Source organism: Mangifera indica, chromosome 3, assembly GCF_011075055.1.
Source record: "Mangifera indica cultivar Alphonso chromosome 3, CATAS_Mindica_2.1, whole genome shotgun sequence".
Lineage (NCBI taxonomy): Eukaryota > Viridiplantae > Streptophyta > Magnoliopsida > Sapindales > Anacardiaceae > Mangifera > Mangifera indica.
Genome location: NC_058139.1, coordinates 12,523,941 through 12,596,029, shown reverse-complemented (window position 1 = coordinate 12,596,029; position 72,089 = coordinate 12,523,941). Strand labels below are relative to the sequence as shown.

Below are 72,089 nucleotides of genomic sequence, written 5' to 3'. Positions count from 1 at the left end.
TCGGAATTCTGTCAAAAAATGACCTCACTGAATCGGGTATTCGATGGATCGACGTACCGGATTGTTTTTGTTTCCATTTATGGAATGCATGGGAGGAAACTTCTAGAAATGGTGATGAGATTATTTTTATTATCGGGTCATGCATGAACCCGCCTGACTCCGTTTTCAACGATTACAAAGAGCCAGTTCGGAGTGAATTATCGGAGATACGATTGAACTTAACAAGAGGAGAGTCAACCCGGCGGCTTATAGTGTCGGGTATGAATTTGGAAGCGGGTCAGGTAAACAAGCAGCAATTGGGTAAAAAGACCCGGTTTGTTTACCTGGCAATAGCGGAACCATGGCCGAAGTGTAGTGGCATAGCGAAGGTTGATTTAGAGACTGGTGAAGTGACAAAGTTGATGTACGGGTCAAGTCGGTTTGGTGGTGAACCATATTTTTTAGCAGAAAGGAAAAACGGAAGTGAAGGAGACGGGTATATAATGAGCTTTGTGAGAGACGAGAGAAGAGAAACATCTGAGTTGGTGATAGTGAAAGCATCAAGCATGAAGATGGTGAGTTCAGTGAGGTTGCCTAGTAGAGTTCCTTATGGGTTTCATGGCACTTTTGTTACTGAAAATGAATTAAATGGACAGGTCATATGATGAAGTTTATGTGTATCCATGAGTTGTATTTATGTGTAGCAGGCCAGCAGGATAGTTAATGGATAGTTATATAAAGGCCTAATGACATTCCCACGCAAGGTTGCATCATAAAATTCATACCCTTTTTTTTTTAACTAAAATCTCATATCTAATAAATATAATAAAAATTAGCAGTATATAAGTGTAAGAAATTGAACCTTAACACAAATCAATTGATTTTATATAATATGAGTTTGAATTTCTATATTTGTAAATCCAATACATTTTCGACATTATTAATAATTCTTCGAGTGAGAGTTGGCAAGACCCTTGGATAATAAAAACAAAAATGTTTATATAGTATATATGGATTGGCTATGTGATTCCAATTGTATTATAATTCAGAGGAATATTGTTACAAGCCGAATTGTGTGTTGTCAACTCCTGCAATATTTAACGATTCCTTAACAGTTATTTAACCTTAATCTCGATACGTTACCCGAACTTGACGAAAACAAGTTATAACAATGGAATAGCAGAAACAAATAGTCAAGAACACATAAAATAGCACTCAAGAATATTAAGACTAGAGAATTTTTCTGGAAAATATGGTGTATTACTTGGACTAATGCTTCCACTATTCTATTTTTATAACTTGTTTCTGCCAAGTTTGGAGTAGTATATCAGGGTTAAGGCTAACTTAGCCGCTGGGGAGTCACTCAGTGCCGCAAGGGTCGATGACGAACTGTTTAGTCTATGACAAACGGTATTAGAGCTATGTTCGTGGGGAGTGGAGTTCGTTTCTTTATCCGGGAAGGTGTTTTTAGAGCCTACGTTTGTGGGGAACAGGGTTCGCACTATTTCTAACATATTGAGCTTTCTATATTTATTTTTCTGTGTTATTTACTTTGTACGTTTGAACTAATATTATGCCTTCCGCTTATTTTCGTTTGAGCAGCAACATTGAAAACACTAGACTAACTTGGCGCATGTTGCCGCTAGGTATTGCACAGAACCATCAATTAATCATTCAGACTGCGACAATATGTATTTATTTGACTTATTTTATTAAGGGTATTGATAGAATCAGAATCACTGACTTTTGTAAGTTTTAAAATATTTTATTATAATATCTTATTTTATTTGTTGGTGTGATTGATGTATGTACGTAATTAACTATAGACCAAAGGACTATTTCTCACCCAAGGGAAGCGGTTTTTTTAAGATTCCTTTTGTTAATTTTAAAAATTTTATTTACTCATCTATAAATTATTAAAATTAATTAAGTTTCTTAGTTATATCATTTTTTTTTTCTAAACCCTAAAAACTTATAATTTTTTTCTAACCTAAATTTTAAAAAATAACAATTTTCCCTCTAAAGTTTTCAATTTTCAAATTCAATTTTTTAGTATCGTGTCTTCCTCTCCTGTGACCTCTAGACGACACCTCTTCCTCTCCGACGTAACCTTCTTTTGGCAATTCTCTTAGGCATGGTCATCATCTTCATCGATGACGAAGACTCCTAGTTGACGAAGAGTCTTTGTCGATGTCTTTGTCAATGACCATACCTAAGAGAACCGTCGGAAGGAAACCACATCGAAGAGAAAGAGGCATCACCTGGAGATCGTCATAAAGAAAGAAACGGTGTCAAAAAAATTGAAAACCCTAGGAGGGAAATACTATTTTTGAAAACTTACGTTGAAGGAAATTATTAGTTTTTACGTTTGGGAAAAAAAATCAAATTTAAATTTATTTTTAATAATACAGACAAAATGACGATTTTACCTTTGAAATTGTTAATTTTAACCACCTATAGGTGGGTAAATAAGATTTTCAAAATTAACGGAGAGAAACTTGAGAAAATAGTATACCTTAGTTGGAAAATAGTCCTTTGGCCTTAACTATATCATAGTTCTATTTGAAATTATATCTATTCATTAATATACCATAATAAAACACAACTATGCATATTGATATATATATACATAGAGAGAGAGAGAGAGAGAGATACAATAAATAAGTTCAAATGACTTCTTTCCACCCGAGATTTAGTGCACCTCAATTTATATCTATTAAATTTTAAAAACTCAAATGCTCATTCATCATCGGTTAAAGTTAAAAAAAAATATTAGTTTAAAATGCATAATTAGTTTTTATTTTTTAAATTAAATTTTTCATTTTTTCATTTAGGGTTTTTTTTTCTTTTTTTTAATCACTTTTTCCACTCTAATTGACAGTAGATCTTTCCCACCCATTTTTATCTCCCACTCGGGTTGTATGTGAAATTGGTCTATGTAATGCAAAGTTTATGGATAGTTTATGATGATTTTGTGTAAATTATATTCTATATGACTTTTGAAAGTGCAATGGTGGTCTGTGAAATTGGTCCATGAAAATTACATACAGATATCCCAATGTTTCGGGCCACTCGTCCGGTAAAAACCTTATCAGATAATAAATTCAACAATTTTTATTTTCATTTGCCTTCAAATATATAAATGTTTTGGTCTAAGTTTAGAAAATAAATTAAAACATTCATAGGAGAAAATAATTATACATTTGTATTTCGCTATAACATAAATATGGCAGCAATATTTTTGTTAAATTTTCTCATTTTAAGATGAATAGATAATTTTAAATAAAAAATTTAATCAAATTTAACAAAGAAACCTAAGAAAACAAATGACAAAATGCACAAAAACTTAATATAGGAAAGTAAGTCTTTACTAAAAATTTCAAAAAAAAAAAAGAGAGAGAGAGATAGACAATAAAGAGAGAGATACGGTTATTAATAATTTGGGTACATAATACCATTATAAATACAAAAGATCACGAGTGAAGACACTATATGATTCAAATAAAATAATTTAGATTACTATTTAGTGCATTTGTTCGCATAATGGGTAGACATAATAATTGTGAAAAATTAAGGATAGCATTGACCTTTAATGTTGTAAACATTAATGGATGCCGTAAGTATCATTCTCTCGTTAATGGGTTCAGCAATGAAGATAGGATAATTCCAATTAGTGGTGTAATTAAATTTTATTTATAAGCCAGACTGATGGCATGAGAATATATATATATATATATATATATATATATATATATATATATAAAATGTCAAATAACTATAATTCTATACTATTGAATGACGAAAGCTCAACACGTTCATGAGCAAACATTTATAAGTAAAATAATATAATTTATATCATAATATATAAACATGTATCACTCATATTCATTGTATAAAAATACAATACTATAAATAAAAACGGCCGAATCCTATGTGAACACATATCCATTTATTAGGTTTAGATTCATCTATGATAAATCGATATCCCCAAATATGCAAAATTAACGAATCTCAAAAAATGCAAAAAGCTCAAAGAATCCAAAAGAACAACACGCAGACAAACTATTTATGAAAATAAATAACTTTAAATCGCTTCGATGACACTTTGGGTCAATTCAAACAAAGAAATCAAATCTAAATATGCAATTTATAATAGTATTATAAATTTATAGAATTGGCTAATTTTTATGACATAATCAAATTAAAAATCAACTGATTTATCATTTATTTTGTCGTGGTCACTGGCTAATGCTAATATTCTAAACGTCAGCTGCAGCAAAATCAAAACAAAAGAGAGAAAAAAAGGGGAAATCTTATTTTAACTAATTAAATGAGTAAGATAAGCAAATGACTTTGAGAGCCAAAGTGGCAGGCATTGCTTGGTGCTTTCCATGCCTGATTTTATTAAAAATATATATCCAGTCGTGAAGCATTTGACTTAGTTCTTTAATAAGTTTTATTTATAACTCTTATCCTCGGACTTAATTTCTTTTATTCATGAATATTGCATGTATTAATTCAAGAATTTTATGACTCCATAAATACCAGTTGTTATTTCAACACAACTCTTTGATTCAAAAGATAACTGAGATATTTCAAAGAGCATTTTACTATGAAATTTTGTAAGATTATATTCTGATTAAATTTATATTTCTAAGAATAGTGCTCCACCAATTTTGTAAAAGAACACTTTATTATGTCAAAGTATAACACTTTTAATAGCATAATAATAATATAGAAAGTAACACATAATAATTATTTGCCTCTTTGACTTGTTGGTGGAGCAATATGATAAGATTAACGACCACCCTCAACCCTTAATTTTAATGTCCAAAACATAGTCTAAACATTAACGCAAATTCATTATGGGGTACACAGGGATGGCTTTGCGAAGAAGGCGGCGGGCAGCACTCAACTTTTGTAGAAAGAAAATATTATTATTTATTATACCACATTTAGGGTTTTGATCACATTTCTAATTCTTTATTCAAAACGGGTCTTAATTCTTAATTATAAATCGTATTCAAATGCAACAAGTCAATCGTTTTCATTAATCTTCTCATAATTCTCACCACCCACCAAAGGAAATTAGAAAAAGTGTATTTGTATTCTGATTTTTTATTGATAAAGCAATAGTTAAGTTGCAAATTAAGCATCTTCAATGTCAAACCATTCTATATGAAGATTTAAGTCTTACCCTTTTCACACCAAAGCAAGCACTACACGTATAGTTGAGTATTTTTAAAGGTAGTAGGTTTAATATGGGCTATTAATTTGATGACAAATGTAGATTTGATTGATCATGGAGTGATCAAATCAACTTATTTAACAAAGACTAATTCATTCCATGATCCAGAAATCTATACATCAATGGCTTCTATATTTATGTGCTATTTTGCATGCGATTTATGAAAAATACTGTGTTCATGTAATTGCATTACTAGGGCGCTTTCTCTGGACAGCTGTTGACATAACATGCAGTTCTTTTGTTATCTCGGTAAATAATAAAATTATATATATACAAAAATGACTATGTATAAAATATATTGTTATATAATTGTTTATTTTTTAATTAAAGATAAATTAATATCTAATTATATAATACTTATTTATATATTCAAAGGTGTTTATAGATATCATTGCTTAAATAATGGCCTCTCTGAGGGCTCTTCCACTAACTTTTTCCATTCTGGATTGCAACCTTCTGTTGTCAATTTATTTCATATATTTATCTTATTAGGATCACACTTACAATCATGAAAAATTTTGTTCATTTCCCCAGATGCTCCGGCGATGAACAGTAAAAAGGTACAAGACATTGATAATATATTCTTTAAATGTTACTGGTTTCATACTCAAATGTTCAAACTCAATGATATTATATGAAGGCTTCATCCTAAGCTGCTAACATTTTTAGAAACCCTGCTGGTGCTTACATTTAAACATTCTGGTGCCATCCGTGGAAGAGTTCCACGCACACCACCACAAGCAAGTGTATTCCGTTTAATTCGTGACAACCCAAAATCTCTTCAGATCATTAACTAGTAACAAAAGCAAAAATATGTAAAACCCTAGAGTATTTTCATGTGTTGAAACATAATAAATTACAACTACGGTAAAAAAATCTTATTTCAGCTATCTTTATCTTTGAAGGTTTCATCTAGGTTCAATAAATCAGCTATCAATTGATTAAAAGTATCAATATGATCACTTATACTTCTACCAGGTTTCAATTGAAGACGAAACAGTCTCTTCTTCAAATAAAATCTATTCTCATTGCTCTTCTTCATATATTTGTTTTCTAATATCTTCCACATCTTATTTGTAGACGTCTCTTTCATGAATGGATATTTATGTTCTCTACAAAGACACATACAGATTGTACCATAAGCTTGACGGTTGATCCTCGCCTATTCTTTGTCATCCATCTTCTTTAGTTTTTCCTCCTTCAGAGCTACATCAAGATTTTCTTAACACAGGGCATCCATCACTTTACATTGCCACAAGCCAAATCAAGATTTTCTTGACACAGGGCGTCCATCACTTCATATTGCCACAAGCCAAAATTGTTTTGACACTCAAATTTTTTCACATCAATTTTTACAGTTGTTACAATTGTCTTTGTTGATGTCGATGTCATTTTCTACTGACTATGATTTACTTGGTAGATAGTTTTTCAAATAACTATGTCTCACAAATTTATATTCAATAGCTAAAAAAAATTACTATAACCTAGGATAGTAGTAAGTGTCAAAAAATGATAATATATGCACCAGAAAAATACCCAAGAAAGATTGATGGGAACAAAGCCTCCTTAAACAACATTTTCCTAGATATGCACATAACCATATAAATAACTACTCAATGTCCTAAACCTAGGCTCTGATACCACTTGTTGTGCAGCATAAATATAAAACACAATTTCTATACTATTGAATATAATAAATAATTAAGGTAAAAAATAAAATGCAGAAAAATAAAAGAAAGAGAACACAAGAATTTATGAGGTTCAGTAAATATACCTACATCCTCGGTACTGCTAACTACTTTCACTATCTTCAAAGAATAGTTACAAAAGAAAAATAAATTATTAGAGATCTCTAATAATAGAATTCTCTTAGTACAATTGTGTTTGATTATAATTGCTTTTGGGATGATTTTGAATTAAAACCAAGACCTCTATTTATAGCCTTTGGTAAAATACAAAGAGAATAAATTAATCGATGTGGAACCCAAAGAGCCAATTTTCCAATAGGGTGTCCCTTCCTTCCAAAGAACTTAGACTAGATATTATGCTTTTTAGATACACGTTCCATTATAGTTTTGTTTTTAAGTTTTTTTTTTAAGTTTTGTAATCGTAAACGTGTCCTGACAAGAACTCACATGGTATTTAACTAGTAATATTTTAGATCCCTAAATAATGTGGGATGTACATACATACCTAACATCTCTCTTATTCTTTATCAATATGGGATTTGTCTAAGGTGTCACACGTCTCTGCACCCACATACCTAAGCTTTGCATCCTTTGGCCTAGGCAATATTCTCCCACCAAAGCTACAAAGGAACTTTATGTTTTGACAAAGAGACTTGTCCTTAAACCCTTGTCCACATGACAGAGGAGAGCCAACTATGTAATATGAGGAAACAGTTAGTTCTGGGATAACTTGATCAAAATAAATTTCATCAGAATATTTACCTAAATTTTTTCCAATAATGCCATATTGTCGACGGTTTCTGCTTAATTATCATTACAAGCATTATTTTTTATTTCAACTGCACATCCCTTTGTAGGAACTATATCTGAGACATTGTTTTGCATTCATAATTCCTTCTCCTTGGCCCATGAATGTCATTAAGATCCTTGTAAACCGTCTGATTGTTCTAACTTAAATTAAACCTCATTTGAATTGGATGGTGATGACCTCTATCATTCATTACTGTTATTCTTCAGTGATCAGTATGGTCCCTCAAAAACTCAAGAAAATTCCTCACATGTCTGTATCTATATTTCTTTCCTTAGTAACTCTATTACTTGATAAAACATTTTCTTACTCTGTGTGTAACTGCTTACCAACAGTGCCTGAAGATTCATTTTGCAAGGCATCTAAATAATTATTAAACCGATGACAACCAATCAGAAAGGTCAAAAATCCCCCACTCTTGGGGGATGCCCTTAGCACCAATTACCTTATTTGCAGCTGCCTATCCATAAACAACTGAAATGTGGGCCTTCATTTATTTTTGTTAAAGTTACTTGTGCAAATGCTTCTATAAACTTTAATACACAATGCTCTGTTAAAAAAAGGCCAAAAGACTTCTTCCCACCCAAGGTATAGTGAATTCCCAAACTCCCACCCTCCAAATTTCAAAAACCCAAACACTCACCCATAATTTGGAAAACTAACACCTATCCTCCAAAATTAAGTTAAGGTTAAGAGCAAAATCATTATTTAACAATAATATTTAAAGTTTACATCATTTTAACCCTTTAATTTCAAAAACTAACAATTTCTCTCAAAATTAAGTTTTGAAAAGTGACATTTTCCCCATACCTAAGGTTTCCAATTTTTCTGGTGACGTTTCTGCCAACGATGGCCGATCTCTCTCCCTTCCAGTGTTGTCTCTCCCTCCGATGCTCAATATCGAACCGAAAATATTTGGATTCAATGAAATTCAGACAAAATCGAGACGAAAAGTCGAAACTCTTCATCTGAATCTTTGTCGTCCAAATGAAGTCGGTTTCGTTTGGATGATAACAACGGTCCAAAAGAGATTGATCTCCTCATCTAGATGGTCATCATTGTCTAGACAAAGCCAACTTTATCTGGACGATGAAGATCTAGACGAAGAGTTTTGACTCTTCGTTTGGATGTCTGAATTCTGTCAAATCCAGATATCGTTGGTCTGATATTGAGCACCGGAGGGAGAGACGACACCAAAAAGGAGAGAGATTAGCCATCGTTGGCTGGAAATTTGTTGACGAAATTGGAAACTCTAGGTAGGGGGGAAAATGTTACTTTTTAAAATTTTATTTTGGGGGAAATTGTTAGTTTTTCAAATTAAGGGGGTAAAATGATATAAATGTTAAATATTATTGTTAAATAATGATTTTACCCTTAACCTTAACTTAATATTGAAGGGTAGGTGTTAGTTTTCCAAATGATGGGTGAGTGTTTGGGTTTTTAAAAGTTGGAGGGTAGGAGTTAGGGAATTCACTATACCTTGGGTGGGAATAAGTCTTTTGGCCATTAAAAAGACCAAAATTTTGCTCATCAACCAATTGTTGGCCTCAAATATATAATTTTGCAATACAAGTTGAAATGCACCATTAGGGTGTTTTGTTCAAGGGTAGAAAAATTATTCTAATAATCTATATTTTATTATTTACATTAAGGGGTTGAATTCATCCTGTACAATAAAGAAAGAAAAAATTTTATGTTTCTAGTAGGACTTTTAGTGAATTCATCCTGTACAATAAAGGTAGTTGAACAGATAAAAGGTCCCCTTTTTTTCTTCTTTTTGAGAGGTACCCAACACAGATTTTAAATGGGTTGGAATCATGTCGAGGGAGATAGCTTGTTGATGCAAAATTTGAACAAGGAATGTTGAAGTCATCACTGCATATATGTAATTCATGGGCTGCCTCATCAAATCCCAACAGGATGTGGAATCATTTTGCAACTGCAACGTTCTTAATGATTTTTTAGATGATGATGATGAAAAGGTTGTTCACATATCATTATTTCTATTTACTTTCTCGAGAAGAAAACCCTTTCAAGTTCTGAGGCAATTCCAAAAACTGATCCCTGATTATTTGTGCACAAGTTTATTTTTATTATTTGTACATATAATATTATTCTTTCTAATTGAGACTTAAGATCGCTGCTTGCTAATGCTAGAGGTGGCAGTGCTAAGACACTTGCTATATATTCACCAACACTTGTTGGCAAACTAAAATTGAATAATTGCTTGTCTGTACATACTTGCGATAAGGGAATTACATTTAAGAAACTCAATAGGATCCACAGTTGGACACCTAAAAACGAGTTATGTTCATTTAAAATAAGTATCTAATTAGATATTTATAATAACGTATCACTATAAAATTGAATGATTTTGATTTAAGAATAAAAATAATACCGAATCACATCGTTTTATATTGATACCTAATTTAATATTCATTTTAAATATACATAATTTATTTTATTGATATGTATATAGTTTGGGCAGAAGGTGATCCAAATGCAAGGATCAAATATCACACAAGGTTGAGCGATAATCTTCTACAATTATATTAAGCAAAGTATATTGAAGTGGACTCCTTCGCCTTTTGCCACATATAACAATCAAATATTAATCAACCCTCATTGACACAGCGTGGACAAGGACGGTTTTCGGGAGTGAAAAGTCTGAAAGGAATGCTTACAGTGAAGACCAACCCACAAAAATATTCAAAACGGATGACAACAAACATCACCTAAGCCAAGTAAAAACAATAAAATGATAATCTCCAAATGGAAATACATACATGGCACCTGTCATTAGTTCAAACCATAAGAGTATATGTTTCTTTTTCTCTTTTTTCTTTTTAGCAAAAACACTACAAGAAATCATTCATCCCCAAGAATCTTCAATATTTAACGCAGAGAAACAGCAACTAAAACATTGGACGCATGCAATAACAAAACAAGACAGACATGCATCCAGATAAGCTGGAATAATGACTACACAGCACCTGTTACACAAAGAAAATCATGAATATTCTGCACCTACCTATATGAATCTGGACGTTTTGGCTTGCTTTGAACAACATACTCAATCTTCTCCAACACCGCTGGGGTCAACAATGGAATGACATCAATGGCTTTCATGTTCTCTTGAATCTGCATAGAGGAAGGAAAAATTTAGAATCCAGAACAAACATCTGAGACTATAGTTCAGTTAATCAAATCCATATTATAAACAAGCATGTTATAGGGGTGGCAGTTCAAGAAAAAATTAGATACAGATTATGTTTTAAGTGATATGTTTGATGCTAACCTGAGATTCCTTTGTGGCACCAGTAATAACTGAAGAAACATTAGGATTTGATGCACACCACGCAATTGCAAGTTGAGCTAAGGACACACCCAGTTCATCTGCAATTGGCTTCAGTCCATTAACTTTCTTCAGCACATCATCAACCAGTGATCGGTTTGCGAGATTCTGGAAGGCATTTAAAAAACAGTTTAGCTTTTCAACCACAAAAGAAGAGGTTTAAAAACAAATTTACACTAATCAGATGAAAACAGAATTAGAGATTAACAAGAAATTATTCAACTGCACAATACTGAGCAGAAAATTTTAAAAAAAGAAATTAGAGTAATCAGATGCTACCAAGATATTGAGATTTGCAAAAGTTGTTTGACCATGTAATACCAAGAAAACTAAAAAGTGAATTGCTTCATCAGTCTCATGCAAAGCTTAGTAGTTGGGAAAATTAAACTTAACTAGAAAAAAGCATTCACACACCAAGACGCTAAATATATGAATCACATTAACCATCCAGAACAAAATAATATATGAAAAATAAAATTGTGATGATTTAATAAAGCTGTTGAACAGAGACCATGTTTTATTTCATATGTTACATAATATATTTCATTTTAATCTTAGCTTTGTAATCACATATAAAAAATGTTAATCCATTTAAATATTTTAGAAAAAAGACTAGCACAAACATGGAACTACATACAGGCTGAGGAGATGAGAAATTAATGATAGAGAACCACTTGATCAGAAGAAATCTTTCCAATATAATTCATGCTATTAAGGCAATAGTACACAATACTATTTTCAGGGAATGAATAAGCTACACCTGCATATTATCACAAAAGTTTTGCTTATGACAAAAAGAAAAAGGAAATCCAAATAATTACGCCACAAGAAGTGCAAAATTTCAATTGATAATATACAGGTACACACCACTAACTAGAAGTATGGAGAAGTCAAGTGACAGAAACTTATGTCAATAAGAGTCGTCTCTGGACTACAGCATACAGAGTGTATGCCAAATCCAATTAACTTACTCTGTAATTTTCCAATGCAAACCGACTGTCAGGTGGTATAGTTCCCTTGTTGTATTTTCCTGTAAGCACACCTGAAGCAAGTGGACTCCATGTAGTAAGACCCATGCCATAGTTGTAGAGGGGAAGGTACTCAGACTCAACCTGCATTAATATCAAAAAATGAGGTCATTACTGATAGTCCAGAGTTGATTTTTTTTCAATAAGAGAAAACACATGCAAACATTACACACATGGAGCAAAATTTAATTCATCTCATTGTAAGCTTACTGCAAAACCTGTTTAGAACTTAACATAATTAATATAAACCATAAGCATTTGAATGATCAAACATGCACATACAAGGCAGTGTTAATGTTGATGCTGTTGAGCCAATCATTTAGGTTGTTCTCTATCCATGCTGTATACATTATGAATATTAATAAAATGACATTTCTTCATCTTCTATCCGCATATGCATTTATGTATAAGATAAATGCCTTTAAAATGACAAAACCATTACCAGGAGATCAAACATGTCTTTATTATGAGGACCCTATGCGAATATTAGGTAATCATTCTAAAAACATCCGTAGCCCTAGTATTATCAATAACAAAGGCACAAATAATATAGTAAGACTATCAAAGTGTTAAATAATCCTACCGTAAGATAGTGACAGATCTCACATGTCAAAGTTTTCTAGTGACATTCTGGTGCAAAACATGGATGCATGTTGTCTACATGTTCATAGGTTTGACTCGTCTAAGGATTTCATTTAGATGATAACTATAGTGTCTATTGTACAAATCATTTAACGAACAATGATGCATGTGATTTTTAGACTTGAAATCACTAAAACTCTTTGTGCATCAATCGATCTACTTTGACGCCAGCCTAATGAGTCTTTTATCTAAGGCAATCAATACAACAATAGTTGACCATGTCAAGAAGTATATCGAGACTATGGTGGATCAACATAGAACTCATTACTCCCAAGTACAAAATAAGATATCTCAAAGTATTATTTAATAGATAACTACAACCACTAAAATCTATGGCCATAGTGGGATTGGGTTATTGCTCAAATCCAATTGTATTCGATCATTGTTTCGAAAATAACATGATAAAGTCAAAAGATGATCTTACGTATATATTACTTTTGTGCCTCAACCTTAATGAGATATTAGATGATGAAATAATTTGATTGCACAATAATCATACTTTTGACAAGTTCATATCTTCCATTGACTCTTCATCATTTGAGTGCTCATAATGTCTAACTAAAGGTCAATGTTACTCTATGACTAGAGGGATAACAAATTGTAGATTAGTCATAACTTTATTCATTGTTTCATAACAAAGAATTTATGGATCACACACAATAAAGATTGACTGTTGAAATCTAAAAGCTATGTAATGAGACTAGGTTAAGTTGTGAGTGTAGAACAACCATTCCATCTCAAGGAACGATAGTTCTTCGTTTGCGTTGAGGAACACCCATTCTATGCACTATAGGGTTTTGAATAATAATAGGACTGGGTCATCCATACATTTCAAGTAATATTACTTCACACAAGATGCGCTATATAACAAGTGCCAAAGCCACTTGACGAACTTGGATGGTGACACGAATGCCAATAAAACCTCAAATTGATGTTGTTCAATAAGGAATATGCAAAAATAGAATAGCAACAAAGAGTCATAAATAGCTATGTTGTACATGAGAAGGGGAAAAAACAACCATTAAAAGGATGAGTTACCCTTATCCTTCTTCTGAAATAAAATTAAACTTCTAAACAAAAAAAGTATCACAATGAATCCAAAATATTATACATATTAATCACAGTGTCATACCTCTTTTTCCATTCAAAAACTCAAACACTAAGCTTTAAGAAGATATCTTCCTCGCATTATTTTGCATACTTCCATAAGATCTGAGTATGACCTGTAATCTATTTTTATTTGACAACAATTATGTGTTTACTCTCTCCATAAAAACTCAGTAATATGAATATGTTGCGTATATCATTATCATATTTAATCTATCAATGAAACTAGTTTGTTTTCCCGTAAGTTAGTCCTCTGTCTAAAATTAAATTTCTGCACTCCAGAAAGCTTTGGTCTATATCAACGTTTGATTTCTCGTACCACAAACACAATAGTTGCAATATTCTCAAAGCTACAAACCATTAAATTACCAGAACACATCTAAAATTAAGTTAATCCATGTCATGTAAACACAAATTATTACACAAATAGTACCGTAACAAGATTATATTCATAGAATTTTCTGATCATGCATAGAAATCACTTACCTTGTGCCTGGATAACAAATTATACTCTGGTTGTTCAACAATTGGCCCGACCAAATCCAACCTCTCGGCTATTCCCAAAGCCTCAGTGATCTGCTGTGCAGACCACTCACTTGTGCCCCAGTAGAATGCCCATCCCTTATCAATCACATAATTCATCGCCCTCACAGTTTCTTCAATCGGCGTTGATGTGTCCGGTCTATTACATTAAAAAAATAAAGATACTGAAAAGCCGTCATCAAAGCAAAACATTCTCCATTACAAACAACAAATCACCAGACATTAACACAAAAATCAAACCCATCAATCTAAAAAAACGAAACTTTCTTCATAAAAGTAAACCAAAATAAATAAAAAGTGCAAACCTTTGACAGTAAATAACATCAACATAATCCATATCAAGGCGTTTCAAGGAAGCTTTGGTTCCCTCAACAATATGCTTTCTGGAGAGGCCCTTATCGTTGGGGCCCGGTCCACCCCAGAAGATCTTAGTGGAAACGACGACGTCCGAACGTTTCCAACCAAGTTCACGAATAGCCTGTCCCATAATTTCCTCGGCGCGGCCATTGGCGTAAACCTCAGCATTGTCGAAAAAGTTGACGCCGCGGTCCCGGCAACATTGCAGGATGGACTTTGCTTCCTTGACGTCGAGCTGGTTGCCGAAGCTGACCCATGCTCCGTATGAGAGTTGACTCACTTTGAGACCCGATCGACCGAGATTCTTGTACTGCATTTTGGTCGGTTTTAAGCTTGGGAGTGGGAGTTTGACAGAAAAGTAAGGAATGGCAGTGTTTTATTTATGTTGAGAAAAATATTTAAAAAATCCTTGATGTGGATGAGTTGTTGAAGCTGTGTACGCGGATGGTGGAAATTCAACATGCCCACGTGGTTAATTATTCTGTTGTATAATACTTTCTCGTGCGTGCTTGTTTTAAGTAACGTGCCCTTTTGTATTGCTTACTCTTCAATCCTCATGCCTCTCTCACAATCGCAAGTTACAACAGATAACAGCACCTGCCGGCCTTTTGTTTTTTAATTTTTTCTTGAATAAGACAATTAACAAGCTGATCCTCTTATTCCTCCTTAATATTTTTAGTCCATTTATTTTTTTACAATTATTTTACACATTAGGCATGAAAGTTGTGCATATAGCACTGTTATATTTTATTATTATAAATAAAATATTACGTTGAAGATAAATTATCTAAAAAAATACTGAGTATAAATTATTGTTATATTTGATAAAATTTAATAAAACTAAATAAATATAAATAATTATTACGTTTTATTAGAAATAATAAAAAATACTAAGATATTATTTTACTATAATATTCTTGACTATAATTATTTCAAAATATTATTCATATTATTTGTTATATTGATTGAAAATAAAGTTATTTTTATCTTAAAAAATTAATAAGTAAATATATAATTATAATAAAATTAATATTATTTTAATAATTTTTAATATCTAAGATGAAAATAGTTATAATAGTATTCATATATTATATATCGCATCATTATTGATAATAAATTTTTTTTATTATTTATAAATTAAATAAAATGATAAAAAATATATCACCAAAATAATATTTTACTGTGTTAAGCCAAACTCATACTAAAAGATTATAAAATTGTTGAGTTAGTTATGAAACTCAATTGGAAACGGAAATTGGACCCCAAAGAGTGGTAGGTATTCACGTGGAAGTTTTTGTATGGTAATTTCTTATGGCAAATCATCTCCTCAAGAAGTAACCAACAGATAAAGATGATGGTTTGTGCTCCAATTTGTAGATAATTATCTCTGGATTTAAGAACGTGTCCCTTCAGTTGGCATTCGCTCCGTGTTGTTTGTTTGTTACGAAAAACAATAACTTTTAGCCAACATTTTTTAAACTTAATCAATAATTAAATTGATTATCATTCGTTAATAGAAATTATCAAACTAATTTAAACAAAACCTAGGAGACTATTTGGTTTCAAAGATTTAAAAATTATCATAGTAATTTATTTTTTATTATTTATATTATCTTATTTAATTTATCAGTAATAAAATATTACAGTAATTTTTTATCATCTATACTGATATTATAAATAATATAAGTGATAATCTGGTTATAATCTTTATTTTAGATATTAAAAGAATATTAAAATAATCTTGATTTTATTATAATTATATTATTATTTATAAATTTTTTGAGATAAAAATAAATTTATTTTTAATTAATATAATAAATAATATAAAAATATTTAAAAATAATTATATTCAAAAGTATTTAAATAAAATAATTTATTAATATTATTTTATTATTTTTAATTTTATAAATAATTATTTATATTTATTAAATTTTATTAATTATTTATATCTAATAATATTTTAAATAATTTATTTTTAAAATAATTTTTTTATTTTAGTAATATAAGATAGGCGTGGCATAATGACACGAAAAAAAAAAGGCTGACCTTAATTGCATGAAAGAAAAAAGGGCTAGTTGACTGGCGGTTGTTTAGCGTTGGGTTTAACAGTTTTGCAGTAGTCTAGCGGTAGGTTTAAGTCTTTTAGACTTTCAGGCTGCTTTTTACCTTTTTGACCTTATGCATTTGAATTCATACTTGGTCAAAATACCTGTTCCAACCAAGGTATAGTGTAATTTCAGACTTATATTAGTTAATTTTTAAAAAATTAAATTTTTATTTATGAGTTAATTTTCATTAAAATATTTAGTTAGAGTTAAAAGTGAAATTGTTAGTTTAACAATAATATTACAAAAAATATAATCTTAAATTTTAAAAACTAACAATTTTATCTTTGTCTAAAAAAAAAAATTATTTCTTCTTCTAACCGATTTATGCATCGGTTGATATACAAATCGATTAAAAGAAATAGATTTGTGTGACACATAGATCTGTTTCGTCTTTACACCAACGAATCGTCGCCCCACCTCTAGTTGATTGATGATTTGTCATCATCTGGGAGAGGGAGGAGCAATAATATAGAGATTGGCCAGCTCCGATCACCAAAAGAGCAGTAGCAAGGGAAAACTACAAACCTTAAAAGGGAAATGCTCATTTTTCAAACCTTAGGTGGGGCAAAAACGATAGATTTTTAAATCTAGGAGAAAAATGTAATAAAATTTAGTTTTTTAAAACTTTTATTAAATAATGGTTTTATCTCTAACCATAACTGATATTTTTAATAGAAATTGACTCATTGGTGGCTATTTAAGTTTTTGAAAGTTGGCGGATAGGACTTTGGGATTACATCAAACCTTGGGTGGGAAACAAGTCTTTTAGCCTAAAAGTAATGGAGTTTTATAATTCTAAGGTAGAATTAAAAAAATTATTCGAAAGATATGCTTTAGAGACAAGTTTTCAATACAAAGTACCTTACTCTAATAGGAAACAGTGGGAAATCAAGTGTGCAGTGAAGCAATGTAAATGGTGGATTTGAGCAACAAAGGACAAGAATGGAGATTTTTGGGTGTTATAGTATATAAGCAAAGAACACACTTATTCATAAGATCAAATATTATCACATCAGAGACAGGCTGGTGCTCAAGCCCTCGGGATAATACTTAAATCAATGTTTGTGGTTGATTGCATATATCAACTGAAAGAAATTATCTTCGATATGACATATAGATACAAGATTGACATATCATACACACAAACATAACATGCCAAGACATGCAATAAATTGATTAAAAGGATCACCCAAGAATCTTTCATGGTCTTACCTGAGTATTAGCATAATCTAGAGTTACAGAACCTTAGAATAATAACACATATTGACACTGACGTGAACAATAAGTTTAAGTTTTTCTTTATGGCATCAAAGTGTTCAATAAAGGGGTTTCAGAAATTTTGTTGCCTTGTAATTTGCATTGACATCTCACATTTAAAGGGGAAGTACCTTGGGCCACTTTTCATAGTTGTTACAAAAGACAGTAACAACCAAATTTATCCACTAGCTTTTGGTATCGAAGGAAATAAGGAAATGGAGTCATGGATGTCGTTCTTGAGGTATCTACATATGTGCATTAGTAACGTCCCAAATTTGGCCATTATTTCAAATTGGCATCCTTCAATCATTGCATTAGTGGCAAACATTTTACCTAATATTGTTCATAGTTTTTGTAACCACCATATCAAAGGTAACATGCATTCTTACTACGAAAAAACCAATCATATTAACCCTGGACTGCTACAAGTCTATGAATGTATGAATCCTCGATTACTTTCATACATTGGCTCATGCAAAAAAATTAAGGGTCCATTTGCTCCTGTAACAGAGAATACCCTTACTGCATTTCCCTACACATCATTGAGGCCTGCTTGTGAAGGCCTTGCTACATTGCCCCATGCATCAATAAGGCATGTTATTGAAGGAAATGTTGCATCTCCCACACATCATCGATGCTTGTCGGTTAAGGAGTTGTTGCATATGACCGCAAATCTTCGAGGCTTGTTGCACAAGGAGCTACTATAGACAATCCTTCGACACACCATTGTATGAAATGAGTGTTATGCGAGAGAGGCCCTCGAAAACTACCATAGAAGGAGGCACTCAGGTTAGACACCTAAGTGAAGGACATCCGAACAAAAGGGGAGGTGCTGAGGAGCTGAGGGCTAGACACCTATTTGGGAGACACCTGAACAAGGGGGGAGGCACTAGAGAGTTAAGGCTAAACACCCATGCAAGGAACACTCGAACGTGGGGGGAAGCCATAAAGGATATGGGGGCTTGACACTTGTGCAAGGGAAGACCAAAAGGATAGGAATAGAGAGTCATAAACTATAGGACATGCCCAGTCAACATCCTCATGATCATAAGATGCAACCGACTTCTCATCTGATAAGGATGCAAATGCCTCTTCTCCAAAGAAATCCAATGTCCAAATGTACCACTTTGTCTCTTGCTCAATTTGTATTGGGCACAATACAATAGTAACAACCTCTTAGAAAAGAATGAAAATTCGTAAAAATTAAACAAATGTATTATAAACTGATCAATTAAAAAAGTATGAATTATCTTCCAACTTACAAGAGAAACCTCCACTATTACGAGTACATCATCCCACATTGGCAAGATAACAGTCCTCCATTTCAACATACGAGGGACCCTATCATCTACTTCAAGATGAACAAAAGCCCCTAGGTTTCCCAACGTCTCATAAATCAAATACTACATAATAGACAAAAACTCTTATTAGTATTTATAATCATATGTAATAATCTAACTGGATTAATTATGTCATTATTACCTGGAATACTATTGGGAACCCCATCAATAGGTAATTAAGCATAAGTGGTGGGCTCAGGTATGGTAGGTAGTCTGATAAAAATTTCAATTATGGTAGGTAGTCTGATAAAAATTTCAATTTCCCTATATATATATATATATATATATATATATATATATATATATATATATATATATATATGCATTCTGAACAAAAAAGATAAAGCAGAAGAAAAAAAAGGTTGCTAATTACAACATCAAAACATCATGAGTTGATGGCTTGACTGTAGGCTTGAGTAGGAAAAAATGTAACATCAACATCTGGATCTTCGCTCAGCTCGACCAAACATGGACGGATTGCCTTCTCAACTACCTGCATCATTGAAGAACCATTCCAGATTATTAACCAAACTTGAAACATAAGTTAGCTGCAACACCAGTCACTTGTTGAAAATGACAGGAGAACAATTGGAATCAGGGCTCCTCGATTACATGATCCATGTAGATTTGACTAGAGAACATCAAAAGATAGATGAACCTACATGTGCGTGTTTACGTAGGAGAGAGAGAAAGCATGTGAGAGGCAGAATGTTACCCAGCCCTAAACAAGCTGTAAAATATCTGATATTCAACATGTATATAACTATATTTATTCAACAACAATCAATGGCAAAATTAAAAATACATAATTATTTTAAAGAGCTTACCGATTGGTCGACAATGGGAACATGTGACTACAACACCTTCGCCATATTGAATTTGGTGTTTTGTTACAAATACTCATAATCTTCAGCAAATGGAAACTTTATCCATTTTTGATCCATTTCTATTTTAGTCAAATAGAAAATTGCATGTAGACTTGACGTTATCGGCAGAGCATCACGAATGGAATAATAAATCAAAAAGGAAGGGAGATGGATATTATTACCCCACTTAGTAAATACATGAACAAGAAAAAAATGATACAGAAATTATATAAGTATAATTTGATATATAGTAAAGGATACATTTGTTTAAAAATGTTATAAAATTCGGATACAAAAAAAATACGGAACGTGTACAAACAAGTTTAATACGATACATCATCAATATTATATTTTTTAAAATATGACAATATCAATCAAAATTTTAGTACCTTTTATAAATCTTCTAATTAACAATTCAAATGTAAAATATCTAATTAACTATTAAACCTAATATAACATAAAATATAATCAAAATTCAATTATCACAAAAAATTATTATGAGAGGTTAGGGATTTGGATAACAAAAAATTGAATTTTTTATTTTATATAGTTATGATATTATGATAATTAATTAAAAATACAGGAGACATTTTTGTGTTTTAAAAATTCATAAAAAAGGAAAACCATAAAAAAGGCAAAATATGTATCTAATACGGGAAATTGATAAAACACGTGTTTAATATATTTTAAATTTAAAAATTCGGAATCATGTATTTAAAATGTAAATTAAATGGGAACATAAATTAAATGTAAATTAAACGCATTTTTACTAAATAAGATTATCACTAGATTAATTTAACAATTGATAAACACGGGGAGATTGGATAACTTGTAATTAAAACTTATAGCATGGAAAAATAAGACATTTTTCATCACGGGGACATTCAACAACTATTGTAATCAAAACTAACCCTAAACCCTAATTCCACAACTTGTAGTTAAATAGAGGTCTAAAATAGAAATAGTCCCACATTTGTCAATCATCCAACGATACCATCAGAAAGGAAGCATTTTTTTATTCGCTAATGATAAAATAGATTTACAAATAACAAAAAGCAGACAATAATTTGAACCTCAAATTTCTAATTCCTTTTATGTCTCCTCAACAAACAAACAAACAAAGAGTATCGACATCACCAAAAAAATATTCAATGAAAATTATATCATCTCATAATTCAATCAGCTTCCATAAAAAAACCCTAACATCCAACTTCACTCCACTTTCTAATCAAATCAGTCTCACCTTCAATGTCAAAATTTCAACGAAAAGAATTCAAGAAACCGACAAACCCTAACAAGAAACACCTAAAGTCATCAACTTACCACAAAAAACTAAAAATAATAATAATACCCATATATAAAAACGGAAAAACAAGAACATACCCATAGATAAAAAAGGTTGACAGAATGAAGCTACAAGAGATGATACAAAGATAGAAAATTAAGCTTCAGTTTAAAGACCGGAACAAACGGGCATTAGAAGAAACAACTATGAGAGAATTGAGGAATGAGTGGAGCAAACTCTAAGGGGTTGCTTGGTTTGCACAATAAAAGAGTGCAGCAAGCCCTAAGGGGTTGCTTAATTTCCATAATAAAAAATTATTTTGGTAATCTATTATTATTATTTTATTTTGTTTATAAGTAATAACAAATTCTACTAATCTTCTATTATCAATAGTGATATGACGAGTAATATAAAAAATAATGTGATTATCATCTCCACATTAACTATTAAAATATTATTAACGTAATTTTAATTTTATTATAATTAAATATTTTAGAATAAAAATACTCTCATTTTCAATTATAATAATAAGTAATATAAAAAATATTTTAAAATAATTATATCTAAAGACATTTAAGTAAAATATTATATTAATATTTTTTTATTACCTTCCACTAAACACAATAATTATTTATATTTACTAATATTTACTAATTTTATCAAATATAATAATAATAATAATAATTTATAATTTATAATTAGTAATCTTTTAAATAATTTATCTTTATAATAATTTTTAATAAAAGATTATTCAAACTAAATACATTATAAAAGTTTATATTTATCTTAACCATGCTGTGTAACAAAACGATGTCATGTTCAAAACAAAAATATTTACGATTTGGTTTAGATTCATGTCCACCCAAATGGTAAACCAAACCATTTTCCTCATTTGTTTTTCCCAATTCAAACAAAATCATTTTCTAACTCAAACCAAACAAAAACACAATTTTCAAAGAGTTTGGTTTTCCAATTTGGATAGTTTCATGCACACCTATAATTACTAATTTTAGATTAATTTTTGTTTAATCACTCTCTAAGGTTAACGGAGTTAAAATTTTATTAAGTTTATACAAAATAAAACCATCAATGGAATGGAAGAATTCATGTGAAGATCCCAGTTAGCGTAATTTTGTAAACTATTACTGTGAAATGTGTACTTGTTAGCGTTTTACCGTGAATTATGTAAGCATTTAATGAATGCTTGAAGTCGGTGTAATTTTTATAGAATACGAAAACGTTATGTGGCCACCTCACAGTGCCTGCGCGGTGTCCCTTTTCGATTTTAGTCAAATGAAATGGCTCTGGTTGAGAAGAATAACTGCCAAAGTGGTAACAAACTAGCTCAAGCAAGCAAATGCAGTACTGGCTTCATGTCTATAAACACAACTCACACCTGTTTCTCTCTCTTCTCACTGTCATTTCAAAAACAAAAAAAATATCAGTAGCAGCTCTCTCACCTCTCTTTTTAATTTTCTAAAATGGTGCTCACACCTCATACTGCTCGCAATATCGTTGGCATCATCGGTACGTGTAACGCACTGTATCTCTACGCTCTGTTAGTTTTCTTTTTTCTTTTTTTTTTTAATGTTTCCAGAAACGAACAAATTGTTTCTGGATTTGTTCTGAGATTTTGTTTTTGTTCTCATAATTTGATCTGTTTGCAATGCATTTGAATGATGAATTCGCGGCAAAGTAACTGTGCCTCTGTTGCTTTGAAAAACATGTGTTAATCTAACAGTAATTTGATTATGTTTTTGTTTTTTGTACTGCAGGGAACGTCATCTCTTTTGGCCTCTTTCTCTCCCCAGCGTAATAATTTTATCTTCATTAGCTTACCTCACACTTGATTTCTGTTTCCAGCTCCCTCAACAGCTCTGCTCACTTATAGTTTAATTGAATTTTCTAATTACTAGTTTAGTTCCTGATAATCATGTGTTACAGTTCTTAACTGAGCCTGGATTTTAAAAATTAGGCCTGTTATATTGCGAATAAAAAATAAAATAAAATTGTTATATTTTGTAATTAAGCTTTATTCTTTGGTCAATTGAAATTTTAAAATAATTGTTGAATTGATGGTGGTTGTCTCTGCTGTTTGATGTTATTGAAAAATATAAAAATGAAAGGTCAATGATCATTTCTGACTTTCTGATTAATGATTTTAATTTTATGTTAAACCCAAGCTTGTAATTGTCAAAACAAAAATTGGATATGCTTTTCTGTTCATGTCTACTGCAAATGCTAAATGCCTTTGAGATGGATTATGGAGCATCAAATTGTGTAAATAGCCTAAACAGCATTGATTTTGTACCTTATGGTTTGAAATTATATAATTGTGGCAGTCCAACTTTTTGGCATATAATCAAGAGGAAATCGGTGGAGGAATTCCAGCCATATGCATATATTGCAACATGTTTGAATTGCATGTTTTGGATCCTTTATGGTCTGCCATTTGTTCATCCTGACAGCATTCTCGTCATCACCATCAACTCTGTTGGGCTTGCAATGGAGTTGTTATATTTAGCAATATTCTGCCTGCATGACCGTCAGAAGAAAGCAATGGTAGGCTTTCCTTTTCCCTTTATTTTATGTATGAATTTTGTCGCACATTGCTCTCACAAGCATAGTCTATAGCCCTTCAATTGGGTTAAGCAATACAGCAGATTTGGTGTTTGTGGGAAAGAGAATGAAACCAATGGGTAAATAGATGGCTGTCCAACATATTGATTATTTGATTATGAAACAAAATGTATGTATTATCAATCACAGAAAGTAAATTGATTTAAATACATGCTTGCTGCTCTTTTCATTATATGCTGATTTTGCTATTTATCTCGTGTATTTGCAGAGGAAGGTTGCAATTGGACTTACAGGCGAGGTGGTTTTCGTTGCAGTTGTTGCTACCATTACTATTCTGGCTTTTCACACCCATAGCAGCCGATCATTTTTTGTTGGAATTATTTGTGTTGTCTTCAGCATCATGATGTACGCTTCACCTCTCACCATTGTGGTATGCATCTCCTCGATGAATCCAATTCTATGAGCGTTTATTATATTACTTAATTACATGTGTAAATCATTTCACTTGAATCTTTTGCCTTGCTGATTTTAACAGCGAAAAGTTATAAAGACAAAGAGTGTGGAGTTCATGCCATTCTATCTCTCACTGGCAGGCTTTGTTAATGGTTGCATCTGGTCAGCTTATGCTCTGTTCAAGTTGGACTATTTCCTTCTGGTAAAACCTCAATCCCCAGTAGCCAATTTAATCACAGTCAAAACAGTTTAGTTTAACATATTAAATACCTAAATAAGTTTTAGCTGTTGGAGGACGTATTCAATTATATTTGGTTAACTATGGCAGATAAGCAATGGTCTTGGATCGATTTTAGGACTCGTTCAACTCATAATATATGGAATATACTACAGATCAACACCGACAAAAGTTCAAGGCAATGACAAGTCAACTGGCAGTCAACTGTCTGCTGAAGCCGCAGCCTGAAACAGCTGATCAAGATTCAAGCTATTGTGGTTCTATTAAGTGCAATCATATGCCATATGTTTTGCAGTTTAATGTTGATATATGTCTGAGATCACATGATTTTACTAGCAAGATATTGCTATCTTTAATATTGGAAACCATAAAATGAAAATAAGAAAAATTTACCATATCTTATCGATTTATAATTAGACATAATATCTTATAATAAGAAAATTTTCCTTTAAAAGTGAGGCCTTATTTGTTTGGTAAAATATATAGAGCATGGAAATCTAAAATTTTGCATACTTTAGATTGAACTTCACAAGTATGAGTGCTTGGAAAAAGAACAAATATAGTGAAGAGGAGGAATGTAATCAGCACAATTACATGCATGCTCACAATCATTTTACAACAATGAAAACCATGATGAATAAAATTGACAGTATCCACTTACATTGCCCTGATAGAGCTGCGTAACCTGAGTTTTCATTGCTTGGGCTCCTAGTTGATTTAGGCTGATCCCCTATCATCAGCAATTCAGAAATAGCTTTAAGTAAATGATCTATAAGCTAGCTGGAATCAGATCTCAATGAAAAAATACATCAATGAAATGTTAGTTGGTTAAGTTTATTGCTTTTGCTATTATAGGGGAAACCCGCCAAACTCGTCTTTCTTGAAAAATGAAAGAAAAGTACCTTCTCTAGAAATTAGAGAAAAAACAAGCGATGAAAAAAGAAACCAATTTTTTTTTCACATGTTGATCCGAATGCATCAAAAGTTGCCCATACAGTTCCTAAGAGATACAGTTCTATCCTAATTAATCGACTTTATCATGAAAGATTAATGATGTGATGATGAATGGTCTAGTTGCTGATTGCAGTGCAACGGTTAAGTAATTGATTGATGGCAGTCACCGCAACGGCTGCAAGAATGCTTTCAATTCATTATTTATCTTCTAGAGATTAAGGTTGTCAAGGGGCAATTAAGAAAACAAGAACAACAAACCGCTGAGAATTTGAAAATATAAGTTAAATCAGAGAATCACTTTTAGGGCTGGAGGGAGAGCACAGTTCTGGCTGTCTCACAATATAGATTTGGTCACCATGACTATCTTCCTTGTAAGCATCCTGATTCCGGTGCCAGGTCCATAATGCATATGTTGAATTTACTACCTGCATCAAGAAATGGAAAGAAATCTTGACAAAGAAAGACACAACACAAAGAAAAAATCAAAAGATCATAAAAAAAAAAGAAATTATACATTGTCATACGGTTTTACCAGATGTTGTGTTAAGCTAAGCCACTACTGCATATTAGTTTAGCAAATGTTTTCTTAAAGATGTGCATTTTAGCCAAGCTTACACTCATAATTTAAACAATGATCGATGTAGAAAACTCGACATACTTTAGAAACCACTGAAAATTTATATAGACCACATTAAAATGCAACAAGAAGGAACCACTCGGTTTATATTAATTGGTGCCAAATTACCATGTTATTGAAGTCTGTTATGTATAAATCTGAATATATGCAAACTCTGTGTGTCCTTTAACATATTAGTAACAAAATACCAGTTCAATCTTCCTCATCTAAACCTCAGAGGCATTGTGTTAAGTGAAGAAATTGAGAATTGCATTTGCACCAATCTAGAGGCTAGTCCAGAATAGTAATATTAGAATGTATAGCATTGATGGTAGGATTCTTAAAACATACCTCAAGTATTCCATGTCCAAAGCTGCTTTCTCTAAATGCACCCCATTCTGGCTGTTTGCTCCAGCAAAAGTTGCCTTTAGCAGGACCAGAAGAGAAATTCAAATGACAGATGTTCCCAAATTCTGGTGGGTTATCATTAGCGGAGGGACACTTTCCAGGGTCATCTGCAAAATCAACATCAATTTTCTCAATATTTCCACCATCTCCCACTGTTATGTAAACAGGTCCACACGGATCCAATGTATAATTATAGACTCTATTCATCCGCTCATAAGCATGAACCTGTAAAGAAGGCAGCATATATTCAATAAGACAAAAAAAAAAAAAAAATTTGGTGCATGAATATCAGTAGTTCATAAATTTCTATTCAGCTTTACTGTATTCTAACTTCTGATATGATTTAGCAGGAGGATAAGTAAAATAACTCTCCACTACTTTTTGAGATGTAGACTATAACGTCATTCTTCTTCTGTGTTTCTTTTTTCTGAGAAACTAAAATACACTTCACCAACTATTAAAGCTCCAAGGATTACATGGGAAATATTATATGCTCTAAAAGCAAATTAGATGAATGTATCCAAAAAGCTTATATTTTCAGGACTATTATTTCATATCTACATGATTAAAATAGATATCTTTAACTTACATGGCCAGAGAAAACAATATCAACACCATTTTGATATACAAGTGCTTCCATTTCTTGCCTCATGCATTCAAATTCTTGATAGTGTGAAGAGTAGCTATTATACCAAGGTGGATGCCAAGCAGCTACCAGCCAAGGGGTCACATTCCGGTCTACATTTTGCAGATCTTGCTTTAGCCACTTATACTGAGCTCCTACAATTGAGAATAATAAAATTTAACAGCTGCATAGAGAATTCCGATGTCAGAATTGGGATATACATCCTGGCATTGCATTCTAATCTGAGAAATTAGACATGCCAGTGTTTATAGCTATGCGTTGCTCATAAATTTTCAGTTACCAGTGCTATTATAATCGACATATGCTCCCAACATGATGAAATGTATCCCTCCAGCTTCAAAAGAGTAATAGAAGTTACTGTGAGAACCACTCTCTTCTGATGGAACAGCAAATCTGGTCAAATAAGATTTGAAAGTGATTCCAGAAACTTGAGGCTCTATTTCATGATTTCCTTCAATGACCATCATAGGAACTCTTGAGGTCAATGGCTCCATGAACCTAAAGCATGAATTTAACTGTTTTCATAATGAAACTATATCACACAAATTGAAAGTTGAGCTAGTACATGCTACAAAAAACTCCATATTCTGGTCCTTTATTATAAACAATGTAATTCAGATAAGGGATTTATTCTTTATTTCAAGTCAGTACTGCCCTCAATTTTAGGCCTTGCATTACAAGTACTAATTCTCCACTGGTATAGAAATACAATGAAAGAGGATTTTAATTGGCTTTGATGGTGGGAATATAGGTAATCAAAATATACAAGTATTTGAAACAGAACTGTTGGAAATTCGAAAAAGGTTGTTAAGCTAGCTAAGTCTCAACTGATTTTCAATTTTCTCAGCTCTGGAATCTGAAACAACCTTTAAAGAGTTTTTCATTTAACATTTCTGTTGTTGAATCTAATAATGACTTCAAATTTTTTCATCAAAGGTAAAACTTCTTAATATAGAAACAATATTATAGAGAGAATATGCCTATCCACAAGACAACAATTTCAAAAAAATGTCAAAAGTCAAGTGTTAATAACAAGCAGTCATCATGGCAGTGATAAATTTGCAAATAATGACCAATTTGCAAAAACCGGTAAATAGAACAGGACTAACATTATAAATTTTGCCAATGCAATTTAAACAAGTTACTATGCTAGCTTCGGTCATTAGCTAATTGTCATCTATGATGCTATAGCTACCTCTATGAAAATTGTCCTACAAAAAAATTAACACACAATAAATTAAACACAGATTCAAAGTGGTGTGTCACTCAGGTTACTATGCTGCAACAAATGAGATAATGGCAGTCAAGTATATGCCTTAAAGTAAGTATATTGACAAGACTCTGTGCATGTATGAACCTTTATGGTAGATAATACTCTTACCGAGATACAATCACCAATAGAAAAGGATAGACTTATGGGGGAGTAAGTTAAAATTGCCAGACAGCCACTGAATTTGAGCAACATAAAATTGAAGAAACAGCAATTCAGTAAAACGTATGAGACGTTACCTTCCCCATCCGTCCCACCGGGGTTGATATGTCTCCCTAATGGGTGTATTTGGAAATGCACAGGAGTAACAAGAAGCTCCTTTCCCACCAGTTGTGAGGTACTGATTTGCATAAGTTAAATCTCCCACCATTAAAATCAATGAGGGATCATTGTTCATCAGGTGATCAATAGTCGTTGATGAATTACTTGTGAGACCCAGATCTCCAATAACTGCTATTCGGCGAGGGTACGAAGTTGGACCAGGCAATGGCAAAGTTTCAAAGACATGCTCTTCACTCATAGCTGGAAAATTGCTATCCCCACACTTGAAATAGTATTTTCTTCCAGGTTCAAGATCTATTATTAGTAGATGAATTTGTAATTACTGGATATCCAATCATTCAATAAGATAACCATCTATACATGAAAAGAAAGAGGTGAAAATTTTATTTCACCTAGCTGAAGATATAGCATCTATACATGAAAAAGGAAAGGTTTAGAAATTTTTTATATAATTGAAGATATCTAGTGGAGGAAGATCTGGACAGCTAAGCCATTTGTAAAATGAAACAGGCAAATTGAAGTTCAAATGTTGAGAAAGGCAATAAACTACAGGAGCTTAAGCTCACTTATCAAGTTGGCCTTTTCTAATAATGTTTACTCTGATTGAGAAGGACTTACATATTATTTTCGCTATTAACTGATCAAAACATTCAGTTCAGCCTCTTGTCCTCACAAATAATCTTTTTACAGAAATACTTTCCTATGCGTGTAAATTCCCGGAGTAATTTCTCTAAGTGTCCTACTTTTAAAGAGTTTCTAATTACCAAATGAACAAAAATGATTGAATGACATCACAAAGACCAAACCTATTAATCAAGCAACTCCAGGAAGATACAGGTCTTAATACCTAGTTCCTTTATAATCAGCAATAAGAAATTTTCTTTCTAACTTATTGCTTCGAAAGCCTAATTATCCAAAATGCAGTCTAGAAGATTAGGAAAACCTCTGACATAAATTTAATCACCAACAGTTAGTTTGAAGTGTATCTCTTCCATAAATCCATAAAGGGTAACAAATTGAGACAAATGTTAATAATGATTGTAGTCCAATCATAATAAGAAATAAAAAAAGCACACCAAAACTACTAAGTTAATCTTACCATCAATCCGCACATGGTGAATGATGCCGGAGGTGTAATTCAGGAGGCCCTCAAATGGATACAATTGGCTATAAACAGTTGCATTGCCACTACTTTGATTTGTATATTTTCCACTGTTTTTCCCATACATAACCTCACTCGCAACAGATGAAGGATCAAGAGCAGTCACATTAGACCCAATCTGGGCATCCCCTGAATCAAAAGAAGCCCACCCCAATTCAACAAATCCATCAAACAACACAAAGCCACACAATAAGAAAACACCCAAAACATAAATGTTCAAAAACAAATACCAGTAACCCAAGAAACCCACATTGAAGTAGGAGAAGAGATAGCGAGAGCTATCTGTTCTGGGAAAATAGAAGTGACATTCTTCTTCAGCCTTGGATGATCCATAGGCAAGTCATCACTGCCAGTACGTAAAGAAGGATCAAAACGACGAGTCACAGGCTCAAATGGGCCCTGTAAAGTGGTTGGTATTGGCTGATTTTGGGTAACAATGGCGATTATGACAAAGAAAAAGTTTAAAACAAAAATATGGAGTGCATACTTCTCCATTAGAGTTTGTTGTTTGAGTTGAAGTTCGATGATATATATGGTTTTGTGATGTATATACAAGATTCTTGAAAGATAAGCAAAGTTGATTGGGGACAGGTTTTGGTGTTGTGTCACTTGTCTTGATTGATCGCAGTTTCGGCATATCTGAAACTGGATAATGGAATATGCCACTTTGCTTCCATTAATACTGTCCATAGAGACCACACAACATAACAGTCAAAGCTTACAAAACAATAGGGGATGTAGCTTCACTTCAACAAAGATAACATATATAAAAACGCTAATTAAATTGACACAATTCAATTCATGTTCCTTCCTTCTCAATGGGGAATGGGGATGCTTAAAAAAACATAATAATAATAAATATATAAATAAAAGGGTGGCCAAATGACAATTGCCCACCAAAGGTTTGATAAAATTATGTATTTTTATCTTTTAAATTTTGAAAGAAGGTAAAAAAATGAGAAGTCGGGGAAAAGAGTCCCAATTTCGAGATGGCTAATCTCCAAAAATGGGTGTCTCTGATTCCTGGAAAGTTATCTTTGCTTCAATATTTATTTATTCCCAATAAATAACCAAAGCTTTATAAAATGTTGTTACGGTACGGGGAAACTCTCTCCAGCAATCCTAGACTAATTCAAATAATAACAAACTGAAAATAAAATAGTCAGTCCACTAACATAATCAATGATGAAACCTACGAACAAGTAACAAATTGATTGATACACATATTATTTTCTCACATATATATTAAAATCAATTGTTAATTTTAATAATCAATATATATTTATGTTATTTTGTCTAAATATTGTAATAAAGATGTAATTAACCATTGTTTGTTCTCGAGATTTAAAATATTGTAATAACACCTCTATCAAATTGAACTGTGAGTAATATTATGCGGGTGTAAATACCATTTTTAATACTTACTAGGGGCAAATAAATATTTCTTTTATTTTGTTTTAAAAATTATCATATTTAACCTATATTATTTGAAAAATGTTATAATTTCAATAGTTTATAATATGACATTTACACCTTTAATGTATTATATTTTGTTAGTTCTTTGATCATATAGTTATCAATTTTGAAATTATTGAAAGATATACTGAAATTTTAAAATTAAAAAAAATCTTGAACCTTTTCCAAAAGTTTTCAAATTTCCAAAAATATGAAAAACTTTCATTAAAACCTTAAACATTTTTGAAAAACTAAACATACAATCATACATCATTGATGCCCAATTTATACTTACACTTTGTTTTTTTAAATTAGTTTTAATTGGAATTGATACAAATTAGAACACAAAAATTATTTAATAAAATTTTGGAAGTAAAATATTATTTAGCTTGAAGGTTTTCTTTGTCTTTCAACAATTTCATAAAAAAAATTAACATATTTTTTAAACAAATTTAACAAACAGGTAAAAAATAATTTTTTCAAACCTGATGGGTGTCCATGTTATTTCATCAAACCTTGGGTAGGAAATATTATTTGGTTTAGTGAAGTTGTGGGAGTAAAAGCAAACTGAATATTGATAAACTAATGTATCTTGAAATTGCAAAAACCAGCAAATTTTAAAATGAAAAACAATATAAATATACAGAATTTGTATTTGCATGGTAAGCAGTTACAAAAATAAACAAAAATGTAAATGTCCATTATTTGTATTTTACGAAAAAGAAAACATTAATAATAAAAAAATAAATATAAGCATATGTAATTTGCATTTGGAAAAGAGAAAACATATATAATAAATAGAGGTGGGGATGGGCCGGGAGTTAGGCTCATATAATAACGGGCCTTTAAGTCAGGCAACCCATAAAAACTTTAGGGTCCAAAACCCGATCCTATATATAATGGGTCAAGCCAAGCTAGACCTTAAACGGGCCTACCTACAAGCCCCTACTAGGTTAATCCATCAACTTTGATAAAAAAAATTATTAAATAATTTTTTTAATTATGTTTTCTTTAATTAGAAAACATGTTAAAAAATTAAATTATGAATAAAAATAAGACAAACTTATAATAGATAAGTTGAGTTATCATAATCAATCTCACAATATGGGATTTAAAACATAAGTTTAATTGAATCTTCTACTTTGCTTAACATTTATTTATAATACATAAAGGGAATGAGTGATTGTATTATTTTATATATGAGACTTTTACACTTACAATTTTTGCACTTTGCAAAGAGTCGCATATCTAAAATAATAAAATCTTTCACTTTTTTCACCCATTATGAATAAAGATTAAATAATATGTTTCAATCAAACTAAAATTTTGGTTATCTCATACATTTGAGATTGATCCAAAGAACTCAAAACTCATTTTTTAAGTCTAAAATTTTTACTTCTTATAAATATTTATAATTTTTTATATTATAATTATTAATTAATTAATCATATTATCATTTTTGAAAATATTATGAATAGTAATGAGTCAGGTCGAGCCAACCGATGGGCCTAACACCTAGGCCAGTGGCCCAACCCAACTTGGAAGGCCCATTGGACAAGCTCAGCACGTTATAGTGCCACTTTAGGCCTTATTCTCGGGTTTTAGGCTGGGTCTCCATTCAACTCAACCCAATTGACGTTTCTAGTAATAAATAACATGTATAAATTAAACACATGATAAATTAAATATTTAATAACAATAATAGTATTGAAATATATCTAAACAATTCATATTAATAACATGTTATATATATAATAAAACAAACAAAGAGAGTATTAAAAACAGAATATTGAAATATAATGGACTAGAATGAAAATTTCTCACACTAGTTTAATCTTTGTCGAGGAAAATGAAAACCAAATACATTAAAACTGTTAAGGGATTAATTCTATTTTTGTATTGATCTCTTATCTTTATCTTTATCTCTTTCTTTTATTTCTCTTTTATCTCTTATCTCTCTTTTATTTCTATCTTTATCTTTTTATCTCTCCAATTTCTCATCTCTTTGTTATCTTTTATCTATATGTATTTTTATTTTTATCTGTATGTTTATGCAAATAGCATTGTATTTCTTTGTATCATTTATTCAATATAGAATACATTTTTTCACAAATTATTTTACAATTCAAACATGGTATCAGAGTTGTAAATTGATCTTAAATTTGTCCTTTCTTTTACTTTGTCTCATTATGTCAAATTCAAACTCTTCTTCTACCAATAATACACATATTTTGATTACACCAACAATCCCACCACAACTTTATCAATACCCACATCTACTAGCTATGTTTTTTCCAGAAAACTCAACCCTAGAAATTATCTTGTGTGGAAAATACAATTCATGTCACTTCTCAATTATTAAAATCTCAAAGGTTTCATTAACGGTATCGAAATTGTCCTACCACAAACACTAGATCACAGGATTAAGTTGTTAATCTAGTATACACTAGCTGGTTCCAAAGAGATCAATTTCTTTTATCATGTTTGTTTTCTTCCTTAACACATAATAGGTCTTGACACCTCATACAAAGTGTGGAATGCATTAGCAAGTGCATTTAGGTTTGTATCTCAAAATCATCAATTACAATTGCACATAGAATTGTAGGAGCTAGAGAAGAACTATCTCAGTGTTTCTTAATACCTTCATCAAAATTCATCAAAATTCAATAATCATAGCTCTTAATCTTCGTGAATCTCGTCTCTTTTTATGAATTACATGGGTAGCTTCTTATTTATGAAATTTTACTTAAAAGCGCACATGAACCTCTTTTTGTAAATTCGGTGGTCAAGTCATCTTTAACAAACAACAATCAACATTTATCAAATAACTTGAACTCTTCATCAAGTCAATTTCAAAATCAAGAAAATAGTGGCAATAATTTAGATCTCGCAAGAGCAAAGGACCATGTCAAATATGTGTGTATCAAAATCACACTGCCAATAAGTGTAAGAGCAAGTATATTTCAAGGCAAGTTACAAATCCCAAGGGAAATATAGTGTGGGCAAATTATCTTTTTATACCGCAAGGTCTATATTCTTCTCCAATGCCACAACTTATATATTCTCATATTCCAAATTAAAATGGTATGCAATGAGGGTCGACATATTCACCTTGGCATCCAAACATAGGTGTCACCCATAATTTCACACCCAATATTGTAAATCTTAGTATGGTAGAGGATGAAAGGAAGATGAAAAGAAAAAGATTCAAAACATGTCATACATGAACAAGAGAGAAAGAATCAATGCCTACAAAAAATAACCAAAGAAAGTTAGGAGATTTGCCTACTCATTTGCTCCTGTAGGTATATAAGATAATGGATAAGCCTCCAAAGAAAGTCTAACCCAAGCTTTTTCTTCACCTTGGCTAAGAGACAGAACGAGAGATAGATGATTTTGTTTTTCTTTAGTAAGAGAGAGATTTTGTACAAATGAACTAAAAGACATGTTTTTATAATGGTGACTTAATTGTAATTTTAAAATTCTCTCTTTGCCAATCAAATTCTTAATTTGAAGTTTTGTCATGCACGTATATCAACCATATACTTTAGCCACCCAAAATCTATCTCATTAACATTTTAACTATTAAAATGTTATTTTTGCACTCATATAACATTTATATGATTTGATTATCCTTCAGAAGATGCTAACCAACTTTAGATAATTAATCCTCATTCTCGAAAGCTTGATTTAATAGTGTGACCCTTTAGATTCACCGTGGCAAAATTGTGACTTTACTTTCTAATGATCTGAAAGGTATTTAAAAACTCAACGACTATTGTAAACATCTAGCAATATATCATAGCCCTAGAACCATGATGAAGAAATTGTCAGGCTAACCTAATATTTCCAATCGTATGAATAGTGTAGTGATATCCTTCGATTGTCTAATCTAAATCAATTTCGAACTATGGATCATCAAAGTCATAATTTCGATTTTATACAAATTGCGATTTAGATATTCAGAATACGTCACAATGAACATCATTCGCATGACTTACATTAGACTCTGACCAAAGATTTGATTTCCAATATTTATAGATATCCGCTTCGAAACTAAAATTTGGGTCAAATCAATGGATATTCAAAACCCAATATTTTTGGAGTCAACGAATCCTATTTTGACTATTATTCTTCTTCATATACAAATAACACATGACCAAAACAGTTTTTCTTACGGGATAGGGTTAACCTCACAGTTATACACCATAGAATCACGCGTATCCATATCAGATCTAACTATGACATCTCAGATTAAATGATTATTTCATACACTAGTACGATTTTATGATAAGTCATTGACTACAATTTAATGACTATGTGACTTATCATTATTGGTCATGTTCAAAAAATAGTTCTCTAATTGTTGATCTATACCAATACCCTAGTGACATGACAATCATCATCATCCACACTAATATCATCTCATGGCATTCAATAAAGGTATTGGATATATCTACTATGTGATATAATTGCCCAAGTTATCTCATATCCATATGAAATAATTCAATGACTCAGTTTGTATATTAAATGAGTCATCTAAACAGTTCATACATACTTTATATCATCGCAAATAAAAGAAACAACTTATGTATGTGAGCAAAAAAATTACTTCTTTTAGTAATAAGTCGTGATAAGTGTACATATAAGATAAAATCCCCTAAAACTGACAACATGAATTATTCCTACGACATACACTAACAAAACTTTCACTTGCATTAGAGTCATTCGTTATTATATTGCATACCCATCTTCTCAAGATGATAGTCTCATGAATTCTTTCAAAATGTGATATTTTTGTTGAATATGTTTAGACTTTTGATACACCCTTGGTTCCTTTGCCTATGTAATAACATCAATAATGTCACAGAACATGGTTATCATATAAACCATGTTTTGGAACCATATCAAGTTTGGATACGAACTTTCGCATCCACACAACCTTTTTTATTGCTTCTAAAATGGCAATATACTCAACTTTTATAGTGAAGTCAATTGTGGTTGATTATTTGGAACTCTTCCAATTAACTGTATCCTTATTACAAATAAAAATAAACTTTGATGTAAACTTTCTATTATTAGTATCTGAGTACAAATCAGAGTTTGAGTACCCCTAACTTTGAACACCTATAACTCAAAACAAGATCTTTAGTCTTTCTTAAGTACTTAAGGTTTGATTTCACAGTTAACCAATGTTTTTCCTTTAGATTGGTCTAATATTTGATCATAACACTTAAGTACAAATGTACATAGCATTGGTACATGAGCCCTCCCACTACCAAGCATAGGACATATTACGCATCAGTTGTTACCCTTCATCATCTTTAGACCCATATCTTTAGAAAGATGAAAACTATAAGAAAAGGGCAAAAGTCATTTTTTAGAGTTTTCCATGTTGAACTTTTTCAACAATTTTTCTATGTATAATCTTTAAGATAATTTAATTATCCTTTTTGTTCTATCTTTATAAACACAAATTTCAAAGACATAGGTCAAATTTCCTAAGTCTTTCATTGATAAGGTTTTGGATAACCAGATTTTAACCTTATTTATTATACCAATGTCACTGCCTATCAGGAGTATGTCATCTACAGACAATAAAAAGAATGTAATGGCATGATCGTTAAATTATTTGTAAATATAAGGTTCATTTAGATTTTTTTTAAACCAAATGATTTGATTATTTCATTAAATCGAATGTTCTAGCTTTTGAAAGTTTGTTTCAATCATAAATGGATCAATGCAATTTGGATACCTTATGTCTTTCAGAAACAGATATAAAACCTATGGGTTGTACCATATATATGTTTTCCTCAATAAATCCATTTAAGAATGCAATCTTGACATCCATCTATCAGATTTCATAATCATGGTATGTTGCGATAATTAACATTATTTGGATGGATTTAATTATAGTTATAGGCAAAAAGGTTTCCTTATAATCCAACCAATAAGAACAATTTCTGTTTATGGATCGATAAGTGTCCATACTTGATTCGTATGCATGAATTCTATTTCAAAATTCATTGTTTATAGCCATTTACCTAAATCTGTATTTAGTGTAGCTTCCTCATAGCTTATAGGATCATCACTATGATTTATTTCTCCAACTAAATAAGATTCAAAAACTTGTGAAGAAAACCGTATCTATCGAGAGGTCTAGATACCTTAAAAGATCTTTGTGCTAAAACTATAGTATCTGATACTGAGGTTCACTGAGTTGATGGTCCCACTTCAGTAATGTTGGGTTAAGACTCTTTAGAATCTCCCTCAAGCTCAATATTTTTTTCTACACCACCTTATTCCAAGAACTTTTCTTGAGAAAGTATATATTCCTACTGACCGTTATTCTTTTATCAGTGGGGAAGTAAAAATAATATCCTAAACTATTTTTAGGATATCCTATGAACCAACCTTTCTCTAATCTAAAATTCAGTTTATCTGATTTAATTACTTTGACATAAGCTAGACATCCCCAAATTTTCATATCACTAAGACTTGAGAATTTGGAACACCATAACTCATATGGGGTTTTTTAAATTGATTTTGACAATACTCAATTCAATATATACACAATAGTTTAAAAGGCATAGCCCCACAATGACATTTGCAAGTTAGTAAAACTTACCATTGATTGTACCATATCTAATAAAGTACGATTTCTCCTTTTAAATACACCAACATACTGAGGCATGTATAGAACAACCATTTAGGAAATAATTCCATTGTCTTTCAAGAATTCTTGAAATTTTGTATTCAAGTATTTTCTTCCATGATCTAATTGTAGAATTTTAATACTCTTTCTAGTTTGTTTCTCTACTTCATTTTTGAATTCTCTGAACTTTTCAAAGGATTCTGATTTATATTTCATTAAATATAGATATATGTACTAAGAATAATCATCAATAATGATAATGAAGTAGTGAAAACCTCCCTTGACCATGTGATTAAATGGTCCACATACATCTTTATATACTAACTCTAGTAATTCTTTAGCACATTCCCCTTTACTCTTGAAAAAGATTTGGTCATCTTGTCTTGGAGACATGATTCACACGTTGGATAGAGTTCATGACCCAATGAACTTAAAAGCCCATTTTCCCCAATGTGACCTAATCTATAGTGTCATAAAACTTTAAGGTTTGTTTCAATTCAAATTCTTTTTCTTGGGTTCAACATTTGGACCTTTTTTTTGTTGCAATTTGGGCCCCTTATTGGCCCTACTAGTAAAAGTTGCATAGATATCCACATGTCCAGAGTATTTCTTTCCTTATTTGTAAAACTCTTAAAGCTTATTGAGCAACTCAATGAGTGTTCACTCTATCCGATTCAAATTTTAATTAGTTATAAACAGCTTATAACTCAGTGGGAAATTCACTTTGATGTGGTCTGGTAGGACCATGCCCTAAACATCCAGCTACCTTAATGTATTGATCATCTTTATGACATGTTTATCTAGGGCATGTCTTCCCTTAATCTCATGTTAAAGAGAGAAGCACATAACTCGTACTCGACTACTCTCGAGTTCTCGTTGTACAACTCTTGTAAAGCAATGAGAATATCATAAACCCTATAAACATTTTTATGCTTAGCTTAGAGCTTTTTATTTGTTGAGGCTAGAATGTAGCCTTAAGCCTTCATATTATCCTCGACCCATGCTTCAAACATCTCATGTTCCTCATCGAAGACATTTGGAGCTATATCAATAAGAAGCAGTGCTTCTAAGAGGTAGCCAATCTTTTTTAAGTCTAGTACTAATCAAAAATTTCTTTACCAATCCTTGAAGTTAGGCCAGTCAAAATATTATTATCCTAGATTCTTATGAGTACGTTGTTGGCTATTTTTCAAATATATCACAATTAAACAAAAATATTACAAAGAGGAATAGGTTAATTGGTGAATCAAATATGTGAATTTAAACATTTTTTAATTCAATAAGCTCATTAGCTCTCACTATTTTATTCAAATCTCACACTCCTTTTAAATGAGATTTAGAAATTCTATTAAATTAAATTTCTAGTAAAGATTCGAATTCTTATTAAACGTAATTAACCTCACATCATAGATATCTCAGTTAATTAAATTAAGTAGGAAACTTTTTTCATTTATATCGTTATATAAAACTCGATTCATTTTCATACCCTTCACTCCAAATACCTTACATAATAGAAATCTCATTTGTCTCAGCTACTTAAATTTGAACCATCATGCTTCCCGAAATGGCATTCTCATCATGTCTTCACATAATAGAATTCTTGAGCATGATGTAAATAACCATCCAAAAACAAGATAAATTTAATTTCATGACATAAATTTCATATCCATCACATAATAGAATTTTTAGGATATTGGAATTATGTTATAAAATTTAATTATCCCATGATGGGAGGTATACATTTAATAATTTTAATTAGGGAGATTTAGGTTTAACTTAATATTTAATCAAGTTCATTTTTGCATAGCATACATACATCACATAGGTACATAATATAAACCATGGTGGGATGATTATGGGGTTTTCGAAATTATAATCTAATAGCAAACTATTCACTTAGGTCTAAGTCTTCATTTGGATCATCTTCAGGTTCTTGTCCATCCACTCCTATTACATTTGAAACTTAGATACGCAGACCCGATAAATATAATTAAATTAAATTAATGGGATGAAGTTATTTAATACAAACCCCTTAATAAAAGAATATTACAATGCAATTACTTAAATTTTTTAAAATGACAAATTATACACATGATCATCCTAAAATAATTCATCCATCCAACTAAACTAATATTTAATATAAAATATGAACTCATTCACGTTCAATTAAATATTAATCCATAAAATTTAATCTAACAAAAAATAGTAAATAACATGTAATGATTCAATTACAAATGACATAATTTTTTATATAAATATTCTCTAATATTTATTTTAAATAACTTTTATCTTATTATAGGTTATAATGTCATGCATACTTATAAAATTTAATATTATTAATTTTCAAATTGTCATAAAATGATTATATCAACTTTTACACTCAATCAATATTAAGTGTTATTGGTATATGTGTAATATAAAAAATATTATATTTACTATCATATCAATTCATATCAACTATCACACTCAATCACCATTAAGAGCTAATTGGTATTTGTGCATGACATCATCATTTGATCAACAATGAGCAAAGCAAAAGGGCACATGCACCATTTTACATCCCTTTTCAAATGTTCAATTTTATGTCAACATTAGATCATATCTTAACACTTAATCATTATTAGTGCAAATTAACATATATGCAAAATTTAACCATTCAATCAAATTAAACTAAACTAAGCACTAATCATACATGGTCATTCAAACAAAATATTTTAATTCTCTTAAAATGCATCATAACCTTTATTGATTATATGTAACTACATTAATCACATATACCATAATCTTCATCCAAGTGTCTTAATTAACATTAAAATGTCATTTAGCATACTCAAATCAAAACTTAAAAAAGGTAGAAATTTTAATATGAACCATTCATCACCTATATGCTCATAGATTAGCATATCATTATACATTAATATTTTCAATGCATATACTATACTTATATGCCTCTAATACATGTATTCTATGTACAATAGATAAAAATAACATCATGAGAGGAGTATATGTGCATGTCCTTAAAATATACTCTCATGACACTTTTGTTAATAAAATTATGTATAATACAAATAATGTGTTATCATATAATTAAATGATTTTGAATTAAAACAAAAATAACACTCAATTAAATAATTACACATCATTTATGTATACACTTTGTATGTACAAATAGCATTGATCCACTTTTGTTTTTAAGCAGATGCAATTCATATAATTGTGTTGTATATCATAATCCAAGAAAAATGGATATTATAACTTCATTGCCTACAATCACGTATCAATAACACCATGTGTACATATTTCTTATATATAAATATATATACACATAAATGTGTCATGATGTAATTTGATGATTTTGAATTAATGATAAAATATGTATGCATAATATTAGCTATCACATATATGGTATGGGGTGATGCATGACACTGTAACACATTAATATATAAGAAAATTTAAAAAAAAAAAATTGGATAATTGGATATGCTATCGTTCAACAAGTTTGCAACTAACTAAACTCATTATGCATGATACATAGACAGCAACAAAACATATTGGAGCAGAATCAATGGGAAAACCAAATTCACTGTGCTACGCTGACAGGTTCAAGAGCTTCAATGGTGACTATGCTGTTTCCTCTGGTAACTTGCAGCAGAAATTTGATATCAATTAGAAAAGACCACCAGAATTTCATTACTCAAATGGAAGTTCAACTATCTACAAACAACCGGAAAGGGGAAAGAAACTCACCACCATCCCTTTAGTAGTTGTCTCACTGCCATTCACCTATGCTGTGTTGTCAACCACAAGATTCATAAACTGATCAAGCCCGCGAAGTGTTCCAACAATCATCCGGTTAGCATTCAGCTTGACTGCAGTACAAAATACCAGTTGATTTTTTATTTTTAAAAAATCAATGAATAATCTTCCAACAGATTGTACCTTCTGTCTACAATGATAAACGAAGAGCAACAGATTGAATATTGGTAAACACTACAAATCTGTACAACACACACAGAGTAAAAGCTTGTTTCTAATGGCTATTTATGGGAGTGAATCACATTAGCAATGCTCAAACTCAAGACATCTTAAAAATTAACCTCATTCCATGAATTTCAACCGACAATGCAAAATAAAAAATCACATCTTTCACTAATGTTACCTAGCTACAGCTTCTAACAATTACCACGTTCATCACTTATCCTTTATAGTTTATTGTTTCATATGTGTTGTTGTGCTCACATTCTCAATTTAATTGTTCAAGATAGTTTATCTGTGACTAGTGATGAAATTACAAAGATTCAATAGAGTGTTATGTTTTAGTGAACATCACCTAAAAGGGAGCAAAAATTTGATGAAGTAGTCAATCAGTTAGGCATTCAAAGTACAAAAAAGTTGTCTCTTAATTGTAAGACTCGTTGAAACTCAACTTATCTTATACTTAATACTACTTTGATTTATAAAGAAGTTTTTTATCAGTTAAAGTTTTATGAGCCACAATATAAATGTTTTACCAATGAAGAAAAAGTGGGACTTAGCACAAGATATTTGTGAAAAATTGGAAATATTTTACAATATCACTCTACTACTCTCTGACGCTAAATTTCCTACTGCAAATGAGTATTTTCCTAAAATTTGTCAAATCAAAATTCACTTAACAAAATGGCTCATGTGTGAGAATGTCATGATAAAGAAGATTGCTGCACAAATGATTGAAAATTTTGACAAGTATTAGAATGTGATTCATGGTGTTATAGGGGTGACCATTGTTTTAGACCCTAGATTCAAAATGAAATTATTAGATTATTTCTTTCTTTTGTTATATGGAGACGATGGGAAAGACGAAATAATCAAAATTCAACAGTATTGTTGTGAGTTGCTTTATGAATATCAACATGAGCATATAAGTAGTACAAGTCAAACTTTTTTTGCTTCATCTTCTTCTCAATCTAGTTTTTATGGTGATGAGGAGTACTTAGTAGATTTTGATATGTTTATTGAACAAGAATCAAGTAATATCTTGAGAAAGTTAGAATTGGAATGTTATTTAGAGGAGCAACTTTTACCTAGGAGTCCAAACTTTGATATATTGACTTGGTGGAAGTTAAATGACCCTAAATATCCAACCTTGCAGAGGATTGCTCGAGATATTCTTGCTATTTCAGTCTCTACTATTGCTTCTGAGTCTGCTTTTAGCACTACTGGAAAGGTAGTAAATCCACATTACAATAGACTTCATTCAGGTACATTAGAGGCAGTGATGTGTTCTCAAAATTGGTTATAGGCTTACCTGAAAGATAATAAAATGAATTTTTATCAATTTTAATATAAAGTTAATAATTATTAAATTTTGTTTTTAATTTTTTTTATTTTCTTAAAAGGTGAAGAGTTTTGTTCAACAATCTACCATGATAATGATTCAAAAGATAGTAAGTATTTTTCATTAATCTCTCTAATCAAATTAAATAATTATTTTTATTCTCAAGTGGAATATAAAGCATTGGTTTTTAAAATATTGTAAGAATTTATTACCTTTTTTTTTTACATGTGTTGTAGTTGATAATTAATGACATGGACTTGAGTTTCATTGTCCAACCTTGATGTTTGGCATGTAAATGAATTTCGATTTTTCAGTATATTTTAATTAGTTTTATATTTTTAATTACAAATTTGTTGGCATTTCCTACATTAGTTGTTTTTAAATTAATTTTGCTTTTGAAATTGATTATTGCAAGTTAATTTTTAAAATGTTGTTTTGTATCAGCATGAAGAATTAATGAAGATATCAACATGAAGAGCTACTAATGAAGAGATTGATTATTGCATATTGTTAGATTTTGTGAAAACTTTGTATTTGAACTAAAATAACAAGTGAATATTTTGTAGCTCTTGTAACAAGTGATATTTTGGGAAAATATAATTTATTTTATCTATTGAAAAACATAAAAGAATTAAAATTTATATTTATGGGTACAGAGAGGGGATTTTTCCCTATGGAGATGAGGAGAGGATTTTCTTTTGAGGGGAGAGGACAAAGATTTTTTTTTATCCTCGTAATGGGGACGGGGATTAATATCCCCTCCTCGCTCCTCCCCATTGTCATTCGTACTCAATAACTTGCAGTGAGTTTGAGAACTCTAAAATGGTCATTTTGGTCATGTCTTTTGAGTCTTCAAGAGAGGAAATTTTGGCCTAAAATTTCTCAAGTAAGCTCACAAGAACTTGCTCAACTATTTTGCTCTCGAATATCTCTTCACCAAGTAATGCTAATTGGTTGACAACTTTCATAAGTCTATCAATATACTCATTCTCAACAATGGAAACTCCCTTTTCAAATTAAATATTTGCATTTGCTTTTGACTTGTCACTACCATAAAACTCCAATCTTAGTTTATCCCAAGCTTCTTTTGTTGTTTCACAAGCCATTATTCTTGCAAAAATCACATCAGTGATAGCTGAATGTATGTAAGAAAGTATTTTATACCTCTTGGCAACTTCCTCTGAATGGTATTTGATTTGGTTAACTGTTGGATTATCTGGCAAAGGAGTTGGTTCCTTCCCTATCTCAATCACATCCTAAAGGTCAAAAGCTCTAAAGTAGGTCTTCATTTTAACTAACCATATGGGGTAATTTTCTCCAAAAAAGACTAGAGCTACACTACCAATGAAGTTGCTTGATGTCATCAGTTTCTTGTCTCTAAGCTTTATTTTTTTGCATAGCACTTGGGTTCTTCTCCAACTATTCTTTTTAGTTGCATAAGCCCTTTGCTATGTCATGGAATTTTATTATATAAAAATAGGTTAGTCGTTCCCAAAGACTCCATGCTTATTTTGCCTTTCTTATCTGAATTTCATTTTTCACCATTTGAAGGGCACTCTAGGTTTTTTTGTACCTTCAAACGAATTAAGGTTGTATTTTATTAGGAAGGTTTATGGAACTCTGTCAAAGATTATGTTGCACAGTGCTCTATCTGTCAGGCCAATAAATATCAAGCTCAATCCCCTATAGCTTTGCTTCAGCCCTTGCCGATTCCCACTCAAGTATGGTCAAATGTTTCTATTGATTTTGTAGAAAGATTAACCTAATCTAATGGTTATACTACAGTTCTAGTATTAATAGATAGATTTACTAAATTTGTTCACTTATTAGCTCTAAAACATCTGTATTTTGCAAGAGATGTTGCTGCTCTTTTTGCTCGTGAAGTGTTTCAATTACATGGGTATCCAACTACAATAGTTTCTGATAGGGATAAAATTTTTATGAGTTCTTTTTGGACTGAGATGCTCGAAATGACGAGAACGAAGTTGCACTTTAGCATTTCATATCATCCATAATCAGACGATCAAACGAAGGTCATGAATCATTGTCTTGAAACTTACCTTTGTTGTTTTACAGGTTCTCAACCTTAACAATGGATATGATGGCTTCCTTGGGCTAAATTTTGGTTTAATACAACTTTTCATAGTTTGACGAAGATGACTCCCTTTAAAGCCTTTTATGGACGTGATCCTCCACCTCTTCTACGTTTTCCAGATGATCCAATTGTTAATGAGTCTATAGCACAAACATTGGAGCATCGCAATTAGATATTAGATAAGCTAAAGCTTAACTTGCAATGTGCTCAACAAACTATGTAAATGAGAATGGATTTGAAACGGAGAGACCTACACTTTCAAGTTGGGGATTTGGTTTATTTGCGTCTACAACTGTATAGATTTTCGTCCCTTATAAAGCGCCCAAATGAGAAGTTGGCATCCAGGTTTTATAAACCTTACAAAATTCTACAACAAATTGGTCCAATGGCATATAAATTAGAGCTTCCTCCTGATACACAAATCCATTTGGTATTTCATATTTCCCAACTTAAAAAAGCTTTAGTAGTTCCCAAGTTGTCCAGCCTTTACCCTCCTGCCTTAATGTTGATATAGAGTTGCAAATAAAACCAAAAACAGTTCAATAGTTTCAAGAATTAGCTGATGGAAACCGTAAGGTTCTAATTAGTTAGGCAGGGCTACTTGATTTTGAGTCCACCTGGGAAGATTATGATTTGATTGTTTCTTTGTTTCCATCTTTTGACCTTAAAGACAAGGTGCGTCTTTTGGGGGGGGGGGGGGGGTGTTGGAGAAGTGTTATACCATTGCAGGTTTACGTAAGAAAGCAAAAGAGAGGAGTAGCCACGATAGCAGCAAACAAGCTAGAGAATGATACGACAACCAAGTATAAGGAGAACAAATCAGCAAATGATTCAATTAAGCAGTTAGAGAATTAATTGAGCCAACTGGATGAGTAGTTAGATAGTTAGATAAGTAATTTGTAATGGCGAGAAATATATTAGGAAGGGGAACAAAGAGAGGGGGATTATGTTGTATTTTGTAGAGTGAGATTGAGAGCATTGTATTGAGAGAACCAATATCTTAGCTACTGGTAATTCATGTATTCATGGGAGCTATAATCATAATAGAAGTATATTCGTTCATTGATTGAATTACGGTTGTTTATAATCATTTGCATTATTTCATTACATAAGTGAGTGGTTGCTTAAACCCCTTGTATCTTTTGAATTAATTGACTAAAATTCTGTCTAGAACCTATCACTTTCCTAACAACTAAGTTAATTAGAGGAATCTATGTAAGTAGTAATCACGAGTGCAAGTTCATTTGGACAAAGCAGATTTTCAAATTTTAATGTATTTTCATTCTATTTGTTCCTCTAATAGGTTAAGTTTTAAGCTATATAGCTTATAGAATTTAGTTAACTTTGCCAAAATTTGCCTAATTCATATTTCCAAGCTAATTTGAGCCTAAACATGACATTTTCAGCCCATCCATACATATAATAACATTTTCTTTCTCTAGGCTGCACCAAAAAGAAAAATGCAAGAATGTCACCTTCTATCAATGTATTTTCTTCCTTGATCTAAGAATAGCAATTCCCTTTCTTCTTTTGATTAGAAACTATAAATTAACTGAAAAGAACAATTGTGGCTAATAATTATTAGTTAAGAGGTGAGTTTGTATATTTAACTCAGGTTGATCTTTCAGTTTTTGTAGTTTGGAGAAAGTTGTGGCAAAGTTTTCAATTGGAAAAGTTGCTTGATACAATGTATTTCCAGATTTGACACTTCAACAAGGAATTAGAGCTAGGAATTGCAATTGGGTTGTGTTAGGTTACTCTACCCAGTAATTAATAGTCCAACAATAATATGTAAGATCTAACACACTCTTACATGCATTTTGTACATGGATTGAAAACGCCAAAACCACAATACAATCAATAAACTACAATATGATCGATAGAATGGAGGTATTTAAACCTAACACCAGTTGTTCAAGCTAGCTCTTAACCTATGTGAAAATTAATAGTTAAGTGCTTGGAAATACTGATATTTGAATCAGTGGCTCTAAAATTTGATCTATTTTTTTATGTATAGGGGACGATAGTTTCTCTTAGAGGACCCAGTTATGATTTTGATTGGGATCCGATCTTTCAACCTAATGGATACCAGCAAACAAAAGTCAATTCTTCCACTCTCATTTCTGCTGTTTTGTCTTGGCAATTCTTAAATGAAGCTGATCGCTGTTTGGTGCTAGTGGTCCATAATGATAAAGCCAAGCTGTAGATACATTTATGATTGGCCATTTTTTATGCTTTGGTAGGTATGCAAAAGATGCCTAAAGATCAGAAGAATGAGATTTCACATCGCTGTAAGGCTCTTGCTATGCTGAAAGCCCACTTTGTCAAAGCTGGATATACATTTCAGATAGACACCTCAGTATAAGAGTAAAGTTACATTACAGCAATCAAAATCATTTGCTTGCAGTATTACATGTTCTTTATCCCTATGATCATCTGTTGTGATTAGGCCTTGAGATAGAACAGGCCTTACTGAATTTTATTGTTTTGGTTGCATATAGAAAACTGGCTAGTAGCTTTGACATATATGTAATTCAGTGTGAAAAGTTGGTGTGAAGACCTTGACATTAGCTGTGTAACTGCAATTTAAAGACAAATATCATTTTTGAGTAAAATCATTTTCCAGAGGCTCTTAGAATTTCAAAAATCTCAAAGGTTTTCGAATTGGTATGAAACTTGTCACATTTTTTTTGAGTTTCATTTCATGTTCCTTTACTCGTTTGTATTTACATAAAAAGTCAATATCCACCATGATTTGTACACACAAATATATATTCCCACATTTGGGTCAAGAATTGCTCAATTTTCATGTTACATGCCTTAAATTAAGTGGCACTTTAGACCTGGATTTCACACACAATCTATTCTTATATCAAAAACAATTGTTACACGTTCTTTTTATGAGATGAATACAATCCCTTGATTCATGAAACAAGGCCACGAGGAAGTGTCTAATCTCTGCTTTAAATGCTGTAATCCAAGTACTTTTTACGCGTAATATAAGTTTTCCGAATTCTCCAGATCTTGTAATATCGTCAATGGTTTATTATACAGAGACATATCATTAAAGAACTGCTCACAACCCAAAAATTACTTGCTTACCATTCTTTTAAAGATCTAAATACGTGGTCAAATAAATTTTAAATGAAACTTCAATAATATTCCATCTTCAGGAACAGATGAGAAAAAGCATTAATATGGGTCATAAATGTTACGACAAAAGAATTCATTTTTAGTTGCATTATGCCATTCCCCAGAACAGATTTGCCAACTGTATCAAAACTAGGGTTTTAATATCAGGTGTCACTTTTTGCACCACCTTAAAAACATTTTTAACCCAGAAAGAGCAAATGCTTGTGAAGATCCTGGTTAGGAGACTTACTATTATCTAACAGTTGGGAATTTGCACAGGGGTTCATGCCAAAATATGTTCACGGAGAGGAGATCGAGTAAAAAGCACAGGAAAGTAATAAATTTCTGGTTTGAAAAAAAGGAAGTTGGTGTAATAGTATTTGGCCGGCAATGTTTATTGTTTCCAGCTATAATAAAGACGATTTGTCAAGACATAGAGTTTAATTATAAGGCTGAAGAATGAGTGTGAAATGAATAGAAGACAATTGAAGAAGAACTGAAGGCAAAATGCAGGTGGGAGATGCAGGGGTTGAATTGAGATGACAGATAAGTGAAAATGAGAAGGGAATGAAACTGGTCCCAAGGTTTGCAAGTGTAAGTAGAATGGAATGGATCGATCACATGGGGAAGGGCCCCAATTACAGATGCAATGCCATGTGAATTCATCATCTTCCACACCAGTTAGGCCTCATTACAGCTGATGGTTGGTTCATCATCATCTATCATTCCAGTTTGTTCATGTAATTTAATTCTTGTTGAGAAATAAGTTGATGGTTTGGTAGGGTAATTTTAATCCTCAGTTGTGGAATGAATAACATAATAGAGAAAGCAAAGTGGTTGGAAAAAGTTTTCCAATGGGGCTTTTGCATGGATAGCATCATTTTTGTTTAGACCATAAAAGCTTTAAAAGATAAAGGTGATGATGGTTGTTAGTAAGTGACTTTATATCATGTGGGTGTGTTGGATAAAGAATCACAACTACCGCTCTGCCACCATAATCAAACATGAAATTTGGAAACATACTAATATTATAGATATAATCACAATTCCACAAAACCAAAAAGTTCAAAAAAAAAAAAAAGAGTAAAGGAACATCACTGATATTGTCTATGCATCATTTTGTAACAAAGTTTTCTCATGACACAAGTTTGACATTCATTACTATTGCTTTTATGACTAGACAGAACAAAACAACAAGTCACAAAATTATTCAGACCCAACAAAAAAAAAAAAAAGAATTCAAAGACCAAGATTGAGATTAAACAAAAGTAGAAGCACAAATATAGTTAGGAAGAGGAGGAATAAATTGAACAACGCTTCTGCACCTGATTCGTGGAATACTACTGGTTGTTTTTCAGTTGAAACAGGCCGAGGTTGAGCAAATAAGTGATAGGCAAACTGGATTTGAAAGAGATAGGTTGGACAATATAATGACATGTGCAAAAAATGTACCCTTGCCAATCTATGTAAATGGAGATAATTGATTGAGAAACAATTGACAGAATGTATATGGGATGATTGGTGACACTATATAGTAGAAAATTTATAAAAAAAGAAAAAATCAAACAGATATCGGTTGGCCTTTTGCTGTGGCCAATATTGATTGACTACAGCTATGAGCATCGTTGGCCTCTGCGGCAGCTCACTGCACCAGCACCAGAAGTCATGGACCCAACCATTGAGGAAGACTTGGCTCCCAAGCTTGAGGCGCGAGCGTAGCTGGCTGAGGCTCCTGCTCCTGATGGGGTGAAGTAGGCACCATTCAACATGAGATCTCCCTCTGATCTCCAATTCCAGTTCTTCCACTCACTCGCTGCAGTCTCAACTCTCTTTGTTACCTGGTGATACAAATTAAGATGTGATCAGCAGTTTGAGTTACCGATGTTTATTGCAAAGGAAAAAAGGATAGACAATTACCTCCTTTGCAAATGCGTTAGTTGGCGCAGCATATCTGTTGCCCTGGCTGTTAATAGTGGGGTTAGCACTGCCACCAATGGCATACATTTCCCAGTGAGTATAGTCATTGTTCACTACATGGAAGTATCCATGTCTACACCTTGGCATTCTCTGAATCAGTCCTTTACCAAAATGGTTATAAGCAATGGTAACTTGCATATTTTTGTCTCTGGTATAAGAATCACTGTGGCCCAGCAACATAACCTGCATTTTACCACATAAAACAAAATTTTTTAGCCTTTCCTTTAAATTAAATTACATTATATTGGAATACCAAATATGTTGCAAATACAAACCTCATTGTGGTGGGTGAAGTGATTGTTCGAAATGGTAATTGCAGTAGAACCCATGACAGCATCAACAAGTCCATCAGCACAATTGGAGAGTGAATTGTGATCAATCCATATATGGCTTGACCCAAAGATTGAAATGGCATCACCATCAGCCATTGTCCTCCAACCATAGTGACTAGGCGAGCTTCTAACCATCGCATTACCGGTGGGTTTGCAGTCATGAATATGGAGACCATGAATGATGACATTAGTAACAAACTGGATAGTGATGCACGCTCTGTTGGCAATGTGTACATTCGCTCCACGGCCATCAATGGTCTTAAAGCTATTCATGATCAATTCCTGTTTCAATGTGATCACCATGTCCCTCTTGAACACAATCCAGAGAGGTCGGTCCTGGATCACAGCATGCCTCAAAGTGCCAGGTCGGGGGTTAACAACATCGTCATCAGTGTGGTCAGTGACAACATAGAAGCGACCATCGCGGCCACCAATGGCATTTCTTCCAAAACCAATGCCACAGTCAGCAAGGCGTTTGCGATTCTTCTGCCAGTTAGGGTCACACCGCCAGCAGTCATCAATGGGATTACCTGTCCCACACGTGAAGTATCCCAATTGCCTCCTCTCAGTGCTGTTGCGGATGCTCCTGTAATACATCATATGCATTGTTATAATTATAACTACCATAATTGCTGTTAGAATTTAATTAGATCTTAATTTATTTGAGGCGCATGCACAAATGCAACGAGCTAGAATTTTTTGTCACATTTAAAAGTGTACAGTTCACAGAATTGTACAGATAAGATAAGAATGCTACATGAAAGACTAGTTGCCCCAGCGTGGTATGTGTCGGTGGAAGAGACTATACTTCTAGCTGTCTAACTGGCTCAGACAGCCATAACAATCCTGCTATTGTGATCATTTATGACAAAATAAGTACTTGTTCTGTCGATTTCTTGGTGCGATCTGTGTAACGGATAAAATTTCCTTCGGTATTTTTTTACCAAGGAAGTTTCCTCCTTTGGCCACGCTGGTCACAGTCTTATGACATTCAAAATAAAAATAAGAATAAAACTATACATATATAAATAAATAATACTCAATTATATAATAATATATAATAAATTTATTTAAAAGTAAATAGGTATAGTATTATTTTAAAAATAAATCACAATTCAGGAATATGTATACATAAAAACAATTGACATTTACAATCAATTTTGCTCCTTAAATTAATTTGCTTTTCTATGGGTAAACCAATTTAAGAACTTATTTATTTATGTGTAATTTTAATATTTGAAAATGAAGTTATGCCAAACCCAAGTACTAGACCTTGAAAGAGAAGGAAAAAAATTAAATGTGTGTGAAATACGAATCTACATCTGTGAACAGTGGGAACTGGAGAGAGCCTCTGCGTGAAAGGCAGAAGAAGAACGTGTTAAAATTAAAGGCCAGTAAAAACACAAAACGTCAAGGGCAATTCGGAGAAACCACAAAATAGAAAAAGAACTTTACGCGGATGAGAGTAAAGTGAGCATTATTAAAATAGCACCAGAGAAAGTAAAATATTGTTGCGAGTTTGTTTAACAATAAATATGACTACCCGCCCTCAACTCAATTGAACTAGAGCTACGCCATTACAACCTAACATTTTCACATTTATTACCAGTAAATCGGGTGAGATTTTTCAGGTTTAGAGTTAAAAGAGAAACTCACATCTCAACCTCTGCGGCAATTTCATCTGGATTATCCACGGCATGCTCATGCACATCATCCTCTTCACTCCTGAAAACAACCAAACCAACCAAATTATTTAACACATTTTAAATCCCATTATATAAGCAAACAACCGCCCATTTACTACCATCAAAATGTACTTTAGATTTGCTTAATTGATTCCACCATATATGTTCGGTGATTTAAGGAAGGGACACATGCAGTCAATTGCAGACATGGGCAAAAAGTACACCGCTCAAGAACCGAGGCAGTCACTGTCCGGTTAAACCGTTGGAAAAGTGATTCAACGGACAAAAACTGAGAGGCGAATAGTCGGAGGGAATTATTTAATTACTCAAATGACCTTATAGAGGACAGTTATGCGAGGGTAATTAAGGAAATGCATGAAGAATGGCGTGATTTAAGTCAGTCATAAAAGCAACGAAGGAATTCCAAGGAACCGACTAAGAAGAAATAACAATAACAAATAACGGAATAAACGATCCAGATCTCAGGATCCAGATCTCAATGGCTGAGATCGTTATCTACTGTTAAGCAGACAAAACAAGGATAATCCAACGGTTGCGAAACTCACCAGAGACAAAACAGACGATCAGATCGAAATTCAGAAAAAGTTTTTTTTTTTTTTTTATTGTTGTTACCTGGCAACCATTGTTGAGTTGGTTAAGCTCTGCAACTGCTCTATCTTCACCTTCCTATCAAAATAAAAGGAATAAATACATTTGAGCTTGAAAATGTTAAAACAATAGAACTGTAAGGAGATTGCAAAGAGTCTTTCTACGGAAAGGTAGAGAGCATTGAAACTCTAAAATGTCGGTGAAAACTGAAAACAGCCATTAATAGTGTCTACAAGTAGCGGTCAATGTGAAGCAGAGAGACTCGATTGAATTTATGAGAATAAAAAGAACATCCAAAAGTATTGTAATTTTTTTTACTAAACATAATGTGGAGCATATGCAGCCGAATTTTGGAAAAAGAAAAACCACAGATATAATGGAATCTAAAAGCTGAGTAATGCAGCTGAATTTAAGTAGTAACAACAGAGGAAACAAAAGAGAAACGTTTGATTCTCTCAAAAACAGAGCGAAAGAAACCTTGAAACAGAGAGATCATCATTCCGTACAGTCGCCAGAACTCCGACGAAGAGCATGAGAACAACAGCGAAGCAAAGAGAAACACCATGTTGAGTGACCAACATTTTGCTATTTTTATTCTCTCTACTTTCCCTCACTTTCTCACCCTCCAAACACACACTTTATATAGACTCCAACAGAACAGAGAAGATAAGTGAGGAGGAGAACCGAGTGAGGTACGAGCTCCAACAAAACGGCCTTTTATAGACTCCTTTGTTAACGTAACCAAAATACTAAATAACGCATTCTCACGTAACGCCGTTAACTACTGTAGGGAGGGGGTCAGTTTTTTCCTTTTTACCCTGGTTAAGTTAGGTTGAATCTTAAAAACAAAAACTAACCACCTCACGTGCCATGATTCCTCTTTGGATATTGGATATGACACAATTAGGAGTGAATTCAATCTAAATCGACTTAATTTAGATAAAAAATTCGATTTGATTTTGAAATCGAGTCTAAGCAAGATTAGAAAGTGTTTAATTTGGTTTTATTTGAGTTTAATTTGAATTTATAATTCGAATCAATAATTTGAATTCGTAACTCAATTTGATTTAAATTTATAATACAAATCAATTCAAATTTGTGATTCAATTTGGCTCAAATAGGTGATTTTATAATTATTTGAGTAAAATAATATCGTTTTATTAATTAGTCATAAACTTAAGTTATGAATTCGAATAATTAATTCAAACTATAAATTAAATAATTTTATATTCAAAACAAATTCGAACAAATTTTAATTTTGATTCTGATTCAATAAATATAAATCAAACTTGGATCAAATATTTTTTATTTAAATTAAACTTAAGATAAAAAATATTTAGATTAGATATGATTGATAGATATCCACCCCTTCACTTAGCAAGGCATCAACCTTGTAAATTTTGATGCATGATATCAGTAGGTTTTTTTCTCTCAAAAAATAATGAAGACCCACACCACAAGGGTGAACGTTACGGTGAAGATTTCCGTACGGGAGCAGATGTCACGGTTTTCTGCTGATTTTGCGGCATGGGATTGGATAAATTGCGTGAGTATTACAAATACAAAAATAATAATAACAATAATAATAATAATAATAAATCACGAGAAGTTTGAATGCATAATATTAAAGCAGGGAGGCAGGGTGGGGAGGGTGGTGGGGCTCTGTATTTCCAGGCACCAATCACGGCCAATAAAGTAATTTGACTCCAAACTCAACTAATCATTGTTAAGATGGAATTGGAATTAAAATTAAATAAAAATAAAATTTGACTAATCCCAGTTCTGTTAGTTGATAAAGGTTTCTAATATATTAACCAATCATATCATCGATGATGTGAGAGACAATTACTCTAATTTAGAAAAACAGTTTATATATTTATTAGAATAAAACTGGACCACTTTATTCTATTCTAACCCTAATTTGTTAGTTGCATAAAATGTTAGTCAAGAAAGAGCAGTATATGGTTAAAATTGGGTCAAATGTTGAATGCAACTGCATGTTGAAATTAGAGTTAGAGATGAATTTTGGTCAACATGCCGGCGTTAAATACCAAAATAAGTCATTTTGTGTTTTACTTTAAACCGATTGATTCTTCTTTCAACATCGGTTTGTAAATTTGAAATTGTAATTTAATTACCCATTCGGTAATAATATTTTATTATTTACTATTCCAATTATATTTTACCAATTCAAGTGATGATACACAGTTGGTTGTTTCGGTTTAAGCATCATTGTTTTACGGTTAAAACATAAACCATTCAACGGCCTAGATTTGGCAGGTGGGTAACCACTTAAAGTGAGAAAAGATCATTTAAATTTTTTCTCTAATTAATTTGTTTTCCACCTAAGTAGGAATCATGAAGATTCATGCACACGCAAGACAGAGAAGCAGCGGATCTTCATAAAGTAAAAAAGTAAAAGCTGGATTTCGAAGGGTGAGCTTTGTTTGTTAACCTAAATTGCTTTTTTTTTTTTTTTTGCCCAAATTGACCAATGTTTGTGCTTTCGAATGTTCTGTGATTGAATTTAAAACACATCGATTGACTCAAAATTCTGATTCTAAATCTATCATTTGCCCCTCAAATTGCCCTTTTTTCTTTTTAATTTATGTGAATGAATGAATGTGGATTTAATTAAATTAGGTATGTGCTTTAGAAAATAAGAACAGGCAGTGCTATCAAATGACCCCAAATGTTTCCAACAACATGTGCCATCAAATTTCAGCCATACAAATTTGGAGTTGTCACACTGCCCAATGGATTTCGACACGTATTCCAGATTCAATCCAATCTTTTTTCTCCCTCTACATATATTTCTTTGGATAATGACCATGTATGGATCGACCATGCATGTCGTCGCATGTGCAGGGTGGAACCCTCACTATTTCTAATTTTCATTTCATCTTTCTTTTTCAAAACTTAAAAGATTACAAATTCGATATGAACATTTCACCAAGTTCAGCAATCAATCTCTAAATAGACTGAAATCTGCAATACAAAGATACACATTCATTTAGAAAATAATACCCGCATTGAGTCTTATACTCTTTGCATTCTAAATCAGAAAAGTAGGGAAAAATCCTTATTATATAAGAAATAATTCAATAAAATTATATATATAAATAATTAATTTAAATTTAAATACAAATAATAATATATTATTATATAATTAAATAAATTTTTAATAAAATAAAATAATATTTAATCATATAATGATATATTATCATTTATATTTAAATTTTAAACCTATTATTTATATATATAATACCATTTGAAATAATTTTACTGTAGTGGATGATACTAAAAACTTTACATTATTCATAAGTCTAATATATATATATATATATATATATGCATCAAGCAAGTGATTGGCTATTTGGCGTTTGAAATTTCATTGTCAAAATTGAAGTGGAAGGGGGACATTTTCACGTCAACACATATGATTCTGTGCTTAAATGTCAATTTTACAACTTAACCATGAAATTTGATACATTCATATAGATTAAGACATTTAAAAAAATATTAATTTAATTTCCAGAAGATGTGACGGTCGCACGTTGAGCTTAAACCACATATTATTATAGTTGGCAGTTGGTACCTCGTATTTGCATTTATCAATTTAAATTTTATATCAAATATATTTAATTTTAATTTAATCTAAATTAAAATTCTTTAACCCTAACTACTTTTGGATATTTGAATTAATCTGACTCAACCCAAATTAACTTAAAATTATCTATTATTTTTACTCTCTAAAATATTTTTACAGTTTTAATTTTTCTGTCAAATGATTTCAACTTACTGTTAATAAAATACATAATATAATATTTTATTTTATTTACAAATGATCGAAAAATTACATACTAAAACCTTGAAAGCACATCAATCTTCTGTATAATCTAATCACATTCTTACTACTTAATAATAAAGTAAAATACTTAATAAAAATAATATCAATAATTATAATTATATAAATATACAACAATATACAATTTATAATATTTCAATTACTGTTGATATTATCTTTTATTATATTGATAACTTATTTCTAACAAATTCAGTTAAAATAATACTTTTTTAAAATATTCATATAAAGTTATTTTTGTATGAACTCTCATATTATTTAATTTAATTTTAAATTATATCAGATTGATCTAAAATATATTTTGTATTTAAAAATTTAATCCTAATATGAATTTTTATATGTCATATTATATTAAAAATCGTCAAACTCGATATATTATGCAACTCATTTAACAATAAAAATCCATTGCGTGTGGATGAATTCGATGATCAGGCACCTAATAACATTAATTGTGGCCGGGAAAATTGACCAATATAGTCAATGTTCGTGTTATCAAATTATAAATGTAAAATTTGAGGACATTGGCAGCTAATTCGAAAATTGAAATAGAAATAGAAATATACACGTGCCCACTCACCGCTCATTAAGGAATTGGAAAACAGGTAAGAATCAAGTACGAACACATTTAGCTTTTTACTTGCGGAGTGATTGGCGCTACCCTTTTTACTCCATATATTTCTCTTATTTTTTATAATAATCCATTCTCTGAATTACTCAATCTTTGTGTTGAATGGATTAAATATTATTCATATTTAAACCATAAATCTTCTTATTTATATTAAAACTAACTTTTTAAATAAGATCTACGGACCAAGCTATTATATTATTAATATATATATATATATATATATATATATATATATATATATATATTTATATTTATACATAAATTATATATGTAAATAATATATTATTATATAATTTAATATTATTTTATCTTTAATTTAAAATCATTTAATCATATAATGATACAATAATTATAAACTTAAAATGTATATGTATAACATTGTTCTTATATTAAAGGCGGATAATAGTTAAAGTTGTTGAAAATTAACTGATAATTGAATCAAATCAATTTTTGAATAAAAATTAAAATCAAAAAATAAGTTATTTATTAAAAGGCCACAGGTCTATTTCTTATCTAAGTTTACGTGTGATCTCAAAGCCACATTCACAAGGTTTGAAAAACCCAAAATCGCACCCGTTGACCAACTGAAATTAAAATTTTTCGTTAGAAGTAAAGGTAAAATCATTATTCCACTAATAATATTTAAAAAATATTAAATTTATTATATTTTTCTCTCCTAAATTTTAAAAACTAACATTTCGTCTCTCCTAAAGTTTGTTAACTCTAAAAAGTTACATCTCCCTCTCCCCCTAAAGAACCTAAGAAATTTTTTCTTTCCCTCTGACTACTTTCTCCAATGATCTAGAAAGAACGACAATGAAGCCTCTTCTTCGGCAAAAAGATCCAGGCTTTGGATCTCTTCACCTAAATTTCGTTAGATCTTTTCGTCTCCAATGAAGAGATCAGTTCCAGATTTGTTTACATGCATCAAACAATAGTTTAGGGTGGAGAGGGAAGGTCAATGACACGGGAGATAGTAGTCGGAGAGGTGAAGAAGAAATTTGGGAGAAAAATGTAACTTTTCAAAATTAGAAAACTTTAGGTAGGGGTGAATTTGTTAGTTTTTAAAACTTAGGTGAAAAAATATAATAAATTTTATATTTTTTTAATATTATTAGTAAAATAACGATTTTACCTTTGTCTCTAACTAAAAGTTTTAACTGTAATTATGTTATAGATGAAATTTCAGGTCTTTTTAAACCCCGTAGATATGATTTTGAGGTCACACCTAAATTTGGGTGAAAAATAGTCCTTTACCCTATTTAAAAACCGAATTTGGATGTGAGTTCAAGAATTAAAAAAAAACTTATTTTTTGTTTCGGTTATCAATATGTGTATTTTCTAAAACTAATTAATTGAAGTGAACCAGTTTTTTAAAAAAGTATTGAATTAATTCTCAAAAAAAAAATAAAAAAATTATAAAGGAAGATAACCTTTTAAAATTTGATTAAATTAATTAATCTTTTGTAATTTGATTTAAAATAATTTTAATTTTGATTTATAATATTTTTTAAACAAAAAATTTCAGTTTGGTTTGGATAAAAGATGTGTTGTCCAAATTCCAGTTGTTGACAGAGAATCAAAGCCCCAATTATCTCCCTTTGTTTTTTATAACATGCAATTATAATAGCAATAAGGTGGGTAGGAAGGAATCAAAGCCCTCGTAAGAGCACGAGCAGAGATTTAAAAAATAAAAAATAAAAAAGTGAAGTGTAATTCACAAGTTAAATAATATAATTTGTTTGTTTCTTCAAGAATAATAAATGCATGGTTGATTTAGTAAAAGCATTATTATTATTTTTCATTAAAAAAAAATGCAATGGGAATTGAGTTTGAGGCGAGGCGAGGCGAGGGGAGGGGGCCATCATCAATAACAAAGTAATTAACAGGTCACATGGGTTAAAATCACTAAGGCTTGTTTTGTTGTTAATAATGGCTGACTGACTGACACCACCAACCAAAATAAACAACACAAAATCTTTCACAAATTACTAATTATTACCCTTTCACGCATTTCATTATTCATTGCTGCTGTTATCAACTTTTTTTGATGTTGATTTCTTATCTAACTTCAACAATTTTCACTCTTGTGGCGGATAGCCTTTCTCTTTTTTAAAGAAACATATTCAGTGACTAGTTATTCATGTCACATGTAACCCTAGTTAATAAATATAAGAATAGGAAAAAAAAGGATACGTAAATTATATAAGTATAATATAGAGAATAATAAAAAAATATGTTTATAAAAAAAGTCCTTAAAATTTGCATACGGAAAAAATATGAATATGTATATACGAGTTTAATATGATATATTATCAATAATACGTTTTTAAAAATATGATAATATCATAATAATTTTAGTATTTTTCACGAATCTCTTATTGAAAATCAATATAACAATTCAAATGTAAAGTATTTAATTAACTATTAAATCTATTATAACTTAATATATAATCAAATTCTTTGTACAATAAATAACGTACTAGTTAATTGAAAAAAATAAACAAATTAATCAGTTTGAATTTTAGACTTTAGATTAAAGTAAATCCTTATACAGACTACAAGGGAGGAAAACACAAAATTAAGCTGAGAATTAAGAAAAAAATATTGTTAAGTTTTTTTTTTTAAATGACAGTGACATTTTAGTAAATAATTAAAAATATAGCGGACAATTTTTATTTTAAGTTTAGCTATAAATTCAAAAAAAAAATGCAAATATAAAATTTGGCGTATAATTTGTGTTTAATATGGGAATGACATAAAATATATTTTGGATTCAAAAATTCTTTTAAATGTATTTAATATAGAAATGCAAATAATACGTGAATAATATATGTATTTACTAATTAAATATATAACAACTAAATATGTCATTTATATAAAAATTAGTTTTGAAAGAAAGTAGGAATCTTTCTACTAAAAAAACGAGTCTTTGCAGTTCCAACCGTTTTCATAATTTGCTTAATAAAATTTCATCTTTATGTCCTATTTTCACAAGATAAGCAAGAACAATGGATCTATTTTTCCACTTTTAGTAGCCTAGTTACTCAATAGTCCTTTTCTCTTGTTTTATAAAAAGCAAAATTGTACAAAGACAGGTGGAAGACAATATGTTTTCTCGTACCATTACCCTGCCGTCAAATTACATTCCAAATGTTAATAATAATATAAGACATAGACTTTTTTTATCAATAAGTTTAACCACTTTAAAGTCTTACTTTGTTACTTATTGCTTGCATAGGAATTTCTCTTTAAGTTTATGAATTTTGTTGTGGGATTTTTTCCATCGATAATTTGGTGGTAGAAGGGCTTTCGAAAGCTCTTTTTAATTTTTCGACAGATACTTTTTTCGTTCCAATCCTAATCAAAAAATATATTTGTACGAGATAAATAAAATCAATGAATTTTTTTTTCTCCAATTTCAATTATGTAATTATTCAATAATTACTTTCATCTTCTTTTGTAAATATAATTGTAGTATAGAGGCAAGGAGACGATAATTTTTATTGTTATATCATTACTCTTTCATATTACTTTTGAAAAATTAATAATATAATATAATATTAGACATAAACTTTTTATAGATAAATTGAATCACTTTAAAAAATTGGTTTAAGTTTGACTTCATGTTGCAATATATTGAAGCAATTCCATGTCAAATTAATTGTTCCAACTACAATTGAGGCTGCATTTCACCCAATTATGTGCCTTTGCCTTTTGTTTCCATCTTCAATAATATTTGAAACTCATGATTTAACTTTTCCAAAATAGAGAACCTAATTATTTGAAGTTATTATTTATTTCATATCATAATATATATTTCATTTCTTTTGTTTTTTTTTATTTTATCTTTCCCATTTTCACCTGCAGGCAACTGTGATTATATGACATTTGTTAATGACTCATATAACACCCTACTCTGAGTATTTGCCTCCATCGATCAAATTACCAAAATAATGTGTCACCTAATTTCAAATTATTAAAAAACATCATGTCAATGTAAATTAATGAAAAACATCAAACACTAATTATTAACGAAAAACATGTCAAAATTTGTCTTTTACAAGAAAAAGTATATTATTCAAATTTCAGTGTGCACAAAATTAAAGAAATCCAAATCAAATAACTAATAAAATATCAAGATAACTATAGCCGAATACGTAGTTTAGCATAATGACGTGCTCATCTCCTCGCTTGCCCTACTATTTCTCCTATTTGCAAAACCAAGAACACATTACTCATAACTCTCAGTAGGTGTTTACGATAAGTTTGGTGTTATTTTTGAATATCCTCGATAGAGTTTCACTATCATATACGTCCCAAACGCATCTAATCAAACACCCGTTCAGGTGTCTCCTATGCCCTCATGTCAGAATGGGCATTAATCTCAAATACCTCTTATATCTATGCAAATCAAATTGGACACTCATCTCAGGTACCTTCTACATCCATAATCAAGATGGAACCCAATCTTAGGTGCTGCTTACCTCCCCTGTGGAAATGGCCTGAAGGGACGCCCGTCTTAGATGCTAGTTTCATCATCATTATCTATCGAGTAAATTCCACTTCCGCTACTAGAGACCGAGATGTCTCATCAATTGGCTTGTGCATTCTCAAGACCAAGACGTTGCATCAACTAGCCTACAACATCACTCATAGCCATTTATGGCATAACTATGGTTACAATTGTAAGATTCTAATTCGTAATACCAAGGCGTGCTCTCGACTATGACCATCAAGCACCCTGGCTACCTGGGTGCTCCACATGTTGCACGAGAGCACTACAGGTGGCACAAGGGCATCGCAAGCAGCATGGGTGCATTGCAGGCAACATGGGAACACATGCTGCATGTTGGACATCACATGTATGCTTGACATCACATATTTTATGAGCTAGGCATCGCACGCGTGCCTTGCATTTGTGCACGCCTAGCATCCACACATTACATACTAGGCCCTTCGCAGTGTTGGTCGATGACCAACCAAAGCACAGTTGTGCACTTCTTATGCACGGTCGTGCTTGACATTTACAACATCACATTTTTGCCGATTTTCAGTTTGGAACATACGCAAACACAATCCTATGGTTCTATGCATACAACTTGTTCCTAGAAATAAAACCAATCATTCCAATCAACATAACATACATAAGATTGAATCGAAAAAATCACCCAAGCATCTTACAAAATCTCAATCATAATGTATAAAAAAATACTTAATAAAACAGTATGAAAAACAAAGCAAAGGTGGAGAATGCCTACCTCTCCTTCGACAAAACGCAAGTCTTCACGTGGCTATGAACTTCTAGTGATCTTTAACCCTTCTTAGCAACTAAAACTCTTTGCTCTCTCCCTGGTTTGCTCTATGTGTGTTGTATATTATGAAAAGTGTCAATTCCTTCTCTTAAGCGACTGACCTCTTAAATAAAATGTAAAGATCATGGAAGGCCAACCCATGCTTATCCTATCACCAAAAATCATGGGATCATGATTTCAAAGGACTATTTCCCACCTAAATTTTGTTGTTTTCCCAAGTATCCACCATTTAACTATGAAAATACCAAAAACCCACCCATCAGTGGTTAATTTTAACACTTTCCATTAGAAAAAAGGGCAATATGGTAAATTTGCTTCTCCATTTTAAAAACAATATAAATGATTTTCAAAAAAATTAAAATTTGCAACCATTTAATGCTACAAGGGACTCGTGCACACGCAACGCACGAATTGATGACGAGTGGCGTTGTCATTTTAAACGCAGAACGACTTTTTGACATTTATCGATGATTTACGATTTGCATAACTTTGGTGGTTGACGTGGCAGCAGGAAAAGAAGACACCTGTTGAAAATAGGAAAAAACAAACACAAAAAAAAAAAATTCTTGACAATCGAAAACTCTACGCTTGAAGGACATGCTACAATAGGTATTAAATGCAATATGATTATTTTAAAATCAATGGTGGGAATTTTTTGGCACAAATCGATAACAATGAATTAGTCTAGGGAAAGTGAGCAAATAAACATGCGACATGTGAGGGGGTTTTGTGTCATTTCACTCCAATTTGAAAAAATATTTTTTTGTCTCACAAATGAACAAGCAACATGTGTCCAGCCGACGTCAAAATTCAAATTTGAACAAAACTAGGGCAACGCCCTTTGGCCTTCATTCTTTCGTTTGACATTCCATGTGTGTTATTCTTTCGGCTACCTTGTTTGATTGTACTTGAGTGTGATCACTAATGAACTTTTAACGGTGATGACAAAGACGACCATGACAACACATCATTCGATGTAACCAAGGGTGAACGAAGTAGTTTAACACCAACGAAGACGAGAAAGTACAACATGTTTGGCTAGGTACGACTTGTTTGATCACCAACAATTCTGACAATAAGCGTAGTGGCTTTTCATGGTGAGTTAAGCAGGAACGATAACGAAGTCTGCTCCAAGTGAGGCCTTCAAAAAATATTTCATGTCATCAAGGTTTATTCTTTTGGCTACCTTATTTATCGATGTTGCTGAGTGCATTATTTGTGTGACATAAAACATATTATGAAGTTGATGTTTGTAACAGTTTTTGATTTATTAGGGTATTTGGGTACTATCATAGTCTGTGTTATGTTAGGGTTATGCATCATATGTATATTTTAAGGCAACAAAAAAATAATTAGATGGGGGTTTTACATGTGTACTGTTTACATATTATTTAGGGTTGATTTATATTTTCATGAGTATTTAGTTCTGTGTATGAGTATTATGAAGTTGATGTTTGTAATAGTTTTTGATTTTTTAGGATATTTGGGTATTATAATAGTTTGTGTTATGTTAGGGTTATGCATTATATGTATATTTTAGGGCAAAAAAAAAAAAAAATTTAACGTGGGGATTTTGCATATGTACTGTTTACATATTATTTAAGGTTGACTTATATTTTCGTGAGCATTCAATTCTGTGTATGAGTATTAACTGCTTTTGTTTAGCCTGTGTATGAATATTTTTGGTAGCATTCAATTCTATGTATAAGTTATATGTTAGGGCATGATCAGTTTTATAAGTGCATTAAGTTACTAGTTAGTGTCTAAAACATTTAATAGTTGGCTTAGAAAAAGATCGGAAGTTGTCTATTCTCAGCTTATTGGAATTGTATTGAAGAAGAATAATGAAGAGACTTCATAGTAGGTTGAAGGCAGGTATTGAATGGGTTATTACACTACCTCCGTTGGTTGTTAAAAGGTTAAACATAAGTATTGAGACAATACGAAATGTCTCTATTTTATATACTAGACTGAAAGAGTTCGAGGTGATTGATATGAATAGTATTCCAAGCAGAACATACACCTTGAATTTGGACAAAAAAAATGTATGATTGTGGGATGTGACAGCTGTCTGGGATTCCTTGCCAACATGCGGTTTGCTCAATATTGCACATGAATTTCCCCACCTTTAATGAGTTTGTAAATGACAGGTTACAAATTTTAACATATATGAGAACATATGTTGAAATTATTCATCCTATTTTAGATAAGAGAAGTTGGCCAGAGGACTGTGAAAAGAAGCTGTAGCCATCTGTTAGGCATTTCAAACCTGACAAACCCAGAAAGGCTAGAAGGAAAGACCCCACTAAAGAGAGAAAGAGAAAACCTATGTCTACACTTAGATGTGGTCAATGCCATGAATTGAGGCACAACAAAAGGTTTTGCCACCACAATCTAGATAATGTAGGAAGACAAAAAAAAGGGTATTACTTCTATTTTTATGTTATTCTTCTTTATGTTTATGTTTTTATGCTATTCTTCTTTATGCTACTGTTTATTATGTTTTATGTAACCTAATCATTTTTTCCCTTATATTAGAGAAGAACAATCCCAACCATAGAAAGTCAATCAACTAATAGTCAATTTGCTTCATCTTTTTCCTCCTCACAGCATCCACAATCACAAATGCGATGAATACTACTTGAAGTTTTGTTGAATATAATGAATATGTGGATTTTAAACTTGATTTTGAACTATATGGCATGTGGATAATTACATTAGATAAATTTGTTAGGGTATGTAAATTTTTTGGATTATTGCTCAGTGAAATATTCTGTGTATGTAAAGTTTTTGGATTATTGCTTAGTGAAGTATTTTGTGTTCTCCATGCAACATTTTTAAATCTAAATTGTCTGTAAGTGCATGCATTCCAATACTTGCATTGCATTTCCAAGTTTTCAGTACCTACATTGCTTTGCATTTCCAAGTTTCCAATACCTACATTGTATTGCATTTTCAAGTTTCTAGTACCTGCATTGCATTGCATTTCTTTTCTAGGTTTCCAAGTAGATCGGTATTGGCATTTGCATTACACTCAATTCTTTGCATTTCATTCCATCAAAATCCAAGGCAATTCCAAGCGAAAATCTGGAATTCAAGCCCAAATGTTGCATTGTTTTTAGGCCAGAGAAGAGAACAAATGAACTTACCAAATGCACATTGTTACTGATTAAATTTTGTAGGGTGAATTGCATATTATTAATGGTAATGTGAAATAAAAAAATTGGTTATTTAATTTAAAGGGCATATTGGTCTTTTTATTTAAGGGTATTTAGGTCATTTTATTGAAAGAGGGTAATATAGTCTTTTTGCTTATAGGACATTTCTGTCATTTCAATTGAAAATGGTAAAATAATCATTTTAATCATTCTTTAATAGAAAGTGTTAAAATTACCCACTAATAGATAAATTTTTGGTAATTTCATAATTAAAAGGTGAATACTTAATAAAATAACAAACTTTAGGTGGGAAATAGTCCTTTGGCCGATTTCAAATCCCATAAAAATCACACACACAAAGACCATAATGCCTGTCAGGGCTTACTTAGGTGCATACAGTCTCTGTACACACAAAAAAATATATATATAAAAACCAATAAACAGAGCAACAATTATGGTGTTGAATTGAAAGATAATGACCGAAATGCCCTTAACTCTTACCTGGGGTATTACAACTCACTTACATTACATCTAATCTAAAGACAGTAATATTTGCAAGACTAATAATAATTGAATCAATTTTTAACCAAAATTTTAACAATATTTTTATGTGTCATTCATATTTTATTTTGCTTTAATGTTTCAATTGTATTTTATCAAAAGCATATTGTGAATTTTGTTCATGTTACAGTTTCATTGTTATTCACTGTAAAGCAATAATATGAAGAAGTTAGTGAAATTGTAACGCATGTCTCCACAAAATTATGCATATACAAGAGTCTTCTATTGTTTTTTTCTGGATTCAAACATGAAGCATGGACATTATTATACATGCTAATGATTTCAAGTAGGAATAACTTCTTTTGTCATCTTTTCGTACAACAATATAATAAATATTTAATTGCACCCAAAATGAATCTAAGAAGAGATAAAAATAAATCAATTCAAGCCAAAAAAACACAAGTGAAAACAACTTAAATTCTTCCAACTTCCAACTAAACGATCATATTCCAATCATGGATCTAAAGAATTTTGTCTGAATTATTCGTGCCCAAAATCATCTGCATATTTATTGTATTTCCCATATTTTAAATGCAAATTAATTCAAGTAATATCCACTAATCGCTAGACTACATGTTCTCTCTATTGATATAACATATGGTTTAATGAAGTAATCCACAGTATCTAAAATTTTAATTATATAGAAAAATAAAAAAAATCCAAATTAAAGAAGCTCAAAGTGTAGGGTTATTACTTTTTCTATTCTAATATTTGGCAATATTATATTTCTAACTCAAAAGCTTAAAAAAAAATAAAATATTATATATATAAAAAATTAAAATCCACTCGTGCCCATTTCTGAGGTATTTACAACGTTAAAAATAACTTCAACACATAATTACATAGAGTTATCCTTAGGATGACTACATCTTCCACCTGTAATAAGACATATTCCTTCCTTCATGTCCTAATTACGTACAAATTAATGAAATAGAAATTGTATAATTAATGTTTAAATTATTTTGTCTCTGAATTGATAAGATGACATGCTTAATTGTAAATCAATACGTTGGATAGCCTGTGTTTGCATGAGAACATCATGTAATATTTTGGATTGGGAATAATAAATATGTTTCATCTTTCCCATTTGCTATAATTTGGAATAAATATGTTACATTTAATTTATTTACCTTTTATTTAATGATAATTAATTAAAATTTAAAAAAACAAAAAACACTATCAAAATCTCTAGTCTTGTAATTTGAATACACAAAAAAAAAAAAAAAAAAAAATGATCAAGTTTTTGCACGCAATGGGAAATGCATAGGATGAACAAACAATATGATTATTTGAAAGCTTATGCCCAAAGCAATCACTCATCATGCGTTAAAATATAAATAATAGTATATTTATATATTTTTTTTATATAATTTAAATATACAGATAATATATTATCATATAATAAAATATTATTTTATATTTAATCATATAATGATATATTATTATTTATGTATTTAAATTATGTATAAAATATATATATATATATATATATATATATATATATATATTATTTATTATTAAAATATTAGAAAGAGAATTGTGATGATGTATACAATAATAAGAGCTAAGATTATTAATTGTAAGGCTAAAGCACATATTCGCACCCAACGTTTGATGAAAAGACCATTAAGTTTAATGAACCCGAAATGCCACTCATAAACTAACTTTGTTAATGGATTATGTTAGTGGAAGGTTAAAATGACAATTTTGCCCTACATAAAGTTATGAATGGCAATTTTTCCCTACATAAAGGAGAAGAATCAAAGAGGTTTGTAGACCAATAGGCTGCCCTTTCCAACTTTATGCAGCCTTTGAATAACAGAATCCATTAACAAAGTTAGCTTATGGGTGGTATTTTGGGTTCATTAAACTTAAAGGGTAGCTCTTTTCATCAAACCTTGGGTGGGAACAGACGCTTTGGCCTAATTGTAAATATGGCGGAGATATGTGCAGGCACATGTGCATGCATGTGCATGTGATCTCAAAATAAAATGGGAAATGGACATGCAATTTTACATCAAATGTTGTCCCTACAACCTTTATTTCTTCCATTATGTAGCCTGTCACCCACTAATTTCCTCACACGTATGAGCTTAATTTGAGTCATGGATGCATGCATTTCATCAGTAGCCTCCATCACCTGGCAGTCCATAAATATATTAATTATTACAATTTTAGAAATTTAATAGGGGATGGAGAGATGAATTTATTTTTGCAACTAATTGTACAAGGTTACTTCATAAAGGGAGTTAAAAATGCAATGTAGAGACATTAAGGTTGTATTAGCAATAAAGCATTTTTATTTGTATTTATTTTTTATATATAATTTATATACATAGATGATATATATTATTATATAATTTAATATTATTTTATTTTTAATTTAAAATTATTCAATCGCATGATAATATATTATCTATATACTTAAATTATATATTAAAAATTAATATACTTAGTTTTGTTGTTAACAATAAAATATAAGAGGATAAATATAAAATATTAAAAGTTTTTAATGATATTTTATATAAATAATAAAAACAGATAAAAGTGTTATATATTATCAATATTTCTTGTTATTTACATCACGTTAAGCTAAAATAATGCTCTAAAATCTTTCAAAATTAATTTTACATATTTATATTATATCATAAAAAACAATAATTTTATTAATTTTATTAAATAATATATATTTTAAAGAAAATTATTTCAACAGGTTGAAAATTATAATTCAAATTAAACTAAATCATATATTTTCAGTTTGATTTGATTTAATTTAAATTTTTTTCTTAATTTGATTTTAAAAAACTTTGAAATCGAAATAAATCAAATTATAACACCCCCCAGGGGTGAACAATGTAAAGCCGAAATATTTTATTATTGGATGTTTTGTAAGCCCATTTATTGCAAGCCAACTGGAGGCCCATCTTACCGACACATGTCTACCAGGTTGTGTTTACAACGGACCACATGTTGGGACTGTAGAATCTGCTGATGTTAACTCTTTCATTGATTGTTTGGCAAAGAATTTTACTGGCGCCCACCCCTAGGCCCAATGTTAAAGTGGTACCAAATGTTGGTATCAATCAATTACTACACCAAATTAGAAGCAATTAGTTTTAGGGGGTGTTTAGTTTAGGTAATATTTTATTATCAAAATAAAAAGATTAGCTTGAAGATAAATTACTTAAAAGATTACTAGGTATAAATGATTACTATGTTTGATAAAATTTGATAGGTATAAATAATTATTGTATTTGGTTAAAGGTAATAAAAGATTACTAGTAAATTATTTTACTTAAATGCCCTTAAATATAATTATTTTTATATATTTTTTATATTATTTGTTATATTAATTAAAAATAAATTTATTTTTATCTAAAAAAATTAATAAATAATAATATAATTATAATAAACTCAATATTATCTCAGTAATCTTTAAATACCTAAGGTAAATGTGGTAATCAGATTATCACTTATATTACTTGTCACGTCAGCATTGGTAATAGAAGATTACTGTAATCTTTTATTACTAACAAACCAAACAGGAGAATAAAAGATAGATTACCAAAGTAATCTTAAAATCTCCCAACCAAACGCCCCTTTAGAGTTAAACTTTGGGAAGGCAACAAGATAAGATAGGGTGGGGTCAAATAACCTATTTTCTGTATTCATCCTTGCAGGCGAGAGCTTTCCCCGTCTTCACCTTTATCTTCGGTATGGGAATGAGTAGTAATTCACATCCTATATCTATAGGGAAAATTTTTCTCTCATTTTCCTCCGATCCCCATGGAGAAATTCCCCTTCCCTTCCCTATTTCACATAAAAATAATTGAATATTTGTTAGATGATAGGACATATTCATAATAATTAAAAACTTTTACGGGTGTTTTAATATTACTTAAGTGTTTAAAGTAAATATAAAAGAGGGACAAATCAAAAAAGAGACAAGACAGATATATATCTATCTCTATTCATGTCCTTGGGGTGAAAGTGAATACGAACCGAGTCGAGTTCAACATCCCTTAACTCAAATTCGGTTTGAATAAAAAATAATTTAGTGTAAATTTGTCGAATTGCTGTCCTAGTTAAACTTGAGGAAAATTTTGTCAACCCATTAATAGAAAACGCTTGTTGATCATTTGGTTTTATTAATGAAAATACATTTTGAAGTGGAAAGACAATTTTCCCTTTCACCAACATATCAAAACAATCCCCAATGGCCTTGCCACCTTATGTTGCAGCAACTCAAAGTCTCAACGACCTTGTCGTTCGTAGCCACTAGAGGCTTTGGGGCCTCTTGGCACCTCCCAGGTTGGATGTAGCTCTTGAAGGCTGCATAGAGATGTGAATTTTGCCCCCAAAAGCTAGTGAGGTGGAACCTACCCTTTTAGCATTGGTAGACATTGGATTTAGCCCTGTTTACACCTTTAAAGTTCAAATTGGGCCTTTATGTTGTTATTAGAGGCCTGATTTGACCTTCGGGCACGCTACTAAAGTGTTTATGGATGCACAAGGGCGGGAGAGAAGAAAAATTCCAAAAAAAAAAAAAAAAAAATCAAGAGAAAAGAAAAGGAAATTTTGAAGGGGAGAGGGATAGAAAACTAGCAAAGAGCCCCCAATAAAGTTGACAAGCCAGAATTACTCTTTGTTTAAGTTAAAATTAAAATTTTACTTGCTTGTTACTTAAGTTTAACAACAAAGGTCAATACATTGGGTGTTAGAGTCCCGTTTTTGAAACCAATAGGTGCTTATGTAATTCCCTTCCCCTTAAAATTTACTAAATATCTTATCAAATAATGAAACATAAATAATATTTTATTGTATAAATATCCAAAATTATTTTAATTTATTTAAATTGACTTATTTAAAAAAATATGTTAAATAGTCAGTGTTGATATGATTTTTTGTCATCAATTGATATATGCAATTCTAAGTGGCTCATGTATGCGATGTATTAAATGGTCACCACCTATTGCCATTTAGCTAGCTGAAATCAAGATCGTCCACGTGGAATTCATCTACATTGGAAAGAAAAGCTTTTGCAATACTATTTGTATTCTAAAAACTAGGCAAAATTATTAAATG

General features: G+C 31.1%; 6 protein-coding genes across 7 annotated transcripts in view; 3 read left to right on the top strand and 3 right to left on the bottom strand.

Moving 5' to 3' along the window:
• Window positions 1–737, top strand: part of LOC123212226 (9-cis-epoxycarotenoid dioxygenase NCED6, chloroplastic) — a 1,892-nt gene extending 1,155 nt beyond the window's left edge. Inside the window, exon 1 of the mRNA XM_044631308.1 lies at window positions 1–737. This exon is cut by the window's left edge and continues 1,155 nt beyond it. Within this exon, the coding sequence (XP_044487243.1) occupies window positions 1–644 (644 nt within the window). The 3' untranslated portion in view covers window positions 645–737.
• A 9,785-nt stretch (window positions 738–10,522) lies between these two features.
• LOC123210730 (probable voltage-gated potassium channel subunit beta) lies at window positions 10,523–15,140 on the bottom strand. Its single transcript, XM_044629204.1, has 5 exons — window positions 14,704–15,140; window positions 14,342–14,537; window positions 12,050–12,190; window positions 11,022–11,186; window positions 10,523–10,864 (listed from the first exon to the last, which is right to left on the bottom strand). The coding sequence occupies exons 1-5, from the start codon at window positions 15,069–15,071 to the stop codon at window positions 10,751–10,753; spliced, it is 984 nt and encodes a 327-aa protein (XP_044485139.1). The 5' UTR covers window positions 15,072–15,140; the 3' UTR covers window positions 10,523–10,750.
• A 7,865-nt stretch (window positions 15,141–23,005) lies between these two features.
• LOC123209992 (bidirectional sugar transporter SWEET6b-like) lies at window positions 23,006–25,279 on the top strand. The gene is made up of 6 exons (XM_044628122.1): window positions 23,006–23,138; window positions 23,387–23,423; window positions 23,954–24,173; window positions 24,460–24,621; window positions 24,727–24,846; window positions 24,973–25,279. Exons 1-6 carry the CDS (start codon window positions 23,093–23,095, stop codon window positions 25,108–25,110), a joined length of 723 nt encoding a protein of 240 aa, XP_044484057.1. The 5' UTR covers window positions 23,006–23,092; the 3' UTR covers window positions 25,111–25,279.
• Window positions 25,280–25,372: 93 nt separating this feature from the next.
• On the bottom strand, window positions 25,373–30,942 carry LOC123209991 (purple acid phosphatase 23). Of its 2 annotated transcripts, XM_044628121.1 has the most exons (8): window positions 30,451–30,933; window positions 30,158–30,349; window positions 29,016–29,352; window positions 27,787–28,004; window positions 27,450–27,640; window positions 26,804–27,085; window positions 26,135–26,261; window positions 25,373–25,612 (listed from the first exon to the last, which is right to left on the bottom strand). In XM_044628121.1, the coding sequence occupies exons 1-8, from the start codon at window positions 30,908–30,910 to the stop codon at window positions 25,491–25,493; spliced, it is 1,929 nt and encodes a 642-aa protein (XP_044484056.1). In that variant the 5' UTR covers window positions 30,911–30,933; the 3' UTR covers window positions 25,373–25,490. The 2 variants fall into 2 exon arrangements, 1 of the variants encoding a protein (XP_044484056.1); XR_006501187.1 differs by lacking the exon at window positions 25,373–25,612 and having other exon boundaries at window positions 26,804–26,967; window positions 30,451–30,942.
• A 10,953-nt stretch (window positions 30,943–41,895) lies between these two features.
• LOC123211563 lies at window positions 41,896–48,107 on the top strand. Its single transcript, XM_044630369.1, has 4 exons — window positions 41,896–41,968; window positions 43,379–43,536; window positions 47,760–47,907; window positions 47,986–48,107. The coding sequence occupies exons 1-4, from the start codon at window positions 41,896–41,898 to the stop codon at window positions 48,105–48,107; spliced, it is 501 nt and encodes a 166-aa protein (XP_044486304.1).
• Window positions 48,108–50,337: 2,230 nt separating this feature from the next.
• Window positions 50,338–54,180, bottom strand: LOC123210207 (probable pectate lyase 8). Its single transcript, XM_044628434.1, has 6 exons — window positions 53,955–54,180; window positions 53,502–53,555; window positions 52,840–52,908; window positions 51,127–51,769; window positions 50,792–51,034; window positions 50,338–50,712 (listed from the first exon to the last, which is right to left on the bottom strand). The coding sequence occupies exons 1-6, from the start codon at window positions 54,056–54,058 to the stop codon at window positions 50,488–50,490; spliced, it is 1,338 nt and encodes a 445-aa protein (XP_044484369.1). The 5' UTR covers window positions 54,059–54,180; the 3' UTR covers window positions 50,338–50,487.
• Between the last annotated feature and the right edge of the window lie 17,909 nt (window positions 54,181–72,089).

Coding starts and splice junctions, on each gene's coding strand:
- LOC123209992 (XM_044628122.1), top strand. CDS start 23,093: ATGGTGCTCACACCTCATACTGCTCGCAATATCGTTGGCATCATCG. Junction 23,139..23,386: donor CAATATCGTTGGCATCATCG/GTACGTGTAACG, acceptor TTTGTACTGCAG/GGAACGTCATCTCTTTTGGC. Junction 24,174..24,459: donor ACCGTCAGAAGAAAGCAATG/GTAGGCTTTCCT, acceptor GTGTATTTGCAG/AGGAAGGTTGCAATTGGACT.
- LOC123210730 (XM_044629204.1), bottom strand. CDS start 15,071: ATGCAGTACAAGAATCTCGGTCGATCGGGTCTCAAAGTGAGTCAACTC. Junction 12,191..14,341: donor ATTTGTTATCCAGGCACAAG/GTAAGTGATTTC, acceptor ATATTAATGCAG/GTTGAGTCTGAGTACCTTCC. Junction 11,187..12,049: donor TTGCATTGGAAAATTACAGA/GTAAGTTAATTG, acceptor AATGCCTTCCAG/AATCTCGCAAACCGATCACT.
- LOC123209991 (XM_044628121.1), bottom strand. CDS start 30,910: ATGGACAGTATTAATGGAAGCAAAGTGGCATATTCCATTATCCAGTTT. Junction 30,350..30,450: donor GTGGGTTTCTTGGGTTACTG/GTATTTGTTTTT, acceptor CTTTTGATTCAG/GGGATGCCCAGATTGGGTCT. Junction 26,262..26,803: donor TTGGACATGGAATACTTGAG/GTATGTTTTAAG, acceptor TTCTTGATGCAG/GTAGTAAATTCAACATATGC.
- LOC123211563 (XM_044630369.1), top strand. CDS start 41,896: ATGGGAAAACCAAATTCACTGTGCTACGCTGACAGGTTCAAGAGCTTC. Junction 41,969..43,378: donor TGACTATGCTGTTTCCTCTG/GTAACTTGCAGC, acceptor AATGTTATTTAG/AGGAGCAACTTTTACCTAGG. Junction 43,537..47,759: donor CTTTTAGCACTACTGGAAAG/GTAGTAAATCCA, acceptor TTTTATGTATAG/GGGACGATAGTTTCTCTTAG.
- LOC123210207 (XM_044628434.1), bottom strand. CDS start 54,058: ATGTTGGTCACTCAACATGGTGTTTCTCTTTGCTTCGCTGTTGTTCTC. Junction 52,909..53,501: donor AACTCAACAATGGTTGCCAG/GTAACAACAATA, acceptor GGTTGTTTTCAG/GAGTGAAGAGGATGATGTGC. Junction 50,713..50,791: donor CTAACGCATTTGCAAAGGAG/GTAATTGTCTAT, acceptor TTGTATCACCAG/GTAACAAAGAGAGTTGAGAC.